This window comes from Lampetra planeri, chromosome 2, assembly GCF_965212315.1.
Source record: "Lampetra planeri chromosome 2, kcLamPlan1.2.h2, whole genome shotgun sequence".
Classification (NCBI taxonomy): domain Eukaryota; kingdom Metazoa; phylum Chordata; class Hyperoartia; order Petromyzontiformes; family Petromyzontidae; genus Lampetra; species Lampetra planeri.
In genome coordinates this window covers 17,017,280-17,089,368 of record NC_136108.1, presented here as the reverse complement: position 1 = coordinate 17,089,368, position 72,089 = coordinate 17,017,280, and the positions used below count along the sequence as shown (strand labels likewise).

The window sequence follows — 72,089 nt, the reverse complement described above, 5'->3', positions numbered from 1 at the left end:
TTTTTACCTGAAGATGATTGCTTGTGTTGCGATCGAAACTTCGTGATTTGTATTATTTAAATATTTTCTATCTACGTCACTTTACCGAAAGACCCAAAGAGTAGAGAATGATATTAAGGGTGACATGGGGAAGGTCAAAGGGTTTAGGGTTAATCGTAGCCAATTTTTTTTTATATAACTACACTGCTCCCACTGCCCACTTATCTTCCTGCGTTTATCCACTTGATAAACCACTTCGTTGAGCTGTCATTTGTTGCCAGATGGCTTTTGAAAAAAGAGCTATATAGGTCAGTGGGCCTTACCTGGTAAAAACATATTGTTAGTTTTTTTACAGTCGGTAGACGTAAGGTGCAGGATGGAGGGAGCAGTAAAGATGTAACAGTGGCATGGCTCTCACGGCCTTGCATTGTCTCCCCTACCCCAGGTCACCCTAAGAGTCAATGTCAGTTTGATACAATTACTCGCCCCCCCCCCCCCAACATTCAGTGTCTCCTAACTCAGACGCGCATGGGGCATTGCACTTATGGCGTTTAGCCAGTGATGGAAGTTCCACATTCCGATGGAAGGATCACTCTTTCCACAGACTATATATAATGCAGTGTAGTACCACATTAAATACTCCACTTTCTCCTCATCTGGCAAGCGAGCCCACTACTCATATCATGAGTTGAGTAAGAGGCCAGAGAATGTTAAACTGGGATAAAATCGCAATTGTGCACATGCTTCCAAACATCTGGTTAGTTTTTTATGGAACTGGCAATTTCTTGGCCAAACCCGGATGTTTTGTAGGCTCATCTCGAATCTGCATACATGATCTAATCCATGTGTTCATTTTGCAATCTCCCGATGTCATTCCAAGCATGCACCTCTCCACAGCTGTCTTTGCACTTTTCAGCTTTTGTTCAATGTATTCGCCAGTCTCCATAGCATATCGTACAATGTATATTAGTTTATTTGCAGCCAAAGTGTTAGGATGGCTTGAGATGATCATTCATTGCTTGGTTACAGAGCTATGACAGTAGCAGGGCATTCTTCACAGTGCCACTGATGGTCCTCTCTTGACATGTTATAGGCTTCTGGTGAAATGGCACAAACTACACCGTGTCATTACACAGACTCTTTTCGAGCTTACCACCACAGTGTTGTATGGGAGTATTGAGGAAATATTACACTACATAGCTTTTTTTTTATATGCGACCAGTGGCTTATCACGTGGAATTCATAGCAGCCAAATACTCTAAACGCACGTTTATAAATGTGGAGGGAAAAATCGGGGGATCCAGTGAAAAATCCACCCAATCAGAAGGAGAACATACAAACTCCAAATAAACAGGCATTAGGGTCGGGATAGAACCCACGGCCTCCTGTATACCATGTAAGTTTGTAAACATCCCGGCACCCCACTCCTCTCCCCAAACTGTTGGACCTTCGTAAACAATATTGGTACAGCCTCAAACTCTGTTGCATGTGCTAGATATTGAGGATGTATACTGAGTTGACCTTTTTGATGTGTCAATTACAGAATATGCACCGTACTTGTGTTTTACACTGCACTGGTTTGTAACACAATAACAAAGAGAGATGCATGTTTTTGTGTCGCAAAGAATTGAGCTGATATCACCAATTCAAACTACAAAGGTTGATATCGTGTGGTCAGCTGAAATGCATGGAATCATGTCTGTCATGCTTAGACATTTTTGCTACAATATTTAACATGCACCAGAACTGGATCAACCGTGTACGGAGAGTTGTGAGGATAGGAAGTGGAGGAAATGACGTTTGTTCCTCACCCTCCATGCAGTACACACACACACATTCTAGTGTTGGCCACACAATGTCAGGAAATTGTATCATGTTATCAGCATGAAATGAACACCAGACACATTTCCTGGACAAGATCAGATACATTTTGAATGTTGCATCTCACGCTCCATAATTTCATGCAGTCCTTTAGTGGATATTGCAACACCCATGAAATATAACTCCATGTCACATGTACTACATTCAGCTATTTGTGTGCATTAACTGGAGGTGTAATAAATCGAAACTTATAGATGGGTCATAGTGACATTGGCTTCACATGTTTTTTAGGTGATGGCAATGTATCATTCTAGTAGTATTTGAAGATTTCTAACTTTATATTCGGTAATTATTTATATAAAAAACATAAGTAAAAATAGAATGGCGAATTAACCTCTCGTATTTTAACTCACACCAATCTTATTATTTGATGGCTCTTTTGTGAGACTTACAATAAGATATCGTTATTTAGAATTCATTAGCATGACTTGAGTCACGTTGGGCGAGACCTTGTATTTATTGCATATAGCGAATAGATCTTACTTTGGATCAACTGTGGTCGCATTCAATCTCATGTTTCTTTAATGAGCCACAACAGTGATGAATAAATACATAAATATATATATATATAAACCAAAGAGCACCATCTCCCAAAACAACATATGTATGACTTGCCTCTGCCCATCAATCTACATATACTTCTGGTATTTCACAGGAAACATAACAATGTGCCTGTAGAATAAAATGCTCAATCATTGCATATTACTTGTGTAGAGACAGTGCATGTGTGAAGACAGTGCATGTGTGGAGACAGTGCGGGTGCAGGAACAGTACGTGGCCCAGTGGTCACGCGGGGTAATCATGGCAGGGGAAACATCTGGGAAATTCGGGAATGGGCTAGACGGTTCGATAAATTGGGTGTGGCCGGGGGTGGAGAGAGGGTCACGCCGGGAATAAAAGGAGGCAAGAGGCAAGGTTCGAGGCTGCCATGGGATTGGGGTCGACTGTCTTCGTGCCGTCGCTGTATTCGCGTCGCTCTTCGTGTCGTCGCTGTCTTTGCATCGTTGCTACTTGCGTGCCATCCCTGGCCCAAGTGATATGTGCGTGGAATTCCCTAAATAATAAATAAAGAAACCTCTACAGTACAAGTTGTCTGAGAGTCACTACACTTGCGTGGACATAAGATCAGAAACAGTGACACAATGAAAACATTTCACAAAATAAGCATCAAGAGGTGCATACTTGGAATAACAATGAGAGACAAAGAGGATATCATGAATCAGAGAAAACATATGTATATTAGAGCCCATCATGTATGTTAAACCTTTTTCACACCGTACATAGCCAGCCGCGCTAATCAGAAGCTTGAGGGGAGATGGCCAATGAACAAGACTAGTGACAGAATGGCAGCCAAGGGACAGAAGAGGATGACCGCCGCAAAGATGGAGTGATACGTTCTTGTTGCACGACTCATATGGATTGTGGCATTTCAGGACAATGAGGATGGCGACAGCATGGGCAGGCCTTTATCCAACAGTGGATAGAGTATGGCTGATGTTGTTGATGATAACCACAATAGTTAAAGGCACAGCCAAAGTTTTGTGTTGCTCAATCGCACACAGTGGCGCTGGGAACTAACTGGTTCATCTATTACACTCCGTGATTAACATGCTACATTCCATTAATTCCACTCGGAGACATTTTGTATTCTACCCCTGGTAAGCTTACAGCCAATTTTATTTTTAATGTTGCTATAGATGCCTCTCCAACTTGGCCAAAGTAGTCGAATATTGAAAATGAGCTTAATCTGTAATGCTGCCCATAAATACGAATATGTGCTGCTATAATGACAGTATTAAAACATTCTAAATATGAATTAAATATTCTTCGATTGTCCAAACATTTATTAACTTTTATATGTACCATATATTTAAAAAAATCCACGAGCATGTATGAATTTTGTTACAACACTGACATTTTGTGCAGCAGCTGTTGAGCAGAGTATGTGTTGTATTGATAGTTAACATTATTATCATCATTAATCATCAGCCATGGTACAGTGCCACAACGATCCATGGTGGAGAGATGTTAACTATCTCGCCTGGTATACAGGAGGTCGTGGGTTCAATCCCGACCCTGACGACTTTATATTTGGCGTTAACATAGTCTCTCTCCCCGTGGTCGTGTGGATTTTTCTCCAGGTCCTCGGGGTTTCCCCCACACATTTAGAAACATAAGTTTAGAGTATATGGTTGTTATAACTTTCCACATGCTAAGCCATTTCGATGACCTATCATTTGTGCTTCTGAAAAAATAACTACATACGTCAGTGGGCCTTACTTGGTAAAAAATATATAGTAAGAAAAATACAGTAGTTTATTTAATTCCCCCCAATTAGTGTGCTTGGCTATGTATGGTACAAATGAAGTTCAACATACATACAACATATACACGTAAGCTAAACTCATAACTCCATCTCCATGGAAGTCATCATTTCAGGCAATTCCCCTTGTTCATGCAACTGTTTGGCCTCTAAATTGTCCATTATTTTGTTATGAATGGTCTTCATGGACAATTTATGTTTAAATGATAGAAGGTTCATTTGATTTATCAATAATGCTCGCATTCAGCGACGCAGGACATGTGATATTTAGAATGTTAAAATAATTACTATCTCATCAGGGATTACATGGAGGTGCTCATTCGTTTCTCTGTTCGGTAATTTTCCTGTAGTGGAAGCAGCTTGTGAATACAAAGCGTTGGAGACAAGGGCTGCTTCTGTTGACGTGCCAGCACCTGCCAGTCTCCATCAGTCAGTGTGTGGGATTTGCCTAGTCAAGTGCAAATTGTTGTAATAACAAACATACTTAAAGCTGCACTGCATTACAACGATTAATTGTGTAAACAGAGCAGGTTTACATGTACTTATAAGAGCATTAAATTGTGTTTGTTACATTATTACATACATAATTACAGATTCTTCCTTTCATAAAGAATGTGGCCAGATTATAAATGCATCATGTTATTTTTGTCCCGCAGGGCTGACCTGGAACTCAACTATGGCCGAACCCTGAAAAAGCTTGTGACTCGGCTATGCAAAGTATCTAGCAAGATTGAGAAAGGGTACGTGGTGTTCAAAACGAGAAAGAGAAGAAAAAAAGCCACAACGTGATGTCACCTTCAAACCTCCCTTGGTTGGCTTGCTTGTTAATGTTGGGACACACACGTAATAAGCCTCTGGTGTACGGTTAAACTAACGACTGCTAAATCAGTGTCCACTACAACAGTGGTTGTCAGACTTTCGGGTTTTGAAGGCACCACGATGGGCTTATTAAACACATTTGTAGATATTTGCATTATTATGCAAATACAAAGCAATACAATCGTGCGCATAGGCTGTAATGCAGAAACTGTTACCTTCATTAGTCGCTAGCGAAAGACTTTGCGGAATCACAGAGGGGGAGCGGACATTTTGGTGAGAACCACTGGACTGTGTTATTAATACTCAGCGAATGCTTGTGAGTTTTTCCCACTGTAATATGATATAACAATTGTGGTCTGTTTTGCAGCTCGGTGTTGAATGCTTTGCTCGCAGTATACCAAGAAATGACTTCAACATCTGAACTACACATGTAAATGAGGCATTTTCATACATTACCATGAACATAAAATGCATGTCTTGTCTAACATTAGCATGCCATGAATGGACACCTCCGTGGAGAGTTTTTAAAAATGTTTTTAAACCCACTCCACCTTTCATTTAAATTCGATATATATTAACTTATAGCCATTTTACAATCCACTACATGATTAAGGCCTCCTCAAGCTGTGTCAGATCATGGTGGGTGTTTGACCATACTTCACCATGCTGACCAATGCGTGTGGATGAAGGGGAGCCTATAATCAGTTCAGATGCCATTTGCCACTGATGTCAGTTGCGGTGGGTTAATAATCCCAGGCTACTGGGCTCATCGCACAGTGCGCATACCACTACATCACTGCTCCATCCCACGAATTACTACGTATAACATAAACCTATTCCCGCTGGCCATGAACAGTGATGTGAAGCAAAGACGGTGTGTGTGAAAACAAAAACATTCATGTGAGAATTTGGCAGAGGTGTGGACTCGAGTCATGTGACTTGGACTCGAGTCAGACTCGAGTCATGAATTTGACGACTTGCGACTCGACTTGGACTTGCATAACAATGACTTTGTCCCACCTCTGAGATGTGGACTCGAGTCATGTGACTTGGACTCGAGTCAGACTCGAGTCATGAATTTGATGACTTGCGACTCGACTTGGACTTGCATAACAATGACTTTGTCCCACCTCTGGAATTTGGTGAACATAACCTTTACACGCAGAGTTTTGTTTATCTAAAACTATCACCACATCCCATTGATTTAAAATGAAGTGCATTTTGTTGGTCAGTTGTCACGTGGGCAATTAATGACATTTTTCAGTGGGCGAGTGTGGTATCTGTGATGATGAATGGCCGACATGGATTGGTTACAGCCTCTGCTATGAGTCACTGCAGTACGCAAGCTGACCCAATGCATGATGTGATTGGTGATTGCGAAAAAATACCTTTTGTGGTCCTCAAAATGTCACATTGTGGAAATTAAATGCTGTTAAAATTCTCTCATCTCACAATGCGAATAAAATCATGAATCATTACTTGTTTTAATTTGTCCAAATATTCCACGAAAAATTATGTGCCTCTAGTGTGCATCTAATCAGTGTAATTAGCCAGTGTGTACGTACATAAATGAATATATTTTAATGAACGTGGATATCATAAAATCAAATGTTTTCTTAATTTTCAATTATTTTCTTTGGGTCTATCGGTAAAGTCATGTAGATGGGTTCAAAGAAAATAACAAAAATAACAAAAACTATGACGTTTCTATAACAACACAAGCGATCGTCATCAGAAGGAATTTTTTTTTCAATTAACACTCTTGTGCAGTGGCCCAAATAGGTGTGTGCCTTTGTATAAAGTAATTATACAACCCTAAAGTATTTGTATTCCAAACGTGCACACTCGTCTGGACCCACTCACACGACCAATTTAAAGTTTGCATTCACCTTTACATTTGTTCCGTTAGTCCTCAATGTGTTAATTCTACTTTGTTCCCCTGATCTTTAGAAATCTCGCCAAAGCCTTTCAAGAAGACTTTGTGAAAACCCTGCAATTGGAAATTGATGAGGAGTGCAAGAGAAAGAAGCAGGTAGGCAAAGATAAGCAGAGACAGTTTAACACGTCGACTTTCGTGACCAATATTATCCTTAATATATGTTTTTGGGTTAGATTGCGTGAATATAAATGTGTCGTTAAACTCGCCACCACCCGACACAGAAAATTCGTAAATTGGCTGCCTGCCTGATGGTGGTCGTTGTAATTACTGGCGAAACGTCATACTCGAATTGTAAATGTGATGGGTTTGCTCTCCAACACTTAACTAGTAACGAATTGGCATGTTTTGTTTACATGACAAACTTTACTAATTGGTTGTGCCGAGTGGTGGCTGATTGAACGACGCATTTGTATTTATGCGATCTAACCAAAAAACCTCTATTATAGATAAGCATAGACAATGAGACTTTAATAAGCATAATTCTTTAGGCTTGTTACAGTTATTTTAATCGTAATTCAATGTGTAATGTTCAGCCGTTTTTCAATACACTGCTAGACGATTGCCTCCCCATGCTGTGTTGGTCACATCTTTGTCCTTACCAAACATTACCACACTGGTCAGTGCAGGTCGGTAAAGTGGCAGCGCTCAGGACCAGTTCAGCTATTACTTGCCACTCATGTTAGCCGTGGCTACTAGAAATAAAAGTCAGGTTGCTGGTTTCATAGTGCAGATGCGCTCATCACTATGCCACTATTTAACACCCCCCCCTCGTTATAACTTAATCATCAATCAACCTATGAATTATTAATACTGTATTCAAATGAACATTTGACTGGCACCAAATATAACTGGTACCAAATATAAAACTACATTGAAAATATTTGCGAGAATAACTGCATGCTGGAAAACACAAAGTGACATTTTCAATTAGGATGTTTTCATAAAAACATTGTTGAAATGCCTGTTCATAGCATCACAAAGGAAGGGACAAACACAACTTACACTGGTCATACCATTGATACACCAACCGTGTATACGCAGTGCACACATCAAATCATTCAAGTTGCATCTGCCTTTTTAAAGAGATCACTTGAGATATAAGAAGCGGCTCTGTCATATCTCGTTCCACGGACTGTTCTTTAACGTGGATGCGCTGCTTTACGAGAGTTTCAAATTAATTATGTGACGTGACGTAATTCCAGGAGCATGACTGGGAAAGTAATTGCGGGAGAAAATAAATGAGAAATGATGAGTACACCATTGCACTGCTGGAATTCATAACCCTGAGCCAGTAAATATGTCTCAATCGGTTAGCACTTCGCACTTTGTTATGCTTTGAATTAGCCAATTTGTATGCTACTAGATGTTTGTGAAGCGTGTACCCATATTTTATTAATTTCATATTTAAATATTTTTTGGATATAGGGTAAAAAAAAATCAAGTCGTAGATTGCAAAAAAATACTGATTATATGTGTTTAGCAGTTATTTCATATGAAATATATATCACCATATGTAAACGAATTTCAGCAGTAGAAAGTTTATTACCCAATATTTGTGAATTCTACAGTTGGAGCAAACTGCCGACAAGGCAACAAAGATCATGACTGAAAACCGCAGCAACCAGCTCAAGGTATCGTTAGTTCATTCTAGCATGATTCTAGAGATAGTGAATAGTAATATGGACCTGATTCAATGGCATTCTGCACATTGCATGTTGATAATAAAAATCTGAAATGGCTCTCCTGAAATGCCTTGTGAGATAATAGAATAAATTGGTGGGATTTGGCAATTTGTAGCCGCTTTTGCCAACTGACCAATTCATCAGGACTTTCAAAATCACAAGTTATCAGGCCCAACCATGATCTTCGTTTGCACAATTTCCAGTGTTATTAATTAGCAGATGAAGTCGATACACATTGCACATATCTGTTGGTCTAAGGTGCTTGTGCAACTCTCCACTGGTCCACAAAATAGTGAAATGCTTTATGCTGGACTTAATTTAAAATGTGTAATTACTTTAAATGTAAAAAAATGCGACTGTAATATAGTAACACATCTGATATTGAAGTCAAAACGATTGCATTTTTTCCATAATTGGCACTGAATGTGTGCTGGATGGTTGTGTAATAGAGTATAGTCATTCCCATGTAAAAAAACAACAACTCATGAATGTGATTCTACAGGGAGTTTACCAAGGAATATTTGTGTAATAAAAGGGATTCTATACTGATTCTCTTGCAAATCTAATGATATATAATCTGCTGGTTTTTTTTGCAACTTGTGTTCACCCCAATGATAATTTTGTGTTATGTATTATGTAGTTGTACATTGAACTATGACCCATATCGAACAGAGGGGTCCTTGCATACTCATCAACCACTGCGCAATAGATGACGGTGGTGGCATCTACATCTGAGGAACACTAAGAACCAGTGACATCCACATCTATAGATCATACCACTTTTAAACCTATTCTCCGTGTTTAGTGTACATGCCGTGCAACATATTTGTAATCGACAGGAGTAAAGTTGGACTTACGAACAAATTGACTTATTAACAGACCTCTGGAACCTAACTCGTTCGTAAGTAGAGGAGTCCCTATACTATTAACCTCGCCTCAGCGTTGGAGGAGTTGGCGGTAACATTTAAGGCAGGGGTGGGGAACGTCCGGCCCGCGGGCCGTATAAGTCCCGCAAAATCATTTGATCTGGCCCTGCCAAGGCAATCGCAGGCGGGACTTGAAAGTCAATAAATCTAGGAGCAAACCTGGAAAAGCAGTTGTGAGTAGCAATATCATCAATACCAGCTAACATCACATGCCTCACCAAAGAGAAGCAGTTCCAGCCATCGCATTAGGGGTGAGTTAATTAAATGTTTGACCAAATATAACAGGCTAATTTTTAAGTTGATAATTTTGTATGGCCCGCGAATGATGGTATAAATATCCAAATGGCCCTTGGCAGAAAAAAGGTTCCCCTCCCCTGATTTAAGGCGATGTCAGGATATCCTCTGCATGCCTGCTTTATCGTGACAGCTCTGTGTTTGTGTTGGCAGCTGCAGAGAAAGCTTTACCAGTGCTCGCGGAACCACGAGATGCTGTTAGTCACGTCCTCTGCAGGTTTCTCCATTCGCAATGACAAGGACAGCAGAAAGGTAAATCGCGAATCACATCTCGGGGGTTTGTTTGCACATTATGGCTTTTGAATTGAACGTGTTTGAAGAACACAAACAAACGTAAGTAAGCTTTGGATGGCTATTGAAATAAAATGAAGAAATAAAGTAATTTCAAAGATACAAATCAGCAAAAAAATATTAAAATCTGTTGCATGTTCATCATATTTAACAATGATTTCGAAATGTCTTCAAAATTAAGTTTATTTAAAACAATTAACGATCTAGAAACCTGAAATACCATCGCTAAATTATGTAACTATATATCAGGTTTAACATTGATAAAAGCCAATGTTGTAATTGTTGCTTATTTTGTAGCTAGAGACCAGGTATGCATTAATAGTATTCATTAACCCTCACTTAGACTCTTAATTAGGAGATACTTGACATAACGATGTTAAACCAATTGATTATTGCAGTAAATATCTGTACAGCAACACGTGTTCAAAAACCCACAATCATTGGGCTGCGGATACATGGGCTCCTTGATGACGGGCATTCATTTTGTGGCCACATTTTCAGGTGGAAGCACGGATGCAGAAGTCCATGTCGGCCCTGGAGAAGGCAGACCAAGAGTACTATGAGCATAACATCTTGGGGGCTCAGTACCGATGCCAGTGGGAGAGGACCATGGAGCAAAACTGTGAGGTGGGTCACCGCCGCGGAGAGTAGTGCCTCCGATGTAAGCCCCGGCACGTCCCCCCCTACCTGAGGTAAGAGATCGAGTTCATGAATGACGTCATTCACGAGACGCCGTGTGGACCATAGGCCGAAGTCACCGTCAATGTGCGGAATGTGGCCTGCAGTACGAAGTAGGCCACGTGGGGCTAATGGCACCGCCTTTAACCGCCAAAAATTACTTTGTTATGCTGCCATCCGGGTGTCACTCAGGACGTGAGGAGCCAGAGGCAATTGTGGAACGCATTGTCTCTTTGTGCCTGGCTGTTGAGCTCATTGACGCGGCCCTGTCTGTTTGCTGTTGGACTGCACCCTGTTGGATAGCAGCACATTTGCCACTTTTTGCAGAGGTTCGAGGCTCTTATCCAGAAGGCCACCCGGGTTAACACTGTCGGTGTAATGCTTCACAGTGAACTTTAAATAGCTTGTGATGTCATTCGAAAATTGTAGGCCATTGTGTGCCGGTGTTATAGTCCATATTTGAAAATGTACCTGCAAAATGCTCAATTGAGATGAAACGTAGCATCTTCATGATAGCCCTCTGCTATAAGAACGGTGTGAAGATCAAATCCACTGATTTTATTTGAAGGAGATGCACTACCCAAGCTGGCATACATATGACATACACTTGTGTTTAACTACAAGGCTCTTGGTTTAGGTTTGCGACATATACATGGGGACTCCAAGGTCTGAGGGTGAGGCATATGAGACATGCCAAGTCCAAAAAACTGCTCACTGTCCACCAGCTCAGGTGAGAATTTGGGTGGCACAAATGTTTCCGGTTGCCTCTGAGCCAGTGGCATAAATTACACATTTCCATGACAGGTACTGAACTCTTCATATGACGACTGCTAAGTGATACTCATTTTAGGGACCTCACGAGAGATGATGGGGTGAGATGACTCCCCTTCCCCTGACTTGGAATAAAACTTGAAAACGGATTGTCTTGCGGTGATGCCCTCTATGTCGGTTGCCTCGGTTTACTATTGTGCACACTAGCAGTTGTGCCTTGGCCTCTCCTTCAAAATAAAGTGCTGCCCCTTTGCATGCGCCCCCATGTAACCCGGCTGGTTTCGCCTCCCGAGGAAAGGTAACTAATGGCAGCATCATCCTCAGCACTGGCGGCATACTGCTTCCCCGGTACACGCAAACTATGTTTAGCTGCCTTGGGGGGTGGTGGCAGGGTTTTGTATAAGGGGAGGCTGATGTGCAGTGACAGCTGGTCAAGTCTGGCAGTGAAGCAAACAGTCCCCTTCACTGGTCATGCCCTATTGCAGGCCGAGTACAGCAGCTCTTGGGAATGTGCGGGCCTCGGGCAGCCTACCACAAAGTCATTTACTCCAGCGATCTCTTCTTTTCTTCCAAAGCTGCTGACCAAGTTCACATGGACTTTTCAATAAATAATCAAATTAGTAAAGAGTAACAAATAAGAGCCAAGAATATACTTAGTTTGGGTTGGGGGGGGGATTTGTTTCAAGCAGAAAGAGCAAATAGATTTTTTTTAAAGAACATTCAGAATGACATGCTCATGCATGAACTCACTTCTAGAGCAAGGATAAAATATTGTAGCTCACTCGGCTTTTGAAGGGCACAGTTAGATTTATGGCCTTAGTTCTGTTAATTAGACATACACATCCCCGGCACAAAAATGCAGCCTTCATATTGTGGTGTTGACACTCGGGATTGGCATCCCAAATTAAAATACACCGATTCGGGCACGTATTGGAAAACTGTGAATGCACACTAGTCTCATGAATGATAATAGGTATACAGTATTAAAATATATGAGCTGTCCTTTGTGACACTGGGCATGTGTGAAGGCTAGTTAAAAATAATAATTAAGATTCATGATTCAATCAATCCTGACCAGAAACTGCGGGTGCTCCAAGAGTGTGTGCTGCATCAAGAGCTTAATCTTGCTCTCAATGGAACATACACTCTTGTTTGCTACAAATTACGTGCACATAATGAGTCATTACTGTTCCAATATAACCACTTGTTCACATGTTTAAGGTTGTGGGTGTTCAGGGAGCAGGGAGCTTATGTATCAGATTAAAGAGAAATGTTTTGAACATTTGGGATGCCAGCAAGAAAAAGCCACCGCCCTTTCCCCACTGAAAGAATGTCGACAACTTGTCGCGTGTGGAGGACATGTCAAAATACATCCTCACGTGATGTCTAAGAGGAATGAGGGAAAGGTACAACATTTGGCAAAGGAGCACAACTAATCCAGCACTAACACAAGAGGACTGCTGGTTCATACACTTTTTGATCTCCAATTGCGTGAGGACATTTTTTCCCGGGCTTGGACATTCTGAGTATTGCACTGGAGTCAGCTGGGTGAGCCACCAGATGGGAATTGAGCCAGTGCAAAATCGGGCTTCGCAGATTGCCCACTGTGCCATGCCTGTCGCGAGCAAAACAACAATCCCCTCATTCCTCTTATATGAACCAGATTCTCAAATAATCTCACACTGCAAAAATGAATTATGGGAATGTTCCTTTCATCAGTGATCTCAACTCATCAGTTCATCATACGGTTCTTTCCCAAATAATATAGACATCAGGAATATACTTTAACACGAGACTACCATGTCACAACATCCGTTACTGCAAAAACCTTGCTTTGATGTTTTAAGAATAGCAGAACATTTTACATTATTTTGTTGGGGATAATTGTCAATTATAACACAAAGCATGTAAAGGAGGAACAATGCATTCAATTTAAATGAAACAATAGTGTGATAAAATCTTACGAACAAAAATTGCTCGGTTACAACTGAGTACTAAAATAATTGATTATACTAGCGGTGACAGATACGTGGATTGCGGTCCATAGCTGGATAGCAAATGAGAACAAATATTCAACATCTTGATACTGGCAAAATAGCTAACATAAGCAGCTAACAATAGTCGTTTAGGCTGATGGCAAATACACATTCCCCAACTAAGAATTAATGCGTTAAAAACAAACACAACGTCTACCAATAGATGGGCCTGAATAAGTTATGGCTATAGTATATTTAGGGTTAAAAATTGTTGGTCATAATCTTTCTGGTAGATCACGGGACCCGTTGAGATCCACCAATTTACATCACAGCGCTTGGTGTATTGGCCATCGCTGGCTTTTCTATTTTGACTTGTATAAATGTGTAGTGGGTTCACTTGAGAGACACACAAATTCAGGAGTCAACACGTTTATTCGACGACCACAATGGGGTAACTACATAACCAGTAACCACAATGGAGTAACTATATAAACGGGTCAGGTCAGTCGGCGCACTGCCTGACCCACAATGCCGAGTATGAAGACTGGAGACCGAGGAGAAGACGTAGCACGGCGGGTTCCATTCTAGCAGACAGCCCCTATGCAGCCCCGGGACCCCACTTTTATGCCCCTCAGCGCGGCCCCGCTCCGCCCTCGAACACGCCCCCTTCCAGAACCCACTAGAAGGTTCTGGGTCACCTTCCACGTGTCCCTTGCCTGGCTTTGCCCTTGGCCACGCCCCATTTTGGAACTCACCTCTGTCACCTTTGGCCTACATCCCATCACGCGCTCCTGCCGGCCAATCAGGCTACTACGTCCACCATTACCCCCTACTCTGCCAGTCCCAGAAACCTCTTCCATGACATCATATCCTTTGCTGGCAGAGAGGGCTACCATACCCACTATTCCACTAAGTGCCGTAGTGACCCATTATATGTCACTACAAATGTATCATGAATAAGTGTGAATATGTTCAAAACAGACCGCGACACGTACTGTAGGTGAAAATATAATGAACTACCTTGAACATTTTTGCAAATAATTCACAGTAATCACATTCAAAAAGAACATGCATCATATAAGTCGCCACTGCAATAACCATTGTGAAATTATAATGACTTCCAGGTAACTAACAATGCCCATGTCCTACGCTTTTGGAACCCAGGTCATATTAAACCATGCTTTAAAATGACACCCTTGAATCATTGTTAAATCCAGTTCAGTAGATGTACACAACCACACAAACACCCCAGGGTCACGTAATATTGGTAAGAACTAAAATCTCAAACGTATGTTTTCAGGGGAATACTGCGGTAATAAAAAACATAAAAGAAACGCATTTTCTGTATGTAGTTGACATTGCCAATGTTTGTGCATCAACAATCTATTCAAACGTTAACATGAATGCATGTTGAAATAAACTGTAATGAATTACATACCTGTTAACCCATACGGTTTACCTATATTCTTGCACAGGGAAATTTCGTTTTCCGGTCCATACGACGTACAGACGTTTCAATACGGGCTAAAATTGTTAATATTTTTTTGTCTATTTGTTTGTGTATCTCCCTTGTGATGGGACTTTTGGTCTGTAATAAGGTAGGGCACTCATAAGGGGTTGACAGGTATGGAATTACAATTTCCCAGCCACAGCCAACATTAGGTGGTGACAACGGAAGCAGTGCTGAGCTAGCGCGGTTGAATGATGGTCAAACAACCTCCACAACCGACATAGCTTCGAGAGGCTTTCATCCAGCAGTGGATTGATTAAAGGTTGTAAAATCAAGATTACATCACGGCATTCATTCGTTGGCAGTATGCAATTACAGTGACATGATATTAAAAGTAAACCCGAGATATTAAACTCTTATAGATCACCTAGTCTTTTTATAACAGTTGCAGCCTATATTGAATTAACGTATACTAGTCCTACTATATATACCCAGTACTTATTATGGTACTTGTTACAGGTCACCTCTGTAGGGATGATGGGTAATTTCTAAATAAAGACGTTTTTTTGGCTGTGGGATTAGTAGGATGTCTCAGAATACAGGCTGTATAGCTGGTTGTGTGTCAGCTGCAACTCAGCTACCCATGTAAAAAATAAATATTCCATCTGACAATAATTACCCATGGTGGATACAGTACGGAGCTTATGTTGCATTAATGGGTAACATGGCATGTGAGAGCCGTCAGGTGCTAAGCCCTCCACTCCAAACTCATCGCCCTGCTGCATTACATGGACTTTAACCTGTAGCATGTACAGCCGAAGAAGTACCTTGCAAAACTGCAGTAAGGGTCGTGTTTCAGCACTCACTAAACTCTGTTACTTTGGAAATATTAAAGATAAAATACAGTAATCGGAATTTAAACATATTCAAACGGTAGTCCAACGTTTACTCATATTTTTTGCAAAGTTAGATTTTTGCTGCATATACTTGTATATGGCCAGGTATTGCCTTTTTTCGGAACATCAACATGCTCCAAATTGAGCCCATTATTTCGTAAGGTCGATAAAATAAGCACCATGTGGTAAGGCTGGCACCACGTTGTGTGAAGTCGACAGCAGTTGGCTTTGCCTACCTCTGGCTCAGGTCTACCAAAGTGGATGAGCACCACCCAGTGACCGCTGGGGCAGCCTGCCCTCACTGAGCAAACTCAAGTAATGTGATACAAAATGCAGCTGCTAGACTTCTTACCTGCAACCGTAAACGAGACCACGTCACCCCAATACTCCAGTCCATCCAACGGCTCCCAATTTTAATATCCTGCTCACCATGTTCAATTTCCTCCATGGACTTGGCCCCGTCTACCTCTCTCTCCTCCATACCGTGCTCTCTCCACTCCAGGAAAGCACCCACCGTCAACCTTCACTCAGTGGGATGTCGCTCATTCTCCTCCGATGCTCCCATAGTCTGGAAGGTCTCTCTCACAGCCGTTTGTGCTGTCAACTCCATGCCCTTGTGTTTTGGATTTTTCTATTATTCAAGAACTCAAAGACACAACGCAGACATCCGAGAGGGAAACGCAGATCACGATCATGTAGCAGTCCAGAGCAATATGTCTTCAAAACGACATGACCTTGTTAAAGTCCAGCATCAATACATCTATGCTCACTGTTTCTGTACAGCTTCTTGTGACGTGGTCATAGAGTTGTAACATAAATCGACATTGTATTGCATTGATCACCCACTCAAAACACCCAATGCATTGGGACTCATATCTGCTGAAAGCCCTGAGGGAATGGTGGAAATTACACATTCTCAAGGCAGGGCCAGTATATCCATAGAATAACTATGGTTGACTTGAAACGAATTGGCACCCATTGTATCAACCTTGGAGGGGATGGTACGCTGACTCTACAGGAGAAAGTGTTCGAAAAAAGCTTGCAAATAAAAAAAGGAATGCAATGTTCTTACAGGAACTGAAGGAACTGCAGAACCAGAGACTTCTGAGCCTACAGGAGCTTCTCAACAAGTACAGCATCCTCCTCACTGATCACACCAGCTCCATCACCAATGTAAGCGCTGCGCCAAGGATGGTTCACCGCATCACGAAATTGTATTTCGGCAAAGGGAGAAATGGTAATGGTTCACAAAGTAGATGGATAACCCGATCGCTCAAAAAGCACAGGTTATCCTGGAATTTGCAGATAATCAGAAGGATATATCACCCAGCTCAATGCGTTCAGAACATTTCCACAAATAGCCGAGCATGTAACGTGATGTGCGGAATTGCCGATGGAGTTTAGGGCAGCTGATGAATAATAATACCTTAATCAAACAGCTAGATCGGGTAAGCACACACAACAGGCTGTAATTAATAGATATTTTCAACTTCATGACAAAAATGTGATCTCTTTTTATACATGGGCATTACACATCATGTTTTAAAGTTAAGTGCATTTATATGATCAGTAGGTATTCCCAATGGTACAGAGCAAAGTCCATAATTGTATGTGTGTGTGGGGAGCAGTGGCATAGCAGTTAGTGCGCTGCATTACAAATCTCGCTCATGGCCAACACCAGTGACGATTATCTGAACTGGTCCTGGGCCTCCCCTAGGTGGACTCACTGGGGAGACAAAGGCGGCCGGGAATGGTACTGACCACCCACTCCCTCATGTGCCATGTCGGTCTTCATAGGTGCTCGCTAACAGCACTTGCTCCAAAAGTATGTTATGGCTATCTAGGGGATCTTTCTCTTTGTGTGTATGTATGTCAGATCACAGGTAAAGTGCAGGAGTCGGTGGGTCGAATCAGCGTGTACCAGGATCTCCAGCCGCTTCTCGAGGGGATGACCAACTGGGCTCACCACGAGAACACGGAGCTCATGCTTGCAGACTACTACGTGAGCTTGTGGGACCCATAAACCCAATGCACACGACACACACACATGCACAGTCTTAGTCCTGACCCGGCCACGATGCAAGGAATCAAATCGACTCTTCCTGTCCAAATTCCCCTCTTCATAGCCCGGTGCCTGGCAACCTCCGATCCATGGGTGCCTGTGCAATTGCACCACCTGCACACACGATATGCTTCTCCGCTGATCCTAATCGGATGTGCACTCTGGTGGGCTTTTCCCATGATGTATAGAAAAAACTGAACCAGGATACAATGATCACCACATCCGGTATAGATGAATGGATCAACAGAACAACATTATTGTGGCAAGTAGAACCACCTTCGTCTTAGCATTCACCGTGTTACTTTACGTGGGCAACATTTTAAAACATTAGTATTCATATTGAATATAATATATTAATCGTGATTGCATTTGTCACTTCCCATGTACTACTGTGATGTGTTCATTAGTCAGCATTTGCTGTAATGCATTTGACTGGAATGTACTCATAACTGTGATGTTAACTGCAGTGTTAACACAGCTATAGCCTTGCTTGGACTGCAATCCTTAGCACAACCAAAACTAGCAACACACCCTTTGTTAAGGAAATGAATAAACTATAGCTGCTATGACTGAAATCTTGCATTTCTATTGAAATAAAAGATAATTTTTGATTTGCACGATGTTTTATTTTAAAGCGTACATTCTCAACACCTGCTTAATATGCTACACCACTGGTTAACAAATTATAGTGAACCATGCATTATATTAGATTGTTTTTTGGAGTGTTCAGTAAAAGGTCCAACAAATTGAGACCTTTGTCCCAGCTTTCGTTATTCAATCACGCATAGATCAGCATTTGCTCTGTGGTCCTGCACTTACAGGAAGAAGTAGCCAGGAGTCACATGGATGAAGGGAGACTTGCAGACTCGTTGAACAACAAGATCTCCCGCCTGAATACAGAACTGCAGAAAACCAAGAATGAAAACAACGGTAAACTCACACACGCTCACAATTCAGGTAGTGCCAATCCTGACAACTGTACAGTTTGATCATTAAGATGGCACCAATACTGGCCAAGTATAATTTTTAAATAATTTCAATACTATCTGTTTGTTGATGTCCATTGCGTTAACTCGGTTTGCCCGGTGCGTTTCCACTCACAGCTTTAAGGAGACTCACTGGAACATACGGTGAAACGTCTTCTTTCGCGCACACCAGAGCCCAATTGGAAAGCAAACTGGGAGAGGTAGGGACCTTTTAGAAAACGTTCATTTCATGCAGTTATATTTACGTCAAAATTTGTACATTGTGCACATGCAATAATTGTATAATGATAATAATATTGATAGTGTACAGCGTTTTGGTGACCGACCGCTGGATGAAAGTCCTCCACACACCCTATTGGCCGTAGCAGTTGCTTAACCATACTTCACCATGCCGGTCAGTGCAGGTCGTTGAAGTTCCAGTTCTGATATCACTCGCCACTGATGTTATCTAAAGCCACAAACCAATCTCAGGTCTGTCACACAATTCGAAGGTAATGCGAGCAAGGGAAGTGGATCCTCAGTCCTCGTTAGCAGTTGGCCCAGTTCGTGGCCTACCCTGCCTGTCTATGCCTGGGGGAGGGTAAAGTGACGGGCAGCCACCTCGGTGAATCACCACCGGCATAGATTCCTGTATGGCCTCACACGCATACCTGTCAACCCCTTATCAGTGCCCACCTCATTACAGACCATTTCAGACCTTATTGGTCACCCTGTGTCCTTATAAATCCCAAAGTTCATCTTACAAAGTCCCATGACAAGGGAGAAACACAAATAAATAGACAACAAAAAAATGTTGCCCTATTGAAATGGCTTGACACCGTATAGACCTACAAACTCAATTTCCATGTACAAGAATACGGGTAAACCGTACGGGTTGACAGGTATGCACACGTTTTCCACTGCGCATCCCGCACCTTCCCCTTCAACGACGCTAAAGAGCTACAATTCTGCCCGCTCCCTATCCCCGAATGCCTAGGATTCCTAGCTCGACGCTCACCACGGAGCTGCACCCAATCCCCTTTGAACGCCACCTCCTACTCAATAAAGACCACATTTGTCTCTGGCGTCGTCATTACGACGTAGGCCAAGTCACCCACTGCCCTGTGTGTTTTTGCTGTAGGGCCAGTTCAAGGTGCATCTGCTTGAGCTGAATCAGCACAAGCTGGAGTGTGTGCTCGCTGACCTGGAGACGCATGAACGACCCCGTCACATGCTCTCTGACCGTGTCATCGCCTGGTCCGACAAGCAGGTGTGAATCTGCATTGGACTGAGAGCACAAGGGGGGGGGGAGCCGTCACAGGTGTATACATGTACTAAATACGCCCCCCCCCACTCCATGCATGCGAGTGAGTAACAGCTGGGGCAGAAAGATGTTTCCCTTGAGAGGAGGATGCATTCGCTTGCTAAGAAGGCACGTGCTCCAGCTCGGTCTCAAGCTTTATGGAAATAAGAGCAGAGCAAACGGATATAGAATGACAATATAAGTGGTGACGTGTAGTAATTCATAATATTACGTAGAAAATGTAATCGTGTGGGTTATTTTATTTTGTACTTTAATTTATTACAATGCCTGGTGTAGAACTCAACAAATGTGCCCGTGTTGTGAATTTTAAGCTGCTTTGCAAAAATAAGCATACACTTAGTTTATGACTGTGCAAGTAGTACAGTACATCCGACGCTGCATATATTGTGATGGGTTTTCGGTGACACACGAGAGCATAAACTTAAATCACTGCAAAACGTACACAATCAACGCTGCCACGTTTCCTCACTCTCTCTAACTCCTCAACTCGACACGCGCTGCAATCGACAGGGCCTCAAGCATGCCATGATCCGGATGCCCAAGCTGAAGCTGGACGAGGGCTGCACCCTGAGCATACCCGAGGCAGAGACAGAGGAGGGCTGTGGCCTGCCAAACTGCCCGCTCGGCTCGAGGCACAGCACCCACGAGCCACACGCGGCCAGAACCACGGGCCCCCCGGGCGTCGTCCGCCAAATCCGGCCTACGTCCCTGCCGCACCGGCAAAACAACAACAACAACACACGCGGCAAGTGGCGGCGCATCGCCAGCATGAGGAACAGCCTCATGCTGAGGAACGGTGAGCCCGCGGGAAGTGCTCAGCGGCCCAATCACCGCATCAACGAGGGCAGCCCCGCCGCTCGGCACCTCGGAGCAAGGTCGGGAGCCGCAGCTAGGAGGGTTCCTGCCAGGATTCCCAGGGCACCCCATCCGAGGGGCTCCGTAATCGGATGGTTCAACTCGAGGGAAGGACACGAAACACAAGAGAGGGTCGATGGAACCGAAAACTCCGGCAGTTCTTTTGCAGAAACGGATGTTGGTGGGGAATTGAGAGCCATTCCGGGCAGTCTTCAAAGCGACATCCACGCTGTACTGGAGGAGACAGATGGATCCAGCATTGTTACAGTTGAAGGTTTGGGCATGCAAGGAGCCGAATCCCGCGATGAGCAGCAAGCAACATTCGGATTTACCAACACGACAGATGGAGTGAACAGTGAACAATTTGCAACTGGGACCGGGGCTCATGCTGATCTGAGCTATCGGGTAGAAGATTCGCAGGCGAGCCTTTTAACCAACACCATCGGGGCTGCAGCTTCTGACTTGTCAATTGATACCTACCAGGGTGAACCTTTACCAGGTAAGGTCCAAGTTATGGTCAATAATTAATGGCATGCTTTTGGTCACGTGAGTGTTTTTATAATTTAGATGCAGTTGATTTTCAAATGTATGTGTTTAGATGTAATTATGATATGCATAATTATGTATTGTTACAGATTCTGTCACAGGACTTTCAATATCCATGTTAAAGCAGATGTTACATTTTGCTCATATGGGTCAACTCCCAATATTAAACTGCTGATTTATGGTTATAAGCTTTGGTGACAAGATAGCTAATAGCAAATACCATGATCAATCATGCCCATAGTTGTCTCAAGCTGAGCCGTCAGACATTCAAGCTGTTAATTTGAGGTGCCAGGTATGAAATTGTGCATCGTGACGATGCTTGCATTTGGGTAAAATTTGCCACGTGGAGTGAAACATCTTGTGCGGCATATCGTTACAATAGATATGGTGAGGGTTGACGCAATGCAATATTGACTAGGGGAATGGACCCTAAGCCACACGTGTGTGTAGCATGATGATTTAGTTTGTGCAGTTACCGATTAATGGATCAAATGAGTTGAGACCATCAACTGAGGGCTCAGTTTAATCACGGGCAGCTCTCTGCATTTGAACGCAGGCTCTAAGCGGCGCAGGCTCCGAGTGCTCTGACCTCTCAGCCACCTGGCCACTTCACTTCACACTTCACATGTTTGACTTCTTAGTCAAATGGCTCAGTCGCGGGGTAGTGCTTATCTCCATTTGCGACAATGATCTTGAATCGAAATTCCACATTACAATTGTGGGGACATCTAATCTCAATAAGTTTTGAAGGTCATAAAAAAACAAGTTAATGTTCAATACATCCAGAATCAAAATATATAAGAGTATAATGATACACAGGGAGAGGGAATAATTGACTACTTTTATCCCCTCGTTCTAAACGTAATTATTTTCCTCTATTCCATACTGGGTCTTTTTGAATTTGCGACTATTTCTTTTCAAAGTGAAAAGAAAATTCAGAAACGTTCACTGAAATTCTCCAGAAATTATTGGAATGGAATAAAAGGAATCAGTAACCATATCTGACTGTAGCATGGCCTCTGAGCACACTGAAGTCTGATATGTTACATTGTACACGATAAACAATACAGCACACGCTCAATGGAAATTAATTTTAAAACAAATATTAATGTCCCCAAGACTCGTCGAAGGCGTCCTAAAGATTATTGATATTCAATGTAAATTTCCGAGGCTCAGAGCCAGAAAAAAACACCTTCATATACAGTATGTGCTTGGTGCCAATGCCCTGAGACTCATGGTGTAAAATTAAAACTCGTGAATCTAAGTGACAGTCCTCATATCCAAATATAGCAATTAGAGACGACGTTTCACTTGAAACTGCACCAAACAACTGCAGGGCAATTGTGTTACTGGAGTTTCAGAATGGCGACAAGACTGATGGCACAGTTTCAAGTCAAACGTAAAGATCGAATTGCTACATTTTTGTTGTGAGAATTGTTCTTCAACTTACCGGTGAGTTAAAACCAAAAGTAATTGGCCCATTAAATGCTTGCACAGAAGACGCTTTAATGTGGTTGCCTATATCTGGTGGTGGTGGGTCTTACGACTTAGAATTGGCCAGATCACTACAGGGCCTAACCCAACCGTCTATTATGAGTCATGATATTGGCCGCGAAAATCTGCATGTTAAGAAATGTGTGACTTTTTAATACATACATCTAGATGAAATTGATAACCAGAACTGTATGTGACTAATATACTATCGGTATGGATTATGTGATTATACAGCAGTTAATATGCTTGGGATTAAGAGAATAAATTTAACAGCGGAATTATTTACACCTCAGACAGATGTTTTTTTTTCTTATTCTCATAATTAGAGATTGCCTAATATTACTTGTATTTCGACGCATTGTTTCAATTGCTTTGTCTCCTCTTGGCATTTGTGCAAAGTGAATTCAACGAGGCACTGCATTCCTCATTAACACAGAGTACCAAGCTAATGAGTGCTCATGTGCCAGCTCTAATCCGTTTCAGTAATTGTAATTGTCCAAGTGTAATTTCTACCTGTTGCCAGCAGAGGGCAGATGAGCAAAATACATTGTACGGGGTGGTCCAGATGTCTTATGATCCCAATTTAATTATCTAAAACTACTATTTGTTTTACAGAAAAGTTCATTTAAAACTTAAATTAATATGCAAAGGAAAACATGTTCGGGGTCAACTAATTGGGGGGTCGCATGACATTTGGACCACCTTAATATGCAAAGGAAAACATGTTCGGGGTCAATTCATTGGGGGGGACACATGACATCTGGACCACCTTGCGTTACTTCAGCTTGCGTGCTCCCCCCGCCTTCACCAATCCACACTCACCAGTATGGTCAAGTATGGTGAAAGCATGGTTCAGAGAGGTCATCATCCAACAGTGGATTGACACATGGCTGTACGTGTACATTTTACTGCGGGCGTGGTGCAAGCAGGAACGCCTTTAAGCTATGTGCTGCACATTTCCTATCGTTGCTGTTGACCTGCAGCAATGGAACACGGCCCCAACACGAGGTGGCACTGCTGTATTGGAGGAAAACTGTAGTGAGTGGCAATTAGAAACGAGTGAAGAGGCATGGTTATGATGATACTGATAGGTAAACACGCAGAAATCTTACTGACTCGCCACTGAATAGGACACCAGGACTAGGTAAATGTTGAATAAACTGGCATTTGTTTCATGCCTGTTAAGTGTAGCTTCGTTTATACAACTTATTTATCCTATTTTGACATAGAATTTTGGTAATCAGGAAAGAACGAAATGTTCGATCGTACGAGTCACAAGAAAAAAATTAAGCTGTTTCGATGGCTTCATTATTGACTTTATCTTTGTATTTCCAGATTGTTAATCTGGAACTTGTTATTGTACTGGTGATTGATCTTATTTATGAATGTATAATTATAATTAATGGACGTAAGATGACAAAAAAACATTTTTTGTCCCTGAGTAGTAAGTGTTCTTTTCTAATTGCTTATGCCTCAAAAGTCCAGAAAATGGCTATTATTCCCCACAAACGTTGCTTTTGTGACCAGGACACAAAAGCCAAGTTAATAATCTACTCCATTAATAACACTGTGTAATAAATTATTATTTTCGCTCCTGGGTAGTAAGTGTTATTTCCTAATTGCTTATACCTCAAAGGTATAGAAAATAACTATTATTCCCCACAAACTTTGCCTTTGTGACCAGGACGGTGATATTTTGAAATGTACCTATTTTCAATGAGAAAACGTGGTGTGCATTTGTGTCATTCCTTCAGATAAAGTCCTGGTCACAAAAGCAAAGTTTATGGGGAATAAAAGCCATTTTCTGTACTTTTGAGGCATAAGCAATAAAAAATAACACTTACTACCCAGGGACAACAATCGTGTTACATAGTATAATTAAACATGCATTATGTATGGAAAGAAATCAGTTATCTTTTTAAATAATACTGGAGGTGGATAGGAATGCTAGGCTTTCACAATCGCCATTCCTTCAGACATCTACCTGTCTAGATTTGGCATTTAACTTCGAACATTTTTGCACATCATTAACCCTCTACCTCTTCCTAGATGAGAGCTGTGCGCATGGACATATAACTGGCCTAGTTCGTGGCTGTCTCAACAGTGCAGGACCTACCTTGATGCCCAGAATTTTTTTGAGTTTGTTGTCCTTCCCCCGCAATTCCGATTAGCACGGGTGGTTACGTACGATGTGAAATAAGTTTAACATACATACAATATATACGGTATATGCTTTTAAAGCTGACACTCACTGACTCTAGTTCGCCATTGGTGTGCGAATTCTGCAGTCACGACACAATGAAATAAGTTATATTAACAGGAGGCTGGACGACTGCAAGAACAAAATATGATTTCCGATATGCTTGTTTCATTCTGTTTTCCAGTAATTGGAAAATGCCGAGTCCTTTACGATCACATTGCCATCACGGATGAAGAGCTCACCGTTAGGGAAGGTAAGAACTTTAGAACACTTGGTGCTGATGAATTACTGATGGTGTTGTGTTTCAAATGGTTTTATTTTTTGTTTGTTTTATTTTACTTTCATTACTTTTAATGTTTTACCTACGTGACTTTACCGAAAAAACCTGAGAATATGAATCATTGCAGTCACGAAAGCTTCAAATCTAGAACCATCTAAGATCCTTTGCCATTGTTACAAATGCAACATCACTACTCCAAATTAATGTACAATTACAAATGTGTTTAATACATATTCACAGTGAATAACATCAAACATATTTCAAGGCACCAACATGCAAGTAAAAAAAAGAATAATGTCCTGGATTAAAACACGTTTAAAAATAGAGCCGAATGGAAATTTGGCTTGAAGGATCAGTGAACAATAATAACCAATTGTTTCAAGGTTATGTAATAATCTCTCTCAAAGAGCCATTTGCCTTTCCTGTTTACGCAGGTGAAATTCTCAACATCCACAGAAAGGACCCAGATGGGTGGTGGTTTGGAGAGGTGAACGGACAAGAGGGACTATTTCCAGCCCTGTACGTGCAGGAAATCCCCTTGGTTGATTGATGCTTCGCACAAGACAATGATGCTTTACACAAAACAATGATGCTTTTGGTCAACTTTAAAAGCACAGAACAATGATCAACTGAAACTTTCGAACGGAATGCCTTTCTGCTAACGCGCACCAACATCTAATAATGTTTTTGTAAAGGTATCATATCAATTGTTCATTTAAAGTTAATGAAATACTACAGGCTATCCATAAACACATCATCCATTCTTAATAGGTGGCAAGCAGACCTTGACTTTGGCATTTAGATCCTGAACATATTGCCATAAAACTATACACACATATTCTTGGTTCTTTCTTTCCCTTCTACATGACTTTACCGAAAGAACTAAGATTAGTAATCCCTGCAGTCACGAAAGCTTTAAATCGAAATATACACACACACTCGGTTGTTTGAATCATTTGTCATACGAGGCTCCACATGTCCGCCATGGCGTCGGGGCCTCACATCGTACCGATATTCGAGAGTCTTAGTTTTTCAGGTACAGCCATGCAGTGTTCTCTGGGTAGTAATTGATTCCAATGCTTCTTTTAGGTTATGCTAACGAAGAAAAAATAATACATCTATAAGGTTATTTGCTGCCAATAGCTCAACTAAACAATGAACACTGCTGTTTATAATTTTAATGAATGGACGATACTTTTTATTGACACCCTGTATATATCAACCTTGAGTTTAACGCATAACAATTTTTTAAGTGGAAAAAATTGCACAATATACACTTTCTATTATTTTGCGTATCGATTTATATCAGGCATGAGGTATTGTAAATGTATTTGTATCTACTGCCAGGTATATATTTTTTTTATTTCAGCGTGAATCTACATATTAATGCTCGGTGATGTTTCTATTGAGAAAAAATACACTTAATGCTGTCATGCCATAACCGTTTAAGGTACAGCGTCTGTCACCTGTTTTATTTTTGTGCTTGAAACGAACTAATTTATTTCATAGCTTTATGTACGGGAATTTTTAAGTAACTGGTAAAAGTGCGGATCACACAAATACGTAGATCAATCATGCACATTGATTTTGCAGAGGACCTCTGAGTAAACCTGAGGCCATACTTAGGTTGTAAATAAATTTCAAGTCGAGTACTGTATAGGTTTTTTTCCTATACAGTACTCGATTTGAAATGCACACACAGTTATTTGTCAACAGGGCAGTATGCTATGCTGTTTATTAATACAACTTGTGATCCATTTTACAGAAACACTTGATTATAAAAATACACACATTTTCTTCACGTTAATTCGCACAATCACGCAAATCATCTTTTGCCTGTTTATATTTGGTTTATTCTGTTTGTATTGGCTGATAATGCATGACTTTCAACAATGTGTTTTACACATTTCACTCTATTATAATAACACTGATTAAAGCTTACATTGTGTCATGCCTATGTTATTTGTATTAATATATTTTAGTCTGAAAAAAATATGTGAATGTATTAAAATAGCTTCCTAATCCTTAGTAGAAGGCTAATTGATTTCATTGTAAGCGCTGTTTATGTGACTCCACATTAATTTCATCAGTAGTCCGACAAACCACGTGGTTTATTGGATTTGTGGGAGGTCCAGCCAAGCAATTTTCCATCTTCTATTTAAGCCAAGCTTCATGCAGTGTCAAGTTCTGACAGTTCATTTCATCCCGAGGCCAAAAATCAAAGTGTGTTCCTATGCATTCTGAAGGATAAACTCTATACGTATACATGTATGCATTTTTTCCGTTTTAACAATTGCAAAAATAACATTGTTTAAATGTCAGACTCTTCATTTATCCTGGAGAAATCCGATGAGCTATGAAGCTCTTTTTCACATATGTCCAGTAGTTTCAAAGATGTCCAGTAGCCTCTTCAAACCAATACAAGGGATTTAAATTGTCCAAAATATCACGGCTGTCACTTTTGTCTACTGGTCGGTCAACCCACAGCCGTGCCAGAGGGAAAGACGATATGGTATAGAAGTTAGGAAAAATCACACAAAAGCAAATTACATCACTGCACTTCAATTTTCGAAATTATTTTGATGTTTTTATTAATGTACAGAAGTCTAATTATTGTTCATTTTGACGCAAAAATGCACACAGCTGCTGAATTAGAAAAATCCACCATGCACATATAGAGAGCCATGAAAAACAATACAATAAAGTATTGAATCCACACATCTTTTGCGTAAAATGCCGATATACATGAGGGTGTACCTGTCAAGTGAGATGAAAACCAACGTTTGGTCAAGAAGCAGAAAGCACGCCCATACCTGTAGGTACGTTTCATTGAGGCTCTGCATTGTTTCGACTGAAATATACATGATAGTACAATTTTAATGTCGTCGTATCTTTTGTTATTGTTGGCCAATTGTCCCCCAAATTATTTATGTAAAAAGAGAAATGTCTACACAACACACAAATGTTGAATTGTGAACTTCAAAGGACGCTTGTGAGCAGTCATTACCATGTGGTCATAGAGGTATGCATCTCCAAGGTCTCTCTAAATCTGTTTTATCTGTGGGCATGTATGCCTATTTTCCATTTCAATATAGTGCATATTTGGCAAGCAGAATGGAATAAATGTGCATATTTGTCAGCCGTATGGTGGAAAAGGGAGAGTACTTTATTGGGCACTAGAGATATTAGTTGGTGGTGTCATAAATTCGGTTCTTGCTGTACACTATGTACGAGCATTAAATTGTTATTAAAAAAGCACTGATTCTAACTGTTGTGTTCAAATTCAACCGTCGGTTTCTTCCGAAGTGATTTCATCAACGAGTGTCGATGTGTTAACGTCTGTGCCATCGTTTTACTTGTAATAGTGTGCAGAATAGCTTACATTATTTATGGCCGCCGCTATTCTCTGAACATTTTAGTTTTTTTTCACTCAAAAACAAATAGTGTAATGCACATTTATTGAACTTGATTCTGTGCAACAACATGTTTCTTCATAATTTAATGCAGATTTTTAAAAATGAAGATACAATCAAAGAAACATATTTTGTCTTATAGATCAGTGGTTCTCAACCTGTGTTCCACGGTCAACAGTCCACCAAGCCTTGGGAAGTGGTCTGCAGAACTGTTGCAGATACTACGATATTTTACATAAAACACCATATTTTTTACTGCCTATTGCACAACTATTAAAAGCAAGATAATCATTTTCGTGGCTTTTTACTTAAATTACAGCGCTATTAGAGTAATTTTATTTTGAAAATCATTTTTGATGCATGACGATTCGCTAAGTTGTTTTGAAGGTTGGTAGTGGATTGTGGGTGCAGAATGGTTGGGAACCACTGTTGTAGGTAGTGCCTAAACCATGCATCCTGGGGTGTCTAACATAAAGTTTTGACTCTCTTATTGAAAAAAAACTTTAAAGCACTGTAAAATCACAAGAGCACTCCAATGGCATCAATGTAGTGATGTATAAAAAAAATATGGGATTGTTGCCATAGCAACCAAATTCGAGATATTTGTTTTGTTTTGAGTGGTGTCTTTTAAGTTTACTGTGCATTTAATAAATAGAAAATCCCAGACTGTTTTGTTGAAATAAAAATGAAGTAAAACAATTGTGATAAAATAAAAAAACACTTGTCGATGAGTGTTTTAATCGGAAGATACATGCAGTAAAAAAAACATTCCAGTGGGAAAAAGTGTTTTCATTTTCAGAGAAAACCGCTGTAAAGCCTCCTTATTGACTTAGGGCTCAATTAATTTATTAACGTGAATAGTTTGCATGAATATTTTCTCGCCACAAGTCCCTGGAATGTTTTGCAGATGTGACCCTTCTTCCCACCACACATCATCAGTCTGAACTGTCTTTGTATACCAATTCATCTGGCCTTGAATGTTCAAACTTATGGGCAAACCACATATGAACAATGTTCTACGTCTTGTATTTTTGCTTGTATTATTTTGATGCAGGAGCCAAACAACAGCTCATGAGAGACCATATAACTTTGAGTAACATACGATAAAAATGTACGTGACTTTTCATGGTCAGTACCCTTTATCGTATGCTGATATGGCAGTTCGAGTTTGCCAAAGTCAAACTATCAAGCATCAGCCCTGGAAATGTTGCACTGTGTGTATAGGGGTAGCTTTATCTGTCACTGATTGTGAACAAATAGAATGACGCTGATAAGAGCCAGCCTAACAAACAATTCATCATTCCCACGAACGCAGAGAGAGAGAAAAGAGCCACCCTTCATGAGATCTTTCGAAAACAACACACACACTCTTCTTCAGTGTTTATTCACAGAGTCAAGCATGGAGAACTGTGGGATTGGAAGAAAAAAAATTCACAACAGCCACTGTACTGAACATAGAGCCCAAATTGTGGTCATGAATCCAGGATGATTCACAAATGCTGGGACAAGACACCCAGTATGAAGATACCTTCACCACTAACTTTGGAATCCACAACATTCTGATGTCCATCTTGGGTTAATTATTTGAAACCTGACAACACGCTAATTGAAAAGAGTGAACAGTGCAAAACAAGACATCTTCATAAATGTAAAGATAACATTATTATGTAGATACTAACATAATTTGGAAGTGAAAATGAAATGTGCTACCCACTTGAGTCACAAAGTGGCGCTGTTCTTTGTTTCTGTATCAACGGTCAATAAATATGCACAAATGAAATTTTAAGACAAAGCAGTTTGGCCAAATCAACAACGTTAACATGATTCCTGATTTGAAAAGAATGTGGTGTCACTTTATCAACTTAGAAATTGCCGCCTGTGTCCATCAGATGTGGACAACAATGCAAAGGAAAAGATTGATGCTTTCAAATGGGATGCTCCTAATTTCTTGGATGCCAAGTAAAGAAAACATCGGAGGCTTGATTGATGTGGAGTTTGTTTTTGCAAACTTGCAGGATTACACATGGCCGCCGTAAAGTTTGAGTGATTCTGAAGCCTGTGGCATGAGTAGTGGCGGATTGGGTGTATTTTTGTGTACAAATAGATGGGCATGCATTGCAAAATCCAGAATGATTCTATGATAATGGCCATAATCTGCCCAAGTTGGTGGTATTATGTCAATGATAGCGACATCAATCGGTCCCAAAGCATTCGGGACTGAATGTAACTCTGCTATGATTAATTATTAACGTGACATGCCCACAGAAAGACTCATGATTGAGTCCAGACATGTCATCCTCTCTATTACGCATACTAGTACAATTATTTCGTGACACTGCGTTGGCAGTATCACCAAGAGAGTACGTCTAACGCAATGCCCTCTCGATGTGCTGTGAAGAAGGGTCATTGCCCGAAATGTCACCTGATATTTACTCTATATTTACGGCAGTGTTATTGACGAATGTGTTGATTTTTTTCATTTATTGTTATTCATGCCAACGTAAAAGGGCTCCTTGAGTTAAAGCTTTCATGAGGAAAAGACGACGTGACTTTACCGAAAGACCCAAGAATATAAAAGTGCTCCTGTTGATATAAATAGACAATTCCACTCAATTTCTAGTAAATAATTCAGGTACACTCTGGTCCATCATAGAAGCTCGCGATTTTGGTTTAGTAAAGGGGCCAACATTAATTAAGCTGGCCGTGTTGGTATTCTCTTTGCCACCACCATTCCCTCCATTTGGCCTCACCAGACACCTCAACACCCACATCTGGTGAAAAGCTAAATCATATGGCCGAAGTAAAATCCCTTCAACTATGCAAAACACGCTGTTCTACGTCTCATTATCCAAAACAGTGATACACTGGTTAATCAGTTTAACTCTGGTTAATATAGCAGACCATTATAAGTGGGCTGTTTAACATTTTGCGTGTCATAGTGAAGCATTTTTTGCTCAGGGTACCGCTGTATTAACATCAACAAATAAGAGGAACCACTAAATACTTTTCTGGACCCTCTCATGTGTGTCACTCGCTGTGTGTCCTGTCTCTTCATGTCTTCCCCTGTGCTATTAACACCCCTGTCTCTACCACCGCACATTTAGAAGCCATCTCGGACTGTTTCACTCATGCATGAAATGTAAAAAATACGTACCCTTAATTATCTATAGTTCACTAATAATAGCAATTAATGTTCACATTAACCTGATATTCATAAAGCACGAACATCGCGTAAGAAATCGATGCCTTCACCATACACAAAATCTTCTGCGAAGAATGCACATCCACTCTGCCCGCTGTCTCGTGTAATCACTGAGCTTACCCAACACGTGCTTTGTTGCCCCTTATGTTCTCCCAAATCCCAGGTCTCTTACGGTTACATCTGTGGGGCGATAAATGCACTTCGTGATTTTTTTTTCATTTCTCTCTAAAAGTCCATCTTCAGTTAAAAGTTATTATCGTATTTGTGGATCGGGCATTGCGCAATTGTTGTATCGTCTGTTCTGTATGACCACAGAATCATACTGAAGAGTTTGTAATTTACCATACGCAAGAAGAATAAGTTATTATCGTAATTCTGCATACACATATCCATATTTACCCTCAGCAAATGGCTGTGACTTTGTTAGAACAGTTAGCAAAGGCAGTATTGTCTGAAAACATCTGTTTTTATTTATCAGTTAGCAAACACATTCATGGCTCGCTATATAAGCCAAAAAAGGCCGGTATTAGTCACAGTCGTGTGGCGAGAAGTCGCAAGGTAACAGATGGAGTCTCATACGATGCACTCAACACGCCTTGCATGATTTTTTACCAATTATCTTGCATGATTTCTTGCTTTAGGAGACAGGGTAACACGGTGGTGAGATGTTACCTACCTTGCCTGGTAAACTGAAGGAGTTTGCATGTTCTCCCTGTAGTTGTGTGGATTTTTCTCCGGGTTCTCTGGTTTTACTCTCCACATTTAGAAAACATGCGTTTTCCGTTATTTGGCTGCTATACATTTGCATTAACAGTTGGTTGGTGTGCTTGTTTTCCGACAAAATAAAGACGTATATGCACTGTACTATAGTTTGTAGGTTTTAATTATTGAAAGTATTGCCATTATCAGTATCCAAACTAAGCAACAACGTTCTCTGTTTAAACATTTTGACGATTACGATGCCAATGGCTGTCAGGTAGCAATAACAGTTTATGTTTGTGAAACCATAATGACCACAGGGTCTGTAAATTGTGGCACTACAATTGGGTTTTGACTTATTTCGCACCGTACATACGTAGTCAACCGTGCTAATCGGAGGTGCGAATGATTTTTGGTTTAAAATTGACGGGTCCTCTGATTCTGTAGATGTTTAAATTAAATTGCAGTTACTGATATAAGTGCTGTATTTATCATGCTGTACTGTAAATATATAGTGAGATTTCTTGGTTCAGTACTGTAGTCAATTGCTCGGCAGCTAGAAGTCTTGCTTGACACATCGGGTTTTTTGAACAATGTAATATTTCATTACTGGGTTTTTGGTCCTATCACGAGAACAAAATGTGTGTCGAACACCCTCCTCCGACCAACGCAGGCAAGTAATCACGTTGCCACTTGAACAAGTCTCAATACGAATACATTCCCGATGTGTGATGAGCATTCAGGTATTGTCGAATGTATTAAATGTGGAGCATATGTGACTGTTAGAAACTCTTGAAAATTGTTACACTTGTGTCATGTGCAGTTCACCTTTCATATTCTAAAAGTGCATAGGAGATGCTGCTGTGGTGTAATCGTTAGTACACTGGAATGTTTACTGTTTCGTTTTTTTACATTTTTAAAGAAAAAAATCGTTTAAAAAATGTCAATAAAAATTATAGGAATGATGGTCCACATTTACTATGATAATAACAAAGCAGACACACATGACTAAATCAGTTAGAAAATGTACCTGAAAATGTAAATAAGGCAGAGCGGTGACACAGTGGTTAGCAGACTTCACCAACCTGCACTGACCAGTACGGTAAAGTGTGGTCAAACAACCTCCATGACCCACACAGCTTGGAAGGTCATCATCCAGCAGTCGACTGACAAAGGGCTGTCGTTTGATTAAATTTAATTAATCACCTTATCAAAATATGGCTTCTTCTGGTCGAACACCGTTTTGAGACGAGGCTCAAAAGAAAGCTGTCTCTGGTGTTGACCAATCAGTTTCAAAGACAATGCATTTATTATCAGAATACGTTTTTATTTGCATTCTGACCACACGTATTATGGTTAATGCAGACATGATTCCTTGTAGAAGGTTTCAGTTTGGTGTTTTAGCATCTAAACACCTGTTTTGTTGCCAGAAAAAAAGGGGAAAACCTATTCTCATATTTCGGTACTGGCAAATGAGGTCTCATGATGTAGATGCTCACCCCGAGCCCTCATTACTCTGATAATGCTTGTCTTTGTGCCTTACGCCTTTTGGCATCCTCTGGTCTAACACCGTTTTGAGACTAGGCTCAAAAGAAAGATGTCTCTGGTGTGGACCAGTCAGTTTCAAAGACAATGCATATATTATTAGAGTACTTTTTTGCATTCTGACCACAAGTATTGTGGTTAAAGCAGACATGATTCCTTGTAAAAGGTTTCAGTTTGGTGTTTTAACATCTTAACACCTGTTTTATTGCCAGAAAAAAGGGGAAAACCTATTCTCAATTCACATCTACACGGAACAATAAATATAGTTCGGCCGATTGGCCCACTTGGCTTTCCAGAATAATGTTAACAAGTGGTAATTGTTTAGACATATAAACTCTCGACTGATTTTGCGCATCTTGAGCTCATCAGTGGTGAGGTGTACACAAAAGTAGAGTACTGATTTTATACCAGATGCTATTGGTAAGTGCCCTCCCTCTGGACCGTGCACCGTCATCGCTCGAAACAATATTGTTCAGAAGCTCACCGGTGATGCCGTGGAGCTCTCTGGGCCCACAGGACCCAATGCAGTTGCACCGCCTCCACACTCGATGCCTGCACCATTGGTTCTTGTAGTTTGGCATTGTAGAGAATACAAGTAACGGTGTTGTGTTATATGTTGCATTGAACTAGAACCCGAATCTTAAAGAGAGGGTGTTTGCCTATGACATTTGGCAACTGACTCTACTGATGAGACACTGTATGTAACAAACGGGTTCCGAGTTTTCTTGTATTGAATTAATGTGGCTGAAAATATGCAATCCAAGAGGCTGCTGCGGTGTCAATGGGGCTGTGTAAAAACGCTTTAATATATATTTGTTTACGTGGAGAGACAGATACGCGAAGGAGATATATTGTCTGTGTATCTATTCAATATTAAACATGGTCTTCTTGGCAGCAGGTGGCGGCATTGGGAGTGCTGCCAATAGACCCTGTTTTTGGAACTGCACATTGCACAATTATCTGTGTGCTCTACGTTGAGGGCGTACACTGGGTATATACAAATGGACAAGGCACATTATGGGTATATTGTAAGATAGAGCCAAGTTGGTCAATCTTTTCACTATTGGTGATGCCTTATTTGGGGAGAAACATGTCCACAACGCCTTTGCATTCCCAATTCAAGTAAAAACTTGCACCAACCCCACCCTTTCCCACCCCTCATGTGCACGTGTTCATTTGAAGTAAAGTTCAGCCAACACAATAAACACCCAATAATAATCTCTGACTTACAACACCACACAGTTAATGTATTGTTTAATGTGCCACGTATTGAAAATGTGTATGAAATAAAATAATTAAACTTAAATGGGGGGGAGTGGGGTGTGGGGGGGTACTTATTTAGCACAGGCAAAGAAAAATATCCCCCCTCCTGTAGCATTTAACAAACTGTTGGAACAAGTGATTTTAGTGAGCACCTGTGAAGACCAGTACGGCACGCCAGGGGGTTGTGTGTGTATATATATTGAACTTCTTTCGCACCGAACGCAAGCCAACCACGATAATCGGAGGGTTGGTGGCCAACACCACGCCCGACCGCCTTTGTCTCCCCAGTGCTGATGTTCACGAACCCCACCAGGTACTGATTTAATGCCGAATAAACCTAGGGGAGGTCCACTAGGACCAGTTCAAATATGTGACTGATATTGGCCGTGAGCGGGAATCGAAATCGGGTCACTGAGTTTGTAGCACAGCGCACCGACCACTGTGCCAATGCTCCCCACTTCGAAAGGGCACACACACACTCACATTCAGTTAAACACATGGAATGGGTCACTATGGCATGTAGCGCTGGTTGCTGGCAGAGAATGGGATCTGCTGTTGTAGCAGCCCTGTCTGCCAGCAGGTCATGTGATAGGCCGGATAAAGGAATGTGGGGCAAAGGTGACAGAGGGGGCACGTGAGGAAAAGCCCGGGAACCTTCTAGTAGGTTCTAGAAGGGAGGCGTGGCCAAGGGCGGAGCGATGCCACGCTGGGTGGATAAAAGGGAGAACCTGAGCAAGACTCGCGGCTGTTGGAGTGGAAATCGTCGTGCTGCAGGAGTCTGCGTCACCGTCTTCACCTCCTCAGGATTGTTGGTCAGGCAGCCTGATACCTGTCCTGACCGGTGTAGTTACTCCCTTTACCTGTGAAGGCTCCTATTATTAGCGTATCTGAGTGACTCACTAGACATGCACACATATACAAACTAAATAGTGTCATGGGAACTTAATTTTAATTATGTCCTGTCATATTTTTTTATCCCATATTGTCAAGTGAGCTTGACAACAAATGTTTTCCTATTTTGTTTTACAATAATATGATAGCTTAAATCATCCAGTCCACTGAGGTTCTCAGAGTGTGCATGCAAAGTGATTTTGACACAGGAATGATCATAGTGTAGTGAGTAACTTCAGATACACTAATAGTAGGAGGCATACACGTTGATTTTACACTTTCCACAGTATAGGGGATAACTATATACAGGTCAGGACAGCCGGCACACTGCCTGACCCAACACCGACGAGAAGGTGAAGACGGGGGACGAAGACTTGTGAAGACGACGGGTTCCATTCCCAAACCGCAGCAGCCCCGACCCAGCATGGCCTGGCTCCGCGCCTCGGCCACGCCCCCTTCTGAAACCTACCAGAAGGTTCTGGGCTCTGCCCCACGTGTCCCCTCTGTCTCCTTTACCCTACATCCGTGCCTGTCACGCGCCCTACTGGCAGACCGGCCGCTGTATCCTCAAATGCCCTTCACTGCCAGCAACCGGCGCTATGCGCTCCAGTGGCACACTTCACCTGCCATGCTGGTAGACTGGGCTATTACACCCACGATCCCACTCTCTACCAGTAACCAGCGCTACGCACCGTAGTGACCCATTCTATGTCACTACAATAGCACAGATGATTTATAGATGACACAAAACGTCCATTGTGGTGAAAATCAAATTATGAATGAAGGCAATCCATTGGCAGTAGTACACAAGTACTAATCAAGACCTCACAAAAACTGTTATTAACACTGCTTAGTACCAGAGAGTTTCAGGCAGTGGCTCTTCTTCAGAGCACAGAGAGCAGGGGTAGGAAGATGGGCTTATTCGAAATTGGAGATCACGCTGTATACTGTGTGTACTAATAACACTGGGAAGTTTAAAGGTTGATAAATGTACAGCTTTGAAATTGACAAAGTTTTCACATGGTATTTAAATGCGAACGACTTCAGAAGAATATCCAATGCCAGAAATGGCAGATTATAAAAGTGTTTCTGCTATAACCAACATAATTTCCTTCGCCTGTTCTCGCAGGCTCAATTGGCATCTTATCCCATCCCTGACCTTCCAAAATGCATTCTCATCCCCGTGAACGTCATTTCATTCTTGCTCGTTGCTGTATTTTCTTGTTCATTCCCATTGCTGCGGGAGTCCATGCTACTCCCAAATCCAAGCTAGGTTCTAAAATCGTTAATCATGTTCAGTTGTCCAAATGACCCAATTCTACTCTCATCCACTTCTGTTTCTCCCTTTCAATCCCAGTCCACTTTCAACTGCTGTCCTAGGCACAGCACACATACTCAAGCTCTGTTTTTTTATTGTGTCACTCTGACCTATATGTCTTGTTGTCTAGTGAAGCTGTTGTGCATGACCTTTGGATAACTGATTACGTATCTGTGGGCCCAGCTTTGCACCCATATGTATTATTAGACTTCCGATGTATATGCAACAAACAGAAATTCGTGTTTTGTTTTGACATGCCATTATCGAAAATGTAAAAACATACATATTCATGCAAAAAAAATAGCTTTAGCACTTTTAACATACAATTCACGTGCACATGCAGTACATGAAGATATATGCACAAAAATACAAAGATCCACCATATCTCCTCGACAGGTTATTGGGCCATGTACTTTTTTGTGCACATTTTATGAACAAAGTAGAAGTGTTAAGAACAACTACTTAGCCAAAAGTGGTAAATGAACAAATCAGCATCAAACTCAAGTTATAAAAGTAAAATATTCAAATATTCACCACCATTACCATTAAAACTGTTATGTAACTGGAAAGCATATATCAGGGTAACGTTTGAGGCATTGATCCCTGTTCAAGCGAACAGCGTGATTCTGGCCTCTCGTGGAAGTCACCTGTAACAGACCAGAATGGAGGACCCTTGTGTAGACACTCAGTACTGTTCATACAGAAGGACTTATATGAGTGAGAACCTGCTGTTTACGTAACATCAGCTGCTGAGTAGCATTTATATTACCAGACAAGCCAATTGAGACAGGGGGTCATATGAATTGGGCTAAATGTAGCATGCTGGAGTTTTAACTTCGTATAAATTACATTTTGCTCAATTCCAGAGAAAATATTTGCACCATTACATGAGGCAAAATGAGCAGAGGCTATGTTTACTTCATGGACAGCAACCAATCGCATGCCAATCCAAGCTCAGACAGTACAAAACATTCATATGTGTGGCAAAAAAGACATAGATCTCCTGTATAGCCCTAACAGACTGTAGGAGCAAGTGTTGTTAACGAGCACCCATGAAGACCAGAACGGCACACGAGGGGGTGGGTGGCCATCACCATGACCGGACGGCTTTGTCTCCCCAGTGACAATGTTTACACACTGCACCAGGTACTCATTTGAGGCTGAGTCGACCTAGGGGAGGCCTACGACCGGTTCAGATAATCGTCTCTGGTGTGTGGGAATTGAACTCTGTTCGCCGAGGTCGTAGTGTACCCTGCTAACCGCTTTGCCACCGCTCCCCTTGCACCAACACGCCACATGCATGTGTGCAGCGTGTGTGCATGTGAAAGAGCCAATGTTAGTGCAACCATTGCGTAATGAGCTCTTGGCACCCCTAGTGTTTGTTGTCTTCTTGCACTACGCATCCCATGGTTCTCCAGGACTGGGTGCACGACATGAGTAACCAGCTCTTAAGAAGATGAAAATAGTCCCGATTCTACATTTGATCTAATGGCTTTCGGGACGGCCTGTCAAGCAGAACTCCTGAACTATATTTGTTTAACGAGTGAAGCATATCGTTATAATTATTCATATATATTTCCGGTTTAAAATTACTACTTTGTCATGTATTATGCAACTTGTTAAAGGGCATATTGCCCAAGTAATGAGGACGTCATCCGCGCAAAAATTGATTTTATTTTCCACTGCCTCTTTACTTACCCCTCCCACCTGCTGGCTTTCCGGATACTTTCAGCTAAGGGTTGGATAGCTCGGGTAAATAGCAATGGCGAGAGGGGACACTCTTGCCTACTCAGATGAAAGGCCGGGAAAGTAAGGCCGTTCGTGACCACTGAGGAGATTGGTCTAATATAAAGCAAGTTACATTCATCGATGAAGGTGGAAGGAATGCTGAATTTATCCATTGCCCCATCTTTGGGGAAGAACATGTGCCATTAGGTTTCTCCTTGTGGCGGTGTGATGACATTCTCAGCCGAATCTCTGTTCTTAACAAAGCCCATTTGTGCTTCTCCAATGACTGTCAGAAAATAATTTTATAGTCTATTTGCAAAAAAAAATTTGCAAGCAGCTTATAGTCGGAGTTTAGTAAAGAAATGGGTATGTAATTCCCTACTAGCTCCGAAAGTGTGCGTGATTTATGCAAGACTGAGATCTTGGCTTCATACATGGAGCTTGGGAGGCCGTTGGTTGTGAACTTGCATTAATGGTCAGTGGCAACTGTGAGATTATAGGGGATCCAAATATTTTTTTTTTATAGAGTTCTACCGGTAAGTTGTCAGAACCTTCCGCCTTCCCCAAAAGTGACGATGCTAGGGCCTCATTTAATTATTGTAAGTTAACCATTCCATCCAGATCCTCCACCATTTGAAGGTCCAAGGGAAGGGAATATTGCTCAACAAGGTGTTTATTACCTCGTTTGTGGCAGAATCCGATGTGTTCACGGCTTCATATAAGATCTTTAAGATTATATTTTTTGAAAAAGGCCTTGGTTATGGGGGAACCCTTTATACAATGTATGGAGGTGATATTTGTCTGGTTCTGCCAGGATTTGACCAGACTTGCTAAGATTCTCCTCATGTAAAAGAAGCTTGGCTTTCTTATAGAGGGTGGTCTGGTCATTGAGGGCCTTCTCTATTTTGGTCACGTCGGTCTCCTTCATGGTATCTTGCGATTGCACGGATTCGTAGTCTTCTTACAGAGAGCCAAGTTTCTCTTCTAGCACCCGTTGCCTGTTTCTGACCTTCTTGAACTTGCGGGCTACTTTTTCCATCAACGAGTCCCTGAGAAACGCTTTAAGGGATGTCCCAGATTACCAGGGAAGATATTAGAGGATCTCATGTCACGTTGATTGCCATAAATTCTCTAACCTCGTTTCTTACTTCCTCCATCATCAACTTCTCATCCAGGAGTTGCTTGTCCCAGAACTTGAAGCTTTGCAACACCTCATCAGGGTTCAGAGTGAGTTGGATCAACACCGGTGTGTGAGCTACATGTTCAAAATGTTAGCCTTCGTGAGTTGTGGGAGAAGGGGTTTAAATATCAGAAATAAGTATATTCTAGACAGTCGGCTCTCCAAACAACAAAACCCCCAGTCTCTCCACCACTGTGTCTCACACACAGCTGCACACGGCGCATGCCGTGCTGTACATCCAGTTTAGGGCGGAAGGGAGCCATCACTCCTGGGTTGAAAGCCACTTGTAAAGTTAATCCTGAGTAGTCAAAGGGAGCAGGATGGGAAGGGGGGTAGAGATGGTAGGAGGAGAATATAAATAAAAGGAGAGGTGAGAAGGAGAGTTCCCTGTGTCATTCAGCCCGGGTATGCATACATGTTGTCAAGGCGCCAAAGATGCAGGGCCGGCACACTCGATCCATATCGTCTGGTGACCAACAGTCTCAAACGGGACTCCTTCAGCGTTGCCTCCCGTTACCCTTTGGTCCTTGTAGAACTTCCTGAATATCTTGGGTCAGAAAATCCCACCTCCTCTCCCCGATGTGGATCTGAAGTTTACTGGGTAGAGCAGCTGCAAGCATACTCTGTCCCTTTTCACCAAAACGATATGGAATCAGCTGGGGTTAGGTCAGGGACTATGAAGACCCGGTCCCCTCCAATAGCGACTTTGCCCCTTGACATCCTTGCCATTCTGAGCATTTCCACAGCCCCTTGATGGTTGGAGAAAAGGATTACCAGGGGATATTGTCTCAGGTTGTTTATTTCCATTGAGCCATATCCTTCTTTCCTTCCGACCCAATAAACCTGAATTATCAAGTCTGGATGTATTGGCTGCCAATCTGGACTTTCGGCGTTCTTTCGTGCAGAGGGTACTTACTTTTTGATAGAGGTGAAGGCTCCCGGGGAAGAGCTACCCTCTACCCCATCTGAGAGGCCATAGGATTTTAGTTGACTTTCCCGGTCATTAGCATCCAGTCGATTTAATGCCTCTTGTAGCTATTTGAGTTTGACGTTGTGTTCTTCGTTCAGACCCCCCTCCCCTGCTCCTCAAGTGCAGCCTAAAGAAATGTCATGATGGACACTTTCCTCTCCACCCTTTCGTTGACCCCACTTCATTTTTTGCATTGAAGACCCGGTGCAAAGCAGAGTTTTCTTCCATTTGTTGTCCAATTTCCTGAGTACATTGGGAAAGTTGGTCGACCTTTTTAAGTACGATATGGTCCCAGGTCTCTCGTTGGTTGAGCAGGTCAGTGTGGAAGAGGCCTTGGACTTTTTTCCTGGGGCTCTTTCCGCCATTGAACACGTGGAGTATGGGGCAGGCAAAACACACACACAGGCTTCAGTTGCATGGGGTAGTCCCAAGACTAAAAGTCAGATGTTTCCATGCGGGGAGGAGAACGTGTGAAAATCAGGGTCTCCCCCGTAGGATTATGAGTTACAAAAAATGAGGTAAATGAACAAACTAACTAAAAAATATATAAAACTTAGTGCACTGAGCTGATATTAATGAAGGGATCAGAGGGGTCTGTTTGAGCACCGCTCACACGGTCAAGACGTTACCAGAAGTCTCGATGCAAGTACTTTTAGGGGCACAATGTGGCTCTATAGCCAGCACCACGTCCAATTGTCGTTGTCTCCCAAGAATCGATGTTCAAACATTGCACTAGGTACTCATTTAAGGCTGAGTTGACCTCGCGAAGGCCAAACGACCAGTTCAGATATTCTTCACTTTGCAACGGCTCCTGACCACATGATTGAGCAGGAATTGAACTCGGATAGCTAGGTTCGTAATGTGGTATGCTAAATGCTGCACGACCACTTCCCCCACATGTGCAGGCATACTCTTCCTTTCTAGACAAACCCAAAAAAAGACCAACTCATTTCAAAGGGAAGGAAATGGGCATTTATACAATTCTTTTTTGGAACATTAAACAACACATTAAAATAATACATTTGTGTGCACTGACATTGTATATACAATGTCAATTTCCAGTCACTTTAACCCACAACGAACAAGTCCAAAAACATCACCACCAACGACGACTCTCAAAAAATTAAACTTACTAAACAAAAAAACAAGCCAAATTATGATGATTATAAATGGACTTGGCAACACTGCAACACATGTGTAATATCTCAATAATGGCGGGAGACGAGTTGACGGGGCAGCACTTATTTATTAACACTGGTTGCACAGTAACAGGCACAGCCGAGATAACGCCTACGCTACGCGTGCCTAACTCGGCCACGCACTCAGTCTCTCCGGCTACTCTCTCCCCACGGGGAGCTATTGGACCCGCCTTGCCAGGGCACGGGTCTCAACCACTGGGTTACACAGCCCGGCCCTTACAAGGACGTCGGGCCGTGAATCCCAAGGCCTCGCCTCTGAGCCTCACAGAGTCCCGGCCCTTACAAGGGCAGCGGGGCTAGGGGTCTCAGGGCCCTATCTCTTCCTCCGTCTTCTGTCTTCACTGGTTAACGACTCCCCGAGTGCTCCCGCACATCACCTTACATAGCCCTCGACTCCAGGTGGCGGGGCCTATGCGGACCGCGATGTGGACACCCGCCTGCAGACCGTGATGTAGCCACCCACCACGCGCTGTCTCACGATCCTCCCCACCAGCACGTACCACCACTACATCACCCCCTTCCACATAGCTCGCAGCCGGCTCGGCTGCAAAAAAAAAACCCTCTCCGCGTGTGCGCCCCGTAACACCAACACAACACAACACAACCCCCGCAATAAATCCGAACATTTAACAGTAATAACAACGAACATATGTACACACCGACGAGTAAACCGAATAAATTATTTACAAGATTGACGTGTCCAGCGTCCACTCGACCCCCCCCCCCCCCCGCTCGCCCCTTGAACGGAACATTAGAACGGACGGACGGGGAACGCTGTGACGAGACGACCCGGCGGAACTGTCTCCCCCCCCCCCCCCAGTCAGGAAAAGTGGCGCGACCTAGCGCGGGTCCGCCTGGCCGGTCCATCGTACGGGACAGGACGTGTTTGACCATCCGGCGGCTCCGGCAGTCCAGGAAAGCACGGAGCAGGCTTGGAAGAACCGCACGTGCCTCGCGGATCCGGTCGCCGACGGTCGGCAGCCGTCAGTTCCGAGACACCTGGGAGCGGATCAGAAGGAGACACGTGAGGATCAGGCGGAGACATTTCCCTCCCCGAGTCGACGGCCACATCACATGCTCGGTCATCACGACATAAACGAAGGCCATATGGTGCTGAGAACGGTTTTAGCCGGGAGGGGTGAACGTACCAACAGCGCTTTCCCCACTTTATCTGAATGCACTGGGGTCGTGCAACCCGCACGACTTCCACGGGTCCCCGCCATGGCCTCAGCAGTTTCGGGGATGTAGCCAACGGCGCATGCGGGCATTGCAGCCAGGCCCTATCGCCCGGTTTCCATTCGTGCACGTACACCTTTCGTGCTCGCAACCGCTCGTTAGCAATTTGGCGAGACGTCGAATTCAGCCTTGCAGCTTCCCGCGCTTCGGCCAGTTTCGCAATGTTAAATTTAATATGGTCGGCCAATTTAGATCTAGACCGCGGATCAGGAATCCCCAGCTGGGCCTCCATAGGCGGATCGGCCTCCCGACCGTACATGAGATAAAATGGGGAAAACCCCGTAGCCGCATGGGGGGCCATCCTGTACGCGGCGAGGACACCAGGGACCTGCAAGTCCCAGTCAACCTGAGCCTCGCATACCTGTTGGCATAACATGGAAGTAATCGTTCTGTGGAGTCGCTCCACCATCCCATCAGTCTGTGGGTGGTACGGGGAGGTACGCACTTTTTTTGTACCCAAAAGGTCGCACAGCTCATGCAGTAAAACGCTCGAAAAATTTTTTCCCTGGTCGGTCAGCAAGCATTCGGGAGCACCCTTGTCCAAGACATAGCCCTGGACAAAGGCGTCCGCCACGGCCACTGCCGACTGGTTGGCAAGCGGCCACGCCATGGGCCATCGAGTGAAGTATTCCACGCCAACCAGCAGGTACTTGTTACCCCTAGGCACCGGAAAAGGCCCCAAGATATCCAGCGCAATGAGCTCGTTCGTGCGCGAGACCTGAATGGACTTTAGTGGTGGATTAGCCGCAATGGGCGGTGGTTTCCGTTGAGCGCACCCTACACACCCCTTGAGTATGTTCACCACATCGCTCCCCATCCCGGCCAATAATAGTCCCGCTGAAGCAGAGCGAGCATTTTGTTAACTCCCAGATGCAAGAGGCGTTCGTGAGCAGCCAGAACAACTCTACCCCGCATAGCAGACGGCACGACAAGCGCATGTCGCCGGGACATACTGTCCCACCTCATGAGTAGGCCCTGTTTGAGCACCCAGGAGCCGGCTCCCTTTTGCCCTCCCTCGGGACCCCCTGCCCTACGACGCAACGCGAGTAGGGAGCTGTCAGCCATTTGGAGTCGGCCCCACTCAATAAGAGGCAACGCGAGTAGCGAGTCCCCGCCCGCAGGAGTAGCGGGAACGTCGACCCACGGTGCATCGGCAGCAGCAACCAACTCTCCCCCGGGGACGGCGACATGCGGCGTACAGCGCGCCGACCCCAAAAGACACGCACATTCGGAACGAGGCGACAACCGCGACAGGGCATCCGCGTTGGTGTGGCGCAACCCCTTACGGTAAGTGGTCGTGAATTGGTAGTCCTGGAGGACCTCCAACCACCTTGATAATTGGCCCGAGGGTTGGGCGACCCGCAGCGCATATTGAAGCGCCGCGTGGTCCGTACGGACCGTAAAATGACGGCCGTAGAGATACGGTCTGAATTGCTGTACAAAAAAACCGATAGCCAGCAACTCGCGACGGGTCACACAGTAGTGCTGTTCCGCTGGTGACAAAACCCTGCTACCGTAGGCGACCACCCGTTCGACTCCCCCGACCACCTGTGAGAGCACCCCCCCAATGCCTGTGTTACTGGCATCCGTGTCCAGCAGGAAGGGTTCCGTAAAATCAGGGTAACACAAGGGCGGAGCACTCACCAAGGCGTCCCGAAGGGAGCAAAACGCGGCCTCCTCCTCCGGCCCCCAGCGAAACCTGACCCCTTTCGCTGTCAGAGCATGCAGGGGTTTGGCTATGGTGGCGAAGTGCTCAACAAAACGGCGGTAGTAGGAAGCAAACCCAATGAAACTGCGGACCTCAGTAACCGACGTGGGCGTCGGCCATGAACTGACACAGTGCGTCTTCGCGGGATCGGTGGAGATCCCCGAACGGCCGACAATGTGCCCCAAGTACCGTACGGATTCCCGAAGTAGGTGGCATTTTGCCGGTTTAAACTTTAACTTAGCCGATCGCATCCTGAGGAACACCCCCCTCAAGCGTTGGACGTGCTCCTCGAAAGTTCGACTGAAAACGATGACATCGTCAAGGTAAATCAAACAGGTATCCCATTGGAGACCAGACAAAACCAATTCCATAAACCTCTGGAACGTCGCGAGAGCAGAATGGAGTCCCATGGGTAAGCGATTAAACTGAAACAGGCCTACCGGGGTCCGGAATGCGGTCTTTGGTTTGGACTCCTCATCGAGCGGCAATTGCCAGAATCCCGATAGTAGGTCTAGCGTTGAAAAATAACGCGCCCCCGCTAATGCATCCAGAAATTCATCCATTCTGGGGAGCGGATACGCGTCAGCCACGGAGATCTTATTGAGGCGGCGGAAATCAACACAAAATCGCAAGGACCCGTCATGTTTTTTAACAAGCACAATGGGTGCTCCCCATGGACTGGATGAGGGCGAAATGATGTCGGCGGTCAGCATGTCATTGACGGCCGATTGCACGTGTTCCTTCTCGGTTGGGCTTAAACGGAAAGGATTCTGCCGAATCGGGGCCGCATCACCCGTTTCAATGTGGTGGCGTAACAGGTCCGTGCACCCAATATCATATTTGTGTTTGCTGAATACGTCCGAAAATTCAATTAGCAGGGCGCGCAGCGCCCCCAATTGCACACCTGACAAGTTACTGGAGCCCGCACATAACGAGTCCAACCACTGTTGATCTTCCCCCAATTGAAATTTCGGCGCCGGAGTGGGATCAACGTGCGCAATGAGCTGCTCTTCCACAAGGACCGGCGCCGCGTGAGCAAGCACGGTGCCCTGTGGAATGACGGCCGGCCGTGACCCCGCGTTCAAAACCATGACGAATGGGTCCCTGTCCGCCCGTACCAACGTCTGAGCCACCGCCAAGTCCAGACCCCCAACAGCCCTGTTCGACGGACCCAACAGCACGCCCTGCCCCGCCGTCTCCCCCCCCAATGGCTTCCGTAACCGGAGGGGTACCAGCATCTGCGATCCCGGGGGTACGTGCACCGTATGGGTCGCCAGCGCTTGGACCGTCGCACAAGCCGTGCGCAGTTTTGTAGGGTTTGACAAAAATGCAATACGGTGACCCGATGGGAGCTCGATACAACCCTGATCAACGAGAATTTTAATCGGAATTTTAGCCAAAAAGTCGGTGCCCAACAGACATGGAACCGCCAGGGAGGAAGAGACCAAAACAGGTCCCGCCAATTTAATATCCCCTATACAAATGCTCGCCCGAATCTGGCCGACAATGCCCAAGGAGCCCCCATTCGCCGCATAACATGGCACGTCTACCAGGAGCAGGGGCCGACATTGGATGGGGAGAATGTTGTAAATAAGATCAGAAATGATAGTTGCCGACGCACCCGTGTCAACCAGCACCCTGATCTCAATTTCGTCTATAAATCCCGTAACCACAGACGACCCGGCCGACGCAGCCACCATCCTGTGGCCCAACTCGGACCATTTGATCGCTCCCGGCCCCTGTACGAACCCCCCTCGCCGAACTGAATCCCCGGCCCCCATGCGTATTTCCTCCGCCGCGAAGCGGCGACCCACGTGTGACGTGTATGTGGACCGAGCAGATGCGCAGACGACTGTCCACTTCCGTTTCAGGACCTCGTGTGCCTGGATGCTCGTAGCAACCAGCAACGAACAAATGTCCACCTCGTCCGCCGTGTTGATGGGGACCCCCAGGTCCTGGGCTAACGCCAGCAGCTGTTCCATCACCATGGCGTCCTGCCCCTCCTCGTCCATGCGGGGAAAGGCGGCGTCCGCGAGAGCAAGCAGCGCTGTGCGGTAGGCGAGTGTAGTTTCCGTGTGCCCCTTCCGTCGCCTGTAGAATTGGTGGCGGCAGGCCGAGGGTGGTCCATACACCTTGGCCATGAGGCCCAGCGCGGCTTTGAGTGTGGAGCGGCCCGAATTCGGGGTGGACCTGAAGGCCGCGAGCGCGTTGTCGTCCAGCATCGCTGGTAGCGCACGTAGCGCCGTAGCGTCGGACCACCCCGACATTTCTTGATGGGCGAGGAATCTCCGCTGGAAGGCTCCCCAGTCACCCCCCTCAGCTTTGAAGGCCGTCAACGCAGGAAGTCGCTGTTGAAACACCTGGTCGTCTTCCGATAGATTATTTTCCCGCGCTGCGCCGTCAGTATGGGAAATGGCGGCCCCGTCCATGGGTGGTTCATGGCGACTTTTGGCACGCGCCGATGACGTGATGGTGGTCGTGATTCCCGCCAATTGACGGGCGCTCCGTAAAAATGGCGCCATTTCCAAAGTGCGAGGTGCGAAGCGCATTTTGGTGGGAATCTCCTGCGCGTTCCTTCTCGACGCTCGCCGTCGTCCTTCCTCCTCCAGATGCGGTGATTTCCGCCAAAATTGACGCCGCGGCGAGTAGCAGCTCCGCCAGGCGAGAGTGCGCATCCTGGAGTCCGGTGTCGGACCCCAGCGGAGCGTCGGGCGTCCCCGAAAGGTTCTGTGGCGTCGGCATCTCCTCTTCCTCTCCTCCCGAAGCTCGCTGTCCCGATTCGTCGTGGTCGTCCTCCCGGTCTCGCTCGTGAGTCCGATTAGTCTTCCTGGTATCCATATCTTGAAGACAGTTTCACTTCTGACGCCAGTTGTAATATCTCAATAATGGCAGGAGACGAGTTGACGGGGCAGCACTTATTTATTAACACTGGTTGCACAGTAACAGGCACAGCCGAGATAACGTCTACGCTACGCGTGCCTAACTCGGCCACGCACTCAGTCTCTCCGGCGACTCTCTCCCCACGGGGAGCTATCGGACCCGCCTTGCCAGGGCACGGGTCTCGACCACTGGGTTACACAGCCCGGCCCTTACAAGGACGTCGGGCCGTGAATCCCAAGGCCTCGCCTCTGAGCCTCACAGAGTCCCGGCCCTTACAAGGGCAGCGGGGCTAGGGGTCTCAGGGCCCTATCTCTTCCTCCGTGTTCTGTCTTCACTGGTTAATGACTCCCCGAGTGCTCCCGCACATCACCTTACATAGCCCTCCGCTCCAGGGGGCAGGGCCTATGCGGACCGCGATGTGGACACCCGCCTGCGGACCGTGATGTAGCCACCCACCACGCGCTGTCTCACGATCCTCCCCGCCAGCACGTACCACCACTACACATGCACACCCACAAACACGTGACTCTACACATTCATAGAAAGATAGGAAGACAGGTGCAGAGTAGAGGGCCACATGGAGAGATAAGGAGAGAACAGACTCGAGAGAGAGGTACCATGTGTGAGACACCAGGACAGAAAGGGATAGAGGTATGGTTACTACACTACGAGAATACAGTATTTCACTATGTAACACAATTTTTGTTACACGCTTTTATTTAACTCACTCCGTCTGTTGTCGTATCCTCAAAAAATCTTGTAACTCAATTTTTTACCCACTTTCCAATGTGCTATCGACTGAAAACTTGAAATACCCATGTCATACTGATGACCAGACTATATTCTATCATAAAAAAAATCTAAAACATATATTTTTTTACATTTTACGTGCTTTTTTTTAACATACTCTTTCTGTTGTCGTATCCTTAAATCTTGTAACTCAATTTCAACCATCTTCCCAATGTCGTATCGACTGCAAACTTGGTATAGGTATGTCATACTGATGACAATACTATATTCTATAATTATAAATGTAAAACAAATATTTGTAAACATATTCTTAGGTGTTTTCGGTAAAGTCACGTAGGTAAAACATTAAAATTAATAAAAGTTAAAACAAATAAAAAAAAATCACGACGTTTCGGAGGCAACACAAGCCTCCGTCTTCAGGTGGAACCGTCACAGCCACGACAGCTGTATCAAGTAAATGAGAGATTGCAGGAGCTACCACTCCGTTTATATAATGGTTGGAGAGGGGGGAAGGGGCAAGTGCAGCACACTTTTTATTCATATGGTAAGGTGAGGCTTAAGAGGGTGAGCCTTTGTTATGGAGAGGTACGGTTTGTGACTCAACCTGGCCTACCCAACAATAGAGTGAAAAGGAGAAACATGGTAAACCTGTAATAGTTGTCTGTCAAATAAGATTGGTCAAATAAGTGTAGTTAAATCTTTTTTGCATGGTTAATCACATCTTTCCAATGATTACTCAGTTTGTAACCATCATCACGGTTGAAATGATGTCTCTGTTTGTATATTTGTATGGCTTCGTGTACAAACCTTTGATGGTAGCCAGGAGGTTTGCAGAGAACCTTGGTCTTAAAAAAGACAATTTCATGAGAACCCACCGAGTTGTAGCAATGATCGGCAACGGCCGAAGAATCAGTTCTGCCGTGTTTCAGATCTGACTTGTGCTCGCGGACACGATCAGAAACATGACGTTTCGTTTCTCCAATGTAGCAATCACCACAAATGCAACTCAATTTGTAGACTCCAGGATACTGTAAGTCAGGAACGACATCCTTCACAGATGGAATCAGATCACGGATTTTATGCATTGTACTGAATCGGACTTGGATCTTATGTTTGTTTAGAATTTTGGAGATCTTTTTGGTCACACCTGCTATGTATGGTAACGTGATAGTTTTGGTCGGAGTTTCATGTGGCTGTTTCTGTGTGGTGGGAGAAACAGCTTGGCGGATAGTGCGGTCAGAGTATCCGTTCATCCTGAGGGCCCGATGTACATGTCTTAATTCACCAGCCAGGTGGTGTTGGTCAGAAATGCCATGGGCTCTGTGGTATAGCGTTTTGATGAGATAATTCTTTTGAGATGGGTGGTGGTGGGAATCCGGTTTCAAGTAGGAATCTGTGTGGGTGGCTTTCCTGTAGACAGAATGTCCCAAGGATCCGTCAGGCCTCCTCTCAAGCAGAATATCCAATAATGGTAGTTTACTGTCTTTCTCCACTTCCATGGTGAATCTGATGGATGGGTGTCTAGAATTGATGTGGTCCAAGAAGTGGTTCAATGCTGGGAGGCCATGTGGCCAGATGACGAAAGTGTCATCCACATGGAAGTGGAGAAAGACGGTAAACTACCATTCTTGGATATTCTGTTTGAGAGGAGGCCTGACGGATCCTTGGGACATTCTGTCTACAGGAAAGCCACCCACACAGATTCCTACTTGAAACCGGATTCCCACCACCACCCATCTCAAAAGAATTCTCTCATCAAAACGCTATACCACAGAGCCCATGGCATTTCTGACCAACACCACCTGGCCGGTGAATTAAGACATGTACATCGGGCGCTCAGGATGAACGTATACTCTGACCGCACTATCCGCTAAGCTGTTTCTCCCACCACACAGAAACAGCCACATGAAACTCCGACCAAAACCATCACGTTACCATACATAGCAGGCGTGACCAAAAAGATCTCCAAAATTCTAAACAAACATAAGATCCAAGTCCGATTCAGTACAGTGCATAAAATCCGTGATCTGATTCCATCTGTGAAGGATGTCGTTCCTGACTTACAGTATCCTGGAGTCTACAAATTGAGTTGCATTTGTGGTGATTGCTACATTGGAGAAACTAAACGTCATGTTTCTGATCGTGTCCGCGAGCACAAGTCAGATCTGAAACACGGCAGAACTGATTCTTCGGCCGTTACCGATCATTGCTACAACTCGGTGGGCTCACATGAAATTGTCTTTTCTGAGACCAAGGTTCTCTGCAAACCTCCTGGCTACCATTAAAGGTTTGTACACGAAGCCATACAAATATACAAACACAGACATAATTTCAACCGTGATGATGGTTACAAACTGAGTAATCATTGAAAAGATGTGATTAACCATGCAAAAAAGATTGAACTACACTTATTTGACCAATCTTATTTGACAGACAACTATTACAGGTTTACCATGTTTCTCCTTTTCACTCTATTGTTAGGTAGGCCAGGTTGAGTCACAAACCGTACCTCTCCATAACAAAGGCTCACCCTCTTAAGCCTCACCTTACCATATGAATAAAAAGTGTGCTGCACTTGCCCCTTCCCCCCTCTCCAACCATTATATAAACGGAGCGGTAGCTCCTGCAATCTCTCATTTACTTGATACAGCTGTCGTGGCTGTGACGGTTCCACCTGAAGACGGAGGCTTGTGTTGCCTCCGAAACGTCGTGATTTTTATTTTATTTTTATTAATTTGAATGTTTTACCTACGTGACTTTACCGAAAAAACCTAACAGTATGAATCCTTGCTGTCACGAAAGCTTCAAATCTAGAATTATTTTTAAACAATCATTTTTACGGGTCTAGTTGTCCACGCTCAACTCACGTTGGCTGTAAATCACCACGGTCCCTTACGTTACGGCAAGCTTCGGGGAGCCACGCCGAGGGGCGGGAGGGGACAATGGAGGATGGGTGCACGGGGGGGAGGGGCAGCTCGGAGTTGGCCGGGGGGAATGCTCCCTTACGCTGTGGCAAGCTGCGGGCCCACTTCCTGGAGTTGTGGAGTTCTTCCATTACTCGTACGGTACATTTAATTAAAGCGTGTTTTTTTGAAAAGCTATTTATTTTTATTTTTTTCCTGGATAGTAAGTGTTATTTCCTAATGGCTTATGCCTAAAAAGTATAGAAAATGGCTTTTATTCCCCACAAACTTTGCTTTTGTGACCAGGACAGTGATATTTAGAAATGTACCTATTTCAATGAGAAAACGGGCATATTTGTGTATTTTCGTTCACATAAAGTTAGAAAAAAAACATATGAATAAAAATGCACCTTTATTTATACTAAAGTATTAAAAAAAAACTTCAAAAGATTTAGAAGTGAGTAGTTTTTCGAGATTTACAATTATACTGTAAATAACTTTCACGAATCAACCCCCAAATGTAGTCTCCCATCATTTTTCTCGTTATACTGTCCTTGGTATATCCTGGTGGAAGCGCTCGCCTTGCTCCAAGTACGCTCCCATGTTGTCCTTGAATTTATCAAGAGCATCAAGGATATGGACTTTGAGGGACATTCTACAGCCCATTGTGCTGTAGTTCTTCACCAGTCTCAACCAGCTCCACATAGTTTTCGACCTTGTGATTGTCCAGGAAGCCACGAACCACTGTGACAAAGCTGTTCCAAGCTGTTTTCTCCTTACTAGTGAGATTTTTGGGGAATTCATTGCATTCCAGGATCTTCTTTATCTGTGGTCCGACGAAGACACGGGCTTTGACCTTTGCCTCAAACAGCTTAGGGAAGAAGTATTGAAGGCACTTGAAGGCTGCCGACTTCTTATCTACAGCTCTGACTAATTTTTCATGAGGCCCAATTTGATGTGCAGTGGTGGCATCAGTACCTTCCGGGGCTCCACCAGTGGCTCCCACTTGACGTTGTTCCTCCCCACAGAGAACTCGGTCTGCTGTGGCCAGTGCCACTTGTGGTAGTGCTCCTTGGTGTACCTGCTGTCCCAAAGGCAAAGATAGCAGGAAAACTTGGTAAAACCGCCTTGGAGACCTATCAGGAATGCCACCATTTTGAAGTCTCCGATGACCTCCCAGCCATACTCATCATACTTCAAGGTGTCAAGCAAGGTCTTGATGCTGTTGTAATCCTCTTTGAGGTGCACCGAGTGAGCCAGGGGAAGAGATGGGTACTTGTTACCATTATGGAGCAGCACAGCTTTGTGGCTCCAAGAATGAGCTGTCAATGAAGAGGCGTAACTCATTCTGGTTACAGGCGATTCCGATTGCCTCGAATAGACTGGTCACATTGTGGCAGAAGCAGAGCCCATCTTGACGGGTGAAGAAGCTGTAAAAAGGTTGGCGACGCTTCCTCTGATCTGCGACTTGCACACTTTCATCCAACAAGTTCCACTGCTTGATTCTAGATGTCAAAAGCTCGGCATTGGACTTGGTGAGACCAAGATCTCTGATGAAGTCGTTGAGGTCTTTTTGGTTGGGGTAGTGCGGGTTTCTCTCCTCAGCTCCACCTCTGAAATTGTCATCTGGATCTACGTCTTCCTCGCTATCTGACTTGCTCCTCTCTTCTAAAGACGGCTGCTCTCTCCCCTCAGGAGTGGGTTTCCTGAGAGCTCATGGCAGTTTGGCATGAAGGTCCAGATATGTGATCGCAGGTGCATTCTTGCCAGTCCGACCATGCAGAAGTAGCAGTTGTTTGAGTGGTCAGTGGGTTCCCGCCAAATTCTTTGGATAGCGAACTTCATGGCTCTCTTTTCCCCTCTGTACCATCCTACAAAAATATTTGTTTTTCACCCATGACTAATGTGTAAGAGATTCTCACAACATTTTTCATATATCATATATTTTTTCAATAACATTGAAAATTGTATAACATTAAATTCCGAGCAACAATTGTCCATCTTACCTTCCAGAGTTTTTTTGCATTGCCCGCAGGTGAAATAAAGTGCCCAGGGTTTGTCTTGATCCCCGACAGGCATGCCAATATATGCCTTGTAGGCCTCACGCATCTTAGTAGATGCTTCCACAGAGTACTTTTTCACTCTTGTCTTGATAAATTGGCCGCAAACATAGCAAAATGCGTCTGCCAGATGCTTGTAGCCTCTTGATGCCATCTCAGAAAAATGCAGATATGTATCGACTTAGGCAGCTGGAACTAAACTGAACTGGTGAGTTTAAGGTCCCTGTATTTATACTATTTATATTACTGGAAAGTTCTAGAATGTTATAGAAGTTGCTCCAAGTTTACTCAGCAATGAATATACCTGGAATATTTTGGAAAATAGGTACATTTCAAAATATCAAAATTCTGGTCACAAAAGCAAAGTTTGTGGGGAATAATATCCATTTTCTGTATATTTGAAGCATAAGCAATTAGGAAATGATACGTACTACCCAGGAACATTTTTTTATACATTTGTTACACGATGTTTTCAATGCCTCGTGACCCCATGATTGGTTCTCATGGCCCCAAATGGGGGTCACAAACCTCAGACTGATGAGCACTGGCACATCTGGTCAGCATGTGTGCTCGTGCTGCTTCTTTACAGACGCTTGTGCTTTTTCTACAGCCTGCAAAATAGACACCATACACGTGCTTGCAAGACAGTGTGCACGCTCTATCAGTTTAAACAAATCCACGAGTCTTAAGCATTTGCATTGAATTTTCATGAGTTCAGACTGCAGTTTTCAGGATTCAATGGAAATAACTAACATCCACCATTAAGATTTTGTGAAATGTATTTACGCCAAGAAACATCAAACATTTGTGTGCATATCCACAATTTAATGTTTAACCACCTTATCTTGTTTTACGTGTTATCAACCTCTCCCAAAATATACATGTTTTAATCAATGGTAGAGAGTTTGGCATTGTGGTTACAATCATACATGTCTAAGTTTGCATTTTCATCACGCTGGTCGTTGCGGGTTCGGTGAAGGAGTGGGAGAACCCAGGGCCAGTTCAGATATCACTCACCATCGATGTTTAGCTGTGGCTGGAATCAAACTCAGGTCACTCGGTTCATAATGCAGTCACTGCACGAACGACTGTTCCACTACACCTCCCAGCTGCAGCCTCCACCTACCCCCCCTTATAAATACATATACACATTATACATACACATATACCCATACATACACATGTACCAATACACACACGTATACCATTGCTAATATGTACACCTCTCTGCTGTACCAATCTACTCAGACGAATATGTGCGACTCTCCGCTGTAATAATAAGTTGCCCCCTCCTCATACCATGGGGATGTGGAATTACCAGAAAGACCCAAAGAATATGAATTCCTGCAGTCACGAAAGATTTAAGTCAAGATTTACCAGAAATGGTTTAGGTTTGCGAATAATGGAGATAAGTGTTGCTGTATTGCTCCCTTGAGTCAGGAAGCATAATTCTGTATTTTATTTTTTCAGCAGTCATTCCTTACGGCCCGTTTAACCATTTCCCACATCATATATTTCTTAATTAACACTTCTGGGAAAGCTTTTTATTTTAACTGGATTGAGCTCGTTTTCTGCCCATGTCTGATTTGATATTTTACTTAATGTCTGAACCCGTTGGAGGCAAGGAGCAGTGATACAATCAGAGCTAAAATCACATTCTTCTCGACTCAAACCCCCATCTGCTGCTGATAATCGAAACATGTGTTTTTGATTACCGTCATGTTCATGCTTAATGTCAGCTCTGCAATAACATCATATGATAGGGGAACTGCCCTAGAACTACGCATTGTGTATATGTTAGCGAGCTGTTAGCAGGCTATGAGAACACATTATTATATAATGCTGTGGGCATGAAACAATTTTCAGTTGTAGTGTTTCACGTATCCCTACCATAGCATAGAAATTGAACAATAAAGCAGGGTTGTGAAGACGGTTTAGTGAAAAACAATGCACTATTATGAAGTGTGATGAGTAGTACTTTTAATTATAGCAACAGCCAATGCAATGTTTTAATTCAGTTTTATGAAACACCCATGTGTTATGGGATGGTGATATAAATTGGAAATTCGTTTATTTTTTTTTAGTACATGGTGGGATAGGTCTGTCATCAACTAGAGCCAGCATTGGGGCACAACTAAACTTCTGTAAGGCTAATTGCCCCTGAGATGAACTGGCCCTGCACATCAACAGCAGCTGTCTCAAGCCACATCGAAATGGAAGGCTATCTATCACTTATATGCATGTGTATGGACGTAAGTAGCATCCCTTTGGGGTGTACGTGGGAAGCACCCACGATTTATATGAGTGAGCACACGTACCTCTGCATGGAGTCGACAGAGACGTTGCGGGAAGTGGGCTCTGCTTGGCGGGGCCCCATCGCTGGAGTAGAGAGGGGATGTGCCGGCTCAGGGGAGTTTAGGGGACCTGGATGTGAGGGCCCGGGGACATGTGACGCTGGCTCCTGTTCCTCTCGAGAGACCGAGCAGGAGGTGTGGCCCGGGGCGAGGCTCGGGGGAAGGGAAGAGGAACGGGGGCGGAGCGGAGGGCTCAGTTCAGCGTGGGAAGCGATCGGTGGGGAGGCGCGGGGAGCCGGGAGATCGGCTATAGGGGCTGAGGAATCGGGGGACCTCTTCCAAGGGGTCTCGTAAAGATTCCCCTTCCCAAGTGTTGCGTTCTAGTGTTGTGTTAAGCCCTGTGTTATCCCTAGGCTAGCTGTTACAATAAAGTGTGGTGCCTCTAGATTTCTGCGTGTGCCTCGTCTGACACACTACATCTGGTGCCAGAAGGGAAACTACTGGTTAAACTAGGAAGAAGATACGAGATGACAGCAACCTACCAGGACTTCCTCCGAGGAAGAAGATGAAGAGAGAGTGATCCCACAGACGGCCCTGGGAGAAGCAGCCCTTGGTGTGGACCAAGAGGGTTTAGGGCCTGCGACCTCACCATACCACCTACAATGGGAAGAGACAGACGAGCGCGGGGTCAACGGCTGGCTGACCTGCTCTCCGCGGTAGCAGTGCTCATGGCGGAGTTGGAGCTGGGGGAGTTGGCGGATCGAGCCAGAGGACCGGAGCCGAGGGCCGCAGAGTCCGCCATTGCTACGTGCCACACGCAAGAAGCGCGGGAAACTCAGCTCTCGCAGGCGGCCACCATTTTGTCCATCGCGTGGGAGGGAGTTGACGCCATTTCAGGCGCCGTGCCAAAACCTCTCACGGAGGGGCCTGGTCTAAAGAAACGTCTCCCCTTGGTTAAATCATTTTCTGCTGCTGGGGGCGACTGGGTGGCTTTCAGCCGCCGCTTCACAGTGACTTGTGCTTTGGTGGGATGGACGGACAGGGAGGTGTTGCAGGCTCTTCCTACGGCCCTAGACGAAGCTGCCTTGGGTGCGTTTTTCTCCATCTCAGCGGAATATCGGGCGACGCTGCAACAGGCTCTTATGCAGATGGCGGGAATTTTTGATCTGCCTTCCAGCATGTGCCATAGGTATGCTATGAGGCAATGGGAGGAGGCGGAGACGCCTCTGGTCTTTCGGAGCTCGCTCATTTCGCTGGCCCAGGCCGTGTATCCGAAGATGGACAAGAACGGCTTGGGCGCCCTGGTTTTAGATGGCATGCTTGGCCTGGCCCTTGATCTCAACATCGTGCTGCCAGCCTCCTCCGACGACGAATTGACATCGTTAAAGGTCACGAGATTCCTCCAGTCCTACCTTAACCTCAAGCGCCACTCGCCTGTGGCGGTGTGTGCAGCCCCCGCCGAGGAAGGGACAGCCGCTGACGGAGTCGAGTCATCCCAGGCCTTTGCCTCACTCGACGCCAGTTGGTGGAGGAGGAACGAGAGGGGATCGAGGGACAACCGGGATGGGCGGACGAAGGCCTACTCTGGGACAAGATCGTCCCCCGCTGTATGCTTAAAATGCGGCCATCTGGGCCACATCGCCAAGGGGTGCCGGACTGAACGCGGACAGGCCTCCGGGACGTCATCTGCCTCCAGACGACCGTCATCCATCCCATGGGGCCCTCAGGCGAGTCGGGCTACACCGCACACCCGGCCCTCACACTCACCTCACCCATCCGCTTCGCGCGTTGCGGGGGATCCGCAGGGGGGGGCTGTCCGGTCAGGTCACGGGGCGTGAAACGTTAGGTCGGGGGACGGATGGGTGGTCACGTCGACCTGGTCAATGATTGGCGTTAAGCCAACGTATTGTGGCCGCGGCTGCGGCATCCTTGGCTGTCATAGGCACCATGCAGGGCATGGAGGTGCGGATGTTAATTGATGCGGGAGCATTCGTCACCATCATATCTGAAATTATTTTTGAATGCTTGCTGCCTAAATTGGCTATCCTCCGTCCGGTCAAGGTACCGTGTTGCGCGGCCAACGGCGGATCGCTGAGCATTATAGGGCAAATGGCAGCGACCGTGACCATTGGTGACATTCAATTATCCGGCACGGTACTGGTTTCAAAATAGCTGGCTGTGCCTTGCCTCTTAGGTACGGATTTTCTGGGGAGAATGCCCATTAAAATCCTTGTTGACCAAGGGTGTCTTGAGTTGCCGTTGGGCCGCAAAATGCCCTTTTTGGCCTCCCCGACTCGGCTAGTGAAGGCTAATGCTGTTATTCGGGCCCTTGAGCGGGAGACGGTCTCGATCCCTCCTGGGGCGCAAATGCCTGTGCCCTTGCGCCTTAGGAGGCAACTTGATCGAAACGTCACTTAGAGCGGTGTTCTTTTAACAACGGCCAACAAGGTCAGTCGTAGCCTTATGTTAGTGGGGGCTCAAACGATCGTCAGGGGCGACCAGCAACCCTTTATTCAAATTTTAAACACGCGTCTGGGACCCATAATCACACAAGAGGGCACGGTTCTGGCTCATGCTTCGCCAGTGGATGAACAGCCCGTGGAAGTGAACTCCGCGAGATTAGTCGCAGCTGCGGAGCAGAGAGAGAGCGGCGATGATGCCTGGGTCAAGACTCTGTGTGCCGAGAGCCCTGATTTGTCCAAGGATCAGAGGTCTGCGTTACGTGCCCTTCTTCTTGAATTCTCGGACATCTTCAGTAAGTTTAAATATGATATTGGCCGCACGTCCTTGGTACACCATCATATTGAGACGGGCGATGCGGCCCCATCTGGGGCTTTAATATTGGTCGGCTGGGACGGCTGAGTTTCACAAAGGGGGGGTGATGTAGGGACGTAAGTAGCGTCCCTACGGGTGTACGCGGGAAGCACCCACGATTTATATGAGTGAGCGCACGTACCTCTGCACGGAGTCGACGGAGACGTTGCGGGAAGCGGGCCCTGCTTGGCGGGGCCCCGTCGCTGGAGGAGAGAGGGGATATGCCGGCTCAGGGGAGTTAAGGGGACCCGGATGTGAGGGCCCGGGGAAATGTGACGCTGGCTCCTGTTCCTCTTGAGAGATCGAGCAGGAGGCGTGGCCGGGGGTGGCCCGGGGCATGGCTCGGGGGAGGGAAGAGGAACGGGGGTGGAGCGGAGGACTCAGTCCAGCTTGGGAAGCGATCGGTGCGGCGGCGTGGGAAGCCGGGAGATCGGCTATAGGGACCGAGGAATAGGGGGACCTCTTCCATAGGGGTCTAGTATAGATGTCCCTTCCCAAGTGTTGCATTCTAGTGTTGTGTTAAGCGTTGTGTTATCCCTAGGCTCGCTGTTATAATAAAGTGTGGTGCCTCCAGATTTCTGCGTGTGCCTCGTCCGACACACTACACATGCGACAGGCTGGGTAGGCTCTGCACCACTAAATATCCCGAATTTGAAAGGGTTGCCCAATAGCTTACTCTTGGGTAACTGTTTACCTGCCAATTTGAAATGTAATTCTCATTAGGCCCCATGGTGTTAAGGACCGTATCAAACCTTGTATCCACCCTATCTCTCTGGCTTCACAGATTATGTGTTATTATGAGTATTTATGGTAGCTGACTGGACGTGCATTTGCGTGTACACCGTACAAATCGTATTACATGGTCTTACTATGTTGCTCTTCATGACAAGTCCATCATCTAGAATTAGTGCACGGCAAAATGTCAATTACAGTGCACAAAGGCACCAACACAATGGGCAAGGGCTTCAGTAAGCCACGTAAAAGACTCGTGTCGTTAACTTGTGTTGTAACATCTCAAATGTACATTGTGAGGCCCAGAGATTCGTAATTGGCCATTTATTATCTTGACATAAACGGGTAAAATATAAATGCGCTTATTGTATTAAACATGTTTCTTTATTTCATAGAATATTACAATCCTGTGTACCGCATGAATATTGTTAAACTACCCTGAATCCCATCCCTCTAAAATGTTATGCCTCAGCATAGCTATTTCACTAATAAAATACGTGTTAGTTTGTATAGATACAATACAACATGAAAATATTGAAAATTGGGTATCAATGGAATAAAAAACATATTTTACTCCTTGCTGTATGTCGAAGGGTTCACACACATCACAACCAATTTACTTTACAGATGCAGTTACACGTGCATAATAATATGCATGAGAATAGAGAAATGGTTGCTATGTGACACTCTTTGCCTAGCCCCTGCCGAAGACACCGTGTGCTGAAACAGTGGATACCTGAAGGACTCTACAATGACCCGGTTAAGATGACCCTGTTAACGTGATCTACCCACTTCTGTAAAGTTGTCTCGGACATTTTAAATTACACCAACCGTGTGGGACCAGGTGTGCACAAACGTAACTCACGTTCACTAACGAATGCACACGAACTCAACAAAAACAAAAATCACGATAATGGAGGCACATTATAAGTGACTTTATTATTTATGCAGGGAGATGGAATAAATTCAAATGTTGTATAAATATTGCACGGATGTGTGCATCGGTACATGCCCGATTCACAAATACAAAAAGAGGCATCATCACACCGATGTACTTTGATGCTATTATCTGGCTCAATCACCTCAATGTAAAGCTATAGCTGTTGCCCTGCAGTCCACATCAACATTGGCCGTACGAAAAAGTACATGGAAGGCATGCCGTATTGCGTGTGTGGTATACACATACTGTATTAGTAACACGGTTATGAATGCTTCGTGTTTAGTACTGCCACTTAAATCTAAAGCTTCCTCCATATGTAAATATACACTAGCAATCCCAATAATAACTGAATCAGATGCTAAACATTTAACTCGGGTAAACATTTTACGTGATGCCAAAGTAGCTGTTAATCTTTGAAACAGAAGAGGATTAAGTAAATTCTAAAATGTGATAATTTGTGAACTATTTCATTATAAACTTCGAATTAGCATTAAAAAAAACTTAAGACAAAATGGATTTATAGGCACAGGACATGTCTACGGCAGATTACATAATTTCTTTTTAAACTAATCTGTGTCAGAAATGAAAATAACACCGTGGTCACTACGCAACACTGTGGATTTGGGAGGCATCATCTGGTCCAACCCATGTGAGACTAGGCTCTAAGGAAAGCTGTCTCAGGTGTGGACCAATCAACTTCAAGGACAGTGAAGATTATCAGAGTTATGTTTTTTGTTTGTATTATGACTGCAGGTATTGCGGTCTATGCAAACATGACTCCTTGTAAAAAGGTGTCAGTTTTGTTGCCAAATAGAAGGGTAAAAAACCAATTATCAAACGAGAACATTTTACAAAACAAGATAATGTATAAAGTTCACCTGCAGGGGACCCTATTTCTGCTATGCACATGTCACTTTTATCATCTGCACAGCGATTTTACTTAGTTTTTTTTTTATAAATGTTTAAATATATTAAAAATATATTGTTGCTGCTGTTTGCAATGTTGTTAATTTGCACAAGCTGAGAGAGAGCGACATGGGAACAAAAAACATCACTGCCATGTACCTCATGTATGCATGGGTATGTGATCAAGAAAGCTGACTTGACTTGACTTCAATAAGCTACAGTTTAATGCAGCAGTGTTGGACTCATTGCCTCCCTTAAGGTATATTGACAGACCCAAATGATCAAGTTTGTATATACAGGAAAACCGTTCGGCTCTGCAAGGTTTACCTAATTTGTTGTTTTCCAGAACACGGGGATGATATTTTGGCTCGACACGGTTTGACGCCACGAAGATTCTAATCTCCGCGTCGAAAGGTAGTGCCGTGAGAGTACTGCATCCGTTGAAAGGTGTGAACAAATCGACTGTGAGAACGATTTATTTACCATGAATGTTTGCATGTGTGTATGTTTTTCGTACGGTAATGTAACACACTCAATGAGCACAACAGTGTAATGCAAACGTGCACATTGCAGCATGCATCTAGCCATCCACTCGTGGAGAACGTTAGACGGGAAAACAAAGAGTGTACACACGTACAAGCAATGGAGAGTGACTCAGCATATTTTAGAACAATAATGACAGAACTCAGAATAGTAAAACAAAGATGAAGGGGGTGATAATTTCGGGCCCAGGAACACAATCCTATTTTTCCCATAAGGCCTATTATTTGTCTAACGCATTTTTGCCCAACACGGAATTTTCCAGGAACGTAACCCTCACGTCCATTGAGGTCTGCCTGTACACTAGCAGAGATGAAGGAAATATTTCTCTAACGGTGTTTTATGACTTCACAAGGTGGCTGCAATGATCAGAGTATGCTTCCAGGCAAGTCCGTGATAAATGATTTTAAAACAAACGACGCAAAGGGTTTAAAATTGTAGATTTAATCACAAGATGTGCGATGCGAATGCTATTGAATTGAAATAACATTCATAAACAAACAAACAAAAACTCCCTGTGTGTGCAGTGTAATGTGTTGGATTAATGTCCATCAATGTTTATCTTTTCAGCTTCAGACCTATTAACACTCTAAACATCATATCTACAGAAGGCACAATGTCAGAAATGAATTCAGCTTCAAGAAAATGGGTATTTCTTACCCTACTATTTGTTTCAATTAGTATTATTCTGGCATCAGTTTTGATTCACCAGCATGTAAATGCAAACTTTCCCAAGAAGTGCCCAAATAAATTTGTTCTAAATGGCATTAAACCCGATTACAAGGCAATAGAAATATTTTCCGACCTAACGCCAACAGAATTGACCACTGTCAAGGACTTTCTGGTGAGCCATAATGACCTCAATATTGTTGCTTCAGAAGCCACCGTGAACAGCAACTACATTTACATGATAGAGCTCTACAACCCAGACAAAAAGGAAGCTTTGCATTACTTGGACCATGGAGGAGCCAAGCCTGCTCGAGTTGCTAAGGCAGTGGTTTTCCGCGGAGCTGACGTTCAGCCATCGATTGCAGAATATCTGATAGGCCCGCTTCCGAATCCCACCTGGTACCGGCCACACAGTCCATCAACGAGGAAACACGTTATTAATTTTAGCTCTCGGCCAACGACAATCCCGGAATACACGGCTCTGTACACATATTTTTTACCAAAAGCTTTAGAAAAAGTGAACCATATTTTGGAGGAGAGTTATGGCTATACGTATCATAACTGTACAAAAAAATGCCTAACCGTTGGGGAAGTGGCACCAAAAGGATTGAAGTCAGGAGAAAGGCGGTCCTGGGTAATGCTTCTCCGACAATTGGAAGGGTTTTACCTGCACCCAGTAGGCTTTCACGTTTTGATAAATCATGAAAGCTCAAACATCGCAAAATGGGCAGTGGAGAAGGTTTACTACCATGGCCAGTATTTTGTAAGCATCGAAGAGCTAATCACAAAATATGACAAAGGTTCTATTACTAAGATAAAGCTGAGTGACAGCAGTCGAGAATCATCGGGATATAATCGTCGCGGAGCCTTCAGAGCAGACACGTCTCAGACGGGACCGCGGCAGTTCGAGCCCGAGGGCCACCGGTACCGGGTTGATGGGAACTTTGTGCAGTATATGCCCTGGACGTTCGCTTTCAGAATCTCTTACATGGGGCTTCAGATATTTGACATCAAGTACAACGGTGAGAGAATTGTCTATGAGATGGGCCTCCAAGATGTCGTCTCATACTATACTGGCAACGATCCGATAGGAAGCTTATTCAGAGCCATGGACTCAGGTTGGCACTTTGGTGCCGACAATTTTGAGCTTGTGAAGGGGATCGACTGCCCGCACACTGCCACGTACCTGGACACATATCACTTTGTGAACTCAGAGAAGCCGCTGAAATACCCGAACTCCATCTGCATTTTCGAGCACAACACAGGAGTGCCATTGCGTCGACACTTGGAGGACGAAGACCGAAGAGGCTACTCGTTCTATGGTGGCTTGGTCAACTATGTACTCGTGATTAGGAGTGTCAACACAGTATACAACTACGATTACGTCGTGGACTATATTTTCTACCAGAATGGAGTAATTGAAGCAAAGATTCACCCCACTGGGTACCTTGTGGCGACGTATTTCCTTGGGGATGGACTCAAGTATGGCAACAAAATATTTGACCACGTCCTTGGCAATGTGCACACGCACATGATAAACTACAAACTGGACATGGATATAGTGGGTGAGTTTATTTTCATCAATATTATCCATGCATGTATCATTTTACAAAACTGCTCGCATAGCTTTAATCCATGATTGTGTTCATATGTTGAAAGTGATTAAAGGGCATTTACGTTAGAACAGCATTGTATTGTCACTTGTTTTTCTGAACAATTCTATTTTCTGTAGAGTACCATTAAAATGAGCGGACGTATAATATAGATAGAGTAAATCTTATCCGCAACCCTCTTATCCGCAAATCCTATTATCGGCAACCCAACATTAAATTCACACAAACTACTTTTGTACATCGGTCAACTCTTTAATTTATCTGAACATTTGTACTGAAAATAGGATCTACCCATTATAGATTGCGATGAGAACTAATTGCATTATATTCCTGTATTTTTCTTTTTATGAGTGGATAAGAGGAACGTGGAAGTGGTTGCTGGCAGATGCTAAACACATCCTAATATCTACGATGTCCTATGGATGAGAGAATAACGATGATGATGTAAATGCCAACAATGATTATTATCATGTTCTAGATGATGATGGACAGTAGGGCATTAAACAAAGCAGTTCAAAAGCAAAGTTTGCCAGCAGTTCATGATGTTGCCCATGCACCGTTATCCAAAGTGTTTAAAGGCAGTGAAATGTGTAGGTATTCGAGGAATGTCTGCAGTTGAGGAAGTAATGTGTATACTACAGGGGTTGTGATAAGGGGGTCAATTAATATGTTAACAGGGCAAATGTCAGTATTTATGTAATAATAGGATTTTCCCCTTTTTTCTGGCAACAAAACTGAAACCTTTTTACAAGGATTCATGTCTGCATTAACCACAATACTTGCAGTCAAAATGCAAACAAAAAAACACTATGATAATATATGCATTGTGCTTGAAACTGATTGGTCCACACCAAGGGACGGCTTTCTTTTGAGCCTCGACCCAATTGGTGCTCGACCAAAGGACCCCAAAAGGCATACAGCTCAAAGACGATGTACTATCAGTACCAAAATATTATTATTATTATTATATTTTGGTAATGGCAAAAGAGGTCTAATGATGAAGTATTTATGTATTTCACAAAATTTCAGTATTTATGGATTTCACAAACCGCTTTGGGTAAGTAGTGAGCTTAATTTAATTGTTGCAAGAAAGGTGCTTAAAGCAAAAGTAATGGCTTTTTTACGGTACAAGTCATAGAGATGGACTTCAACTAATTGCAAAACAAGTGATAGCATTAGCCATGGTGATCTCTCGCTCTCTCTCTTGATGTAGTTCGATCTTGTTTCCCCCCAAATGTTTCTAAATTTGCTTTCATATCATGAGATGCAGAATCCATTATACAATTCTGCAGACGCAGTGGACCCGGTGTGTTAGAGAGTTGCTAAGTAAGAGATTTAGTTTTACAGGCCTTCTCCAAAAAATATATTTCCAGGGCTCTTGTTACCCTTTACACAGTATGGGTCGCATTTTCTCATAATCCTGCTATGCCTTTGTCGCCTCAAAGTTAAACTGATCGTTTAAATTCTCAGAACTAGAAACCAACTAGATTTCAACTCAGGATCTCAACAGTGTTGATTCAGTACTCAGTTCTCTGAGCCACCTCAAATTTTATTCCATCCTGAATGCATAAAAAAATACTTTACCTTTTACACTTACACCTGGTTTCCTCACAATATGTATTGGTCTCCTGTACAAAACAAATATATTAAGTGGTGTATATTGAACAATAGCACCATGGGTATACATTAACTTAACTTCAGAGTACACGGTAACGCCTCTTCAAACTTAAATAAGTAATATTGAAAAACACTTTTTAATGAAATGTACTAGTAATGGCAGAACTCCACGACTCCAGGAAGTGGTCCCGAAGCTTGCCATAGCGTAAGGGACCGTAGCCAATTACAGCCAACGTCAGTTGACCATGGACAATTAGACCCAAGTCGAAACATAACATGTAAAATATGTGTAAAAATATATATATATTTTTTTATGATACAATATAGTATTGTCATCAGTATGACATAAGTATACCAAGTTTGCAGTCGATACCGCATTGGGAAGTGGTTTAAAATTGAGTTCCAAGATTTGAGGGTACAATGACAACAACAATGACAACAACAGAGTGAGTTAAAAGAAAGCGTGTAAAAAAACATCACCATCACACGTCAATGCGTACTCAGTACACTGCGTACACAGTACACTGCGTATATAAACAATGACCTGCTGCTTACCGTTTGCCCCACAGGCACAAGCAACAGCTTTAAGACTGTGAGCCTGCAGCTTGAGAACACGACCGTCGTTTGGAGCCCAGAGCATGCCAAGGTCATGCCCAGCGTGAAGCACGACCTCAAGGAGACAGAGTCGGAGGCAGCCTTCAAGTTCGACGTCAGACTTCCATACCTAGTGTTCTTTAACGAGAACGCCTTAAACAAGTGGGGCACACAGCGTGGTTATCGCGTGCAGGTCACGAGCCACGGAAACCCCCTGTTGCCAGAGGATTACGAAGAGGAGAAAAGCGTTGCGTGGAGCAGGTATAGATATTTTTTTTTAAGCAAAGCACAGTTGAATCATCGTGGTCATCATCCGTGATCAATCAACCGCCGAGGTGAAGGTTTTTTCCAAGTCAGTGATGTGATTGAACACTATCTTGTTCCTGCACATAAGCTGATTTCGTCACTCAATTTCTGCAGTGAATGTACTATTACAGTCTGGTATAACGTAAGAATAGGTTTTCCCCCTTTTTCATAGTATAACGTGTAAAGAAAAAAAACTCATTTTATATACATCCTTATCTGCAACCGAAATTATCTGTAAATCAATCAACAACTCTCATCCTATTATCTGCAGAACAACCATTATTATTACTACCCATGATTCTGTAGATACAGTGAAAAGAAAGACTCTAAGGTTACCAGAATCTTCCGAGAATCCATGACAATCTTGAATAAGGAGGGTCATGAGCAGTCTAGGGAACAGATGCAGCCCACAAAAATAGAGCGTATTTTTTTCACGATGCCACCTAGAGAGGAAATAGGGGCAACCCAGCTTTGCTTTCGCATGAGATTCGCGAATGAGATCAAAGTTAGGCGCGAAAGAAGATGACCGGAAATATCATAACGTGCAGATCATAGAGACGTCTTTATAACAGCTAAATTATAATCGCAAAACCATCCAGTGGGAGGAAGACACAACGCATATTGATCGTAGATCATAGAGTTGTCTTTATAATAGCAACATAATATCAAAGTCGTCCAGCGGGATGACACAATGCATATTGATCGAAGATAATTGATTCTTACACGTATGATTTTATGCATGTAGCTTGAGAGTATTTACGACCCATTTTTATACAGAAGGAATATATGGGCTCATCACTTCAGCTATACAAGGCATGTAACGATTTATGAATGTTGTGATTATAATCAATTCTTAGCCTCCCAATACAAGTGTAATGCGAGCGTATGTGGGGTTTCACCGCCCCAGCCCCTAAGCCAATCGGGCGCCACGAAGCATCGGGGGCAGGGTCTAAGGGCGGAGCTGGGAGGCGTTAAGGGAGGGGTATTATCTGGAAGGTTCTTAAGGGGTGTGGTGAAGGGCGGAGTCTGGGTGACGTGGAAAGGGGATATAAGGGGGAGCCAAAAGGGGCTCGTGGTCAGTTGGTGGGATCTGGAAGCTGGGCCACGTCGGGACTCTCCGCGAGCCATCGGCCACGTGGAGACAGCTCCCAGCGCGCCGTCTGCCAGCGGTGCGCGGGAGCTGGGGAAGCGTGAGAGCGGCGCGGGAGCGGGACGTCAGTTCTACGGCGTGCCGCGGAGTGACCGGGAGAGCGGAACGCGAGCTGTCTATAACGAATAAATAAAGAGATGGGGACACAGTCCCTTGTCGTCGACGCGTTTTATTACACATGCATCAGATGTGTTTAAGAATATGTTTAACACTCATATTGTATGTCATCAGCAAATCAGCAGTCTGGTTAATCTTATCACCATTTAAATGTATGTCTTTGTTTTTCTGATGAAATAAGCTCATGTACTGGAGCTACAGTAGCTGGATTATCCCATCGCAGGAACAGAGAGTGGGTAGATGATGGCTGATGATCATGGTGGTTGGCGTGTCAGGTATGTCCGTATGTGCTGAGACTACTGACATTCCTTCAATGTTGCTCCTGTAATCACCATTGTTTGCATACCTCTCATTTCTGCCAAAGGTATCAAGTAGCGGTGACAAAACGGAAGGAGACAGAGCTCCACAGTGGAAGTATCTACAATCAACATGACCCTTGGGCTCCTGCCGTTTACTTTCAGGACTTCATAAATGACAATGAGAACATTGTCAATCAGGTTGCTTGCATTAGATTTAGATTCTTACTTAAATTACCTTCAAAAGCACATCTCATTTTCATTGGCAGCGTGTACCCATCCACACTTTACACCACCACACGTGACCCATTTATACGGCTGGGTTGACAGATTCGGGGTTTTAAGAAAGGTGAAACATGACCACAAAATGTCACGTAAAACTGAAATATAGCAATGCAATGGAGACTTGTGCAATCAGCACGGATTGGCTTTGTACAGCGCGAAAGAAGTTCAAGTCTATAGAGTTGTGCTAACGCCATTGCCTGTGGCCGTGCCGCTGGGCAGGACCTGGTGGCCTGGGTGACGGTGGGCTTCGTGCACATCCCCCACTCGGAGGACGTCCCCAACACAGCCACCGCCTGCAACGGTGCGGGCTTCTTCTTCCGACCGTTCAACTTCTACGACGAGGACCCATCAGTGGCCTCGCGGGACGTCGTGATCCTGCGGCCAGGGCCCCCCGGCTCGGGAGAGACGCGCGTGTCCTGGTGGACGGAGCAGAGCCCTACTGAGCCCTGCGTCTGCTTGCCCGACATTCAGCCGCTCACCTACAACGGGACGCGCGGTCCCGTGTAAAAAGCGCACAGCAACTCTGCAGTGATTCGCATATAGTGTTTATGACAAAAAAACTGTTCATTAGCAAAAATGAATCTGTAGTGTCGATGAAGGAGCAGCTTATCGTGAAATAAAAACGAGGTTTCTTCATGCTCAAATAAAGCTAAATGTTTCTGGGCAGCCATCATATCCTTTGGCAACCCTAGAGCCAGATGTGGAAATTTCACTTTTCTCCACAGTGGTAATAATTTTATATATGCAGGTGGATTGATGCCATGAAAAATACCCTGCATAAGCTCCGATTTGTTTGTCAATGTGTCATTTGTGCTGGCCGGAATTATAGCCTCCAGATGTTCTCAGCACTGGGAGTCTTTACAAAGATTGGACGACGGTATGAATCCTGCGGCCATGCAAACAAAGTATGTGGTGAAGTGCAAAACCACACTGTGAAACTGGGGATGTTTAACCTCTTTGACGACAGACATTCTTAACAGTGGACAATTGTGTGTGGCATAAACTAAAAACGGCTTAGTTTCTCACTCGATATTTTCCGGAATGCTCCTAGTCTGGTTTGGAGTACGGATTATTCACGTATATAGTACAAGATACACATATATTCCAAAAATGTAACCCTATAGTTACAATACATATAGAATATGAGATGCATGGACTCGCAATTGTTTTGGACAAAATTAGGCAAAATGTTTGTAGTGTGGCAAAGTAATACCCGGAACAGTGTTTTGGACTATTCCAACTGATATTAAGCACTAATAAAAAGCACATGTTGAAAATGAATCACATATAAATACTGTGATGGTGCTTTGGTAACATTTCTCGACTGACAATTCGGACGGCTGTGAGCTCAATAGCAGTCAGGAGCTAACTCATCCTATGTTAGCTGTTCTAACAGTATCGTGGCCAAATACATTTCATTCACAGCAATATCGAATCATTATTTGTTTCATCTATTCCGTTTCTTGTTTCGTGTGATTTAATGATAATATTCCAAGGACGGCGTCTTTGATGCTCTATTTTGTTGTGCTCATTTCTTGGTCTTGTGGTGCCACAGCGACGGGGCCGCTCTGCCGAGCCAGGGAGCCGCCCGGCTTCCCCCACCGCACTGCCCCCCATCACCCCCCCCCACATAAGCACACACCCGCACGCATTCCCCCCCCCCCCCCCATAGAGCTGGAAGGGAAGGTCACCTGATCGACCGGTTTTTATCCGAGAAACCCTTATCGGGAATAACTCTCACGGTTTCCGGCGATCAGGGAATTGGATGACCTCCCCCGTGCTACGTGGCACCGCGGCGCTGCGGCCAGCCTTAATATGGTGTGGTCGCGGCGTGGGGCATTCGGCCACCGCGGTTGAGGCGCATTTCCCCCCACACACGCGAGTATCGACGGGGCAGGCAGAGGGAATAAGTATTGTGATAGAGGAGCATCGTTAGAAAACACGCAGCGCATCTGAACGCATAATCAGGCACCCCCCGCACAGGCAGCGGAGGGACGACGTAATTACGCTCGGGCACGCAGGCACCATTATTAGGGGAGTTAAAGAATAAGGCTATTAGTATGAATAACCTGGAGAGCGGGGGCACGCGGGCAGCCGTGCACCAATTCCCACGGCGCACCTTTGTAATGGACGCCGCCGCATGAACCTCGATGATGGGGGCCTGCGTGAGAAAGGGATTGATTAGGATTTACGCCGCTCACTGTTTAGCAGATCAAAAGCGCCCGGAACCGCCGTGCGCGGGCTCGAGGTGCACGAGCCCATTGTTCAGCGCAGCATCCCTTTGAGGTAGGGAGAATACATAGGGGGGGCACAAGGGGGAAGGTGCGCTCTTCTCTCCAGGCCAACGGACCAGCAGCAGCTGCAGCCAGCGACCCGGACGTCCGTGCGACGTATCGAGGTACCTCCACGGACACTTAACAGTGAGTAAGAAGGTGAATTAGAATCATAGCAGATAAATCGGGAATAGGTATAGAGGTATCAGCGTAGGCCAGCCTCGTCGACTCACTGATTTAACATCAAATTACCAGGTAGCAGATAATAAATCATTAATAGCGAAGCGTGGTCTCGCGTGATCTTGTCGTGCAGCGTGAGCATGTGGGGGCGCGGGTGCACACAGTGGTTCGCCACGTGAGTGAGCGC

General features: G+C 44.2%; 2 protein-coding genes across 11 annotated transcripts in view; both read left to right on the top strand.

Annotated features, from left to right (window-relative positions):
* NOSTRIN (nitric oxide synthase trafficking) overlaps positions 1–29,762 on the top strand; it is a 34,664-nt gene extending 4,902 nt beyond the window's left edge. Inside the window, exons 3-16 of the mRNA XM_078609212.1 lie at positions 4,840–4,923; positions 5,370–5,432; positions 6,953–7,034; positions 8,510–8,572; positions 9,997–10,095; positions 10,636–10,761; positions 16,980–17,078; positions 17,782–17,907; positions 18,789–18,897; positions 19,071–19,153; positions 20,074–20,202; positions 20,767–21,610; positions 25,536–25,604; positions 26,066–29,762. Coding sequence (XP_078465338.1) covers positions 4,840–4,923; positions 5,370–5,432; positions 6,953–7,034; positions 8,510–8,572; positions 9,997–10,095; positions 10,636–10,761; positions 16,980–17,078; positions 17,782–17,907; positions 18,789–18,897; positions 19,071–19,153; positions 20,074–20,202; positions 20,767–21,610; positions 25,536–25,604; positions 26,066–26,181 — 2,092 coding nt within the window. The 3' untranslated portion in view covers positions 26,182–29,762. The remainder of the gene's footprint in view (positions 1–4,839; positions 4,924–5,369; positions 5,433–6,952; positions 7,035–8,509; positions 8,573–9,996; positions 10,096–10,635; positions 10,762–16,979; positions 17,079–17,781; positions 17,908–18,788; positions 18,898–19,070; positions 19,154–20,073; positions 20,203–20,766; positions 21,611–25,535; positions 25,605–26,065) is intronic.
* A 2,998-nt stretch (positions 29,763–32,760) lies between these two features.
* On the top strand, positions 32,761–70,964 carry LOC144729146 (diamine oxidase [copper-containing]-like). 10 transcript variants are annotated; one of them, XM_078609140.1, is made up of 8 exons: positions 32,789–32,804; positions 43,860–44,063; positions 61,115–61,260; positions 62,609–62,709; positions 63,373–65,036; positions 67,271–67,556; positions 69,233–69,365; positions 69,669–70,964. In XM_078609140.1, exons 5-8 carry the CDS (start codon positions 63,419–63,421, stop codon positions 69,954–69,956), a joined length of 2,325 nt encoding a protein of 774 aa, XP_078465266.1. In that variant the 5' UTR covers positions 32,789–32,804; positions 43,860–44,063; positions 61,115–61,260; positions 62,609–62,709; positions 63,373–63,418; the 3' UTR covers positions 69,957–70,964. The 10 variants fall into 10 exon arrangements, with proteins under 10 accessions (XP_078465240.1, XP_078465315.1, XP_078465266.1 ...); XM_078609159.1 differs by lacking the exon at positions 61,115–61,260 and adding an exon at positions 44,793–44,921; XM_078609179.1 differs by lacking the exon at positions 61,115–61,260 and having other exon boundaries at positions 62,609–62,676.
* The last annotated feature ends 1,125 nt before the right edge of the window (positions 70,965–72,089 follow it).

Excerpts from the sequence above, each read along its gene's own strand:
- LOC144729146 (XM_078609114.1), top strand. The coding sequence starts at position 63,419 with ATGTCAGAAATGAATTCAGCTTCAAGAAAATGGGTATTTCTTACCCTA. Across the intron at positions 67,557-69,232 it reads AAAAGCGTTGCGTGGAGCAG|GTATCAAGTAGCGGTGACAA; the intron begins GTATAGATATTT and ends TTTCTGCCAAAG. Across the intron at positions 69,366-69,668 it reads ATGAGAACATTGTCAATCAG|GACCTGGTGGCCTGGGTGAC; the intron begins GTTGCTTGCATT and ends GCCGCTGGGCAG.